The sequence below is a fragment of the Gopherus evgoodei genome, chromosome 7, assembly GCF_007399415.2.
Source record: "Gopherus evgoodei ecotype Sinaloan lineage chromosome 7, rGopEvg1_v1.p, whole genome shotgun sequence".
In the NCBI taxonomy this organism is placed as follows: domain Eukaryota; kingdom Metazoa; phylum Chordata; order Testudines; family Testudinidae; genus Gopherus; species Gopherus evgoodei.
The window spans coordinates 4,487,966-4,559,523 of record NC_044328.1 but is presented as its reverse complement, the minus strand read 5'-3'; the positions used below and the strand labels follow the sequence as shown (position 1 = coordinate 4,559,523).

The following is a 71,558-nucleotide window of genomic DNA, read 5'->3' as shown; positions in this document are numbered from 1 at the left end:
CAGCGCTGCAGAGTGGCCACACTTACAGCAACCAGCGCTGCAAGTGTGTTAGATGTGGCCACACTGCAGCGCTGTTGGGCGGCTTCAAGGGGGTTCGGGGAACGGGAGAGCAAACCGGAAAGGAGACCAGCTTCGCCGCGGTTTGCTCTCGCGTTCCCCGAACCACCCTGCAAACCGCAGGGAAGGAGACCAGCTTTGCTCGGGGTTCGGGGAACGCGAGAGCAAACCGGGAAAGGAGACCCGCTTCGCCGCGGTTTGCTCTCGCGTTCCCGAACCCCCTGCAAACCGCGGCGAAGGAGACCTGCTTGCTCGGGGAACGGGGGAGCAAACCGCGGCGAGCTGGTCTCCTTCCCGGTTTGCTCTCGCGTTCCCGGAGCCACCCAGCAAACCGCAGGGAAGGAGACCTGCTTGCTCGGGTTCCGGGAACGAGAGAGCAAACCGGGAAAGGAGACCAGCTTCGCCGCGGTTTGCTCTCGCGTTCCCGGAGCCACCCAGCAAACCGCAGGGAAGGAGACCTGCTTGCTCGGGGTTCCGTGAACGAGAGAGCAAACCGGGAAAGGAGACCAGCTTCGCCGCGGTTTGCTCTCGCGTTCCCGAACCCCCTGCAAACCGCAGGGAAGGAGACCGCTTGCTCGGGGAACGGGAGAGCAAACCGCGGCGAAGCTGGTCTCCTTTCCCGGTTTGCTCTCGCGTTCCCGGAGCCACCCAGGAAACCGCAGGGAATGAGACCTGCTTGCTCGGGGCTCCGGGAACTAGAGAGCAAACCGGGAAAGGAGACCCGCTTCGCCGCGGTTTGCTCTCATCGCGTTCCCGAACCCCCTGCAAACCGCAGGGAAGGAGACCTGCTTGCTCGGGAACGGGAGAGCAAACCGCGGCGAAGCTGATCTCCTTTCCCGGTTTGCTCTCGCGTTCCCGGAACCCCGAGCAAGCAGGTAAGGAGAACCGCTTGCTCGGCGGTTCGGGGAACGAGAGAGCAAACCGGGAAAGGAGACCAGCTTCGCCGCGGTTTGCTCTCTCGTTCCCGGAACCCCGAGCAAGCAGGTCTCCTTCCCTGCGGTTTGCAGGGTGGCTCCGGAACGCGAGAGCAAACCGCGGCAAAGCTGGTCTCCTTTCCCGGTTTGCTCTCTCGGTCCCGGAACCCCGAGCAAGCGGTTATCCTTACCTGCTTGCTCGGGGTTCCGGGAACGAGAGAGCAAACCGGGAAAGGAGATCAGCTTGATTACCAGAGGCTTCCTCCTTCCACGGAGGTCAAGAAAAGCGCTGGTAAGTGTTTACATTGGATTACCAGCGCTGGATCACCAGCGCTGGATCCTCTACAACCCGAGACAAAACGGGAGTACGGCCAGCGCTGCAAACAGGGAGTTGCAGCGCTGGTGATGCCCTGCAGATGTGTACACCTTCAAAGTTGCAGCGCTGTAACTCCCTCACCAGCGCTGCAACTTTCTGATGTAGACAAGCCCTCAGAAGCAGAGATGTGATGGGGAAGCTTGCTCGCTGCTGCATGGACCAGGCCTTCAACGAAACCCTCCAACCCTCAGAGCTGTTGGCCGGCACCTTTCACCCAAATCAGACCCAGCTGCTAGATCAGGCGGAAAAAAATCCTGAGTCCCAACTTCCTTATTCAACCCACTCCCCTGTGCTACAACAGCCTGGCCAGCTAGTAGCTGTGTCCGGCTGCACCTGGGGCCAGTGCTGGAGTACCTCCGAATGCATCAACAGGGCTGGGAAGATCGGCACCCAAAGGCCTTGCAAGGAACATGAGAGGCAGACCGCAATGAGAAGCCTAACGAGACGGGTCTGGGCACTGGGATCTACCCAGAAACCTGCTGGTATCTTCACAGAGAGGGAGAGATGGTCCCAGCAGAAGCCACATTTGCATGGCTGTATGCTAGGGGAAGGGCGTAGCTGCAAAGGCGCTTCGGACAAGGAATTGGGGCGTGTGCATCACAACTAGGCATCGGGGTCGTGACCGCCGTGTTATTAAAAGGGGAGGAAGGGTGTAGTATGGGAAAGGAGAACGGTTGTATTACAGCAAAGGGATTTCAACTCCTAGAGTAGACAGGAAAGACCAGGTCCCCTGCAGTGTACGCTGAATGCCAGATCTCTGGACCTTTAAAGGCGCTGTTGAATCAGCAGCTTGTCCATGGAACTGACACTCCTGCAGAAAGCCTTTGGGGAGAACGCAGAGCAGCTGCAGGTTTGCTTCTGTATTCAACCTGGAGCCGGCTTACACTTGATTGCAACAGCCAGGGCACCAGCACGGACCTGTCTCAGTGGCACCATCGGAGAAGCGGATCTGACAAGCGGTGGAGCCAGCAGCGCCCTCGAAGGCAAGTCCCCCTGGTTTGCAAGCAGAGAGCCTCCCATCCTGCACCAATGCTCTCTTCAGATACCCCCGCTCCACAGTGTCTTCCCCACCGCATGTACGCATAGTGGAGCCCCTCCGCGGTACCTTGGTGTACAGGTTGAGTCCCACTGCGGTCGCCAGGGCTGTGCTTGTGGCAGTGACGTAAGCCACTCCGATTTGCCTAGACAGTAATTCATGGGGGGAAAACAACACATAACTCAGCAATTCCCAGAGGCTGCCTGAACAAGTGCCCGTCCCCTGGGAGGGGCTGGGGGGCAAGAGGCGCACATCCTGAGCACTCCCCCAGATAGGTTCAGGACTGGCTCCCAGATGGAGCTCCCAAAGGGCTGCGGTTCATACCCTGGGAACGGTTCCACTTGGGGAAGAGAATGCAGGAAGCATGGCCTCATGGTTAAGGCACAGGACTGTGAGGTGCGGAAACTGGATTCTGTTCCTGTGCCTCAGTTTCCCCATCTGTGAAATGGGTTGATATTACGTCTCTCAGTGTTTGTAACATGCTTTCTGACCCTCTGTGGTAGGAGCCAGAATATTCTTCTTATAGAGCTAAAATCCTGTGGCTCATTATATGCCCTTGCTGACATCCAACTCCCAAACTCTCCTTCTTGGCACATCAGATTTAGGCAGCTCCTGCAGTTATCAACTTTTCTAACTTTCCAAAGACGTGCAGCCACCTCTGGGGTGTAGGGCAGCAGCCACCCCATACAACACTGCTCTGTGATGCAAAGAGGGGACATGTTGACCAAGGACACCAGGGCAGATCGCTGTCCACGCAGAGTGGAACGGACCCTGATGACTGCAATGCCCAGCCCACTCCAGCTCCCCTGCAACTCAGCATATTGACCTGGATGGAATGAAGGCCCCAGGGCCTAGTATTCCCCAGCAGTCAGCACCTTTGGCAATGGGATTCACCTGCAGACCCTTCCTTCCTTCCCTCCCCAGTTTTCAGTCCCTGGTGTCCAGAGCAGAGTGAGGGGCAACCAGGAGCTGGTGACAGCACAGGGCACCCAATGTGATAGTTCCCATGGCAGTGGAGGGTTAAATCAGCCTTCTGACCCCAAGGAGCAGCAGGTGCTGCAATGGTCCCTTCCATGGGTGGGTGGGAAGGGCCGGCCCCCCTTGCGGGTCACCTCTGATGAACTCCTAACACAGAGCCTGGGGAGAAGGACCTCTGGGTGCATCCAGGGGCCCACGGGAGGGACAGCTCTTCAGTGAGGTCAAAACGACTCAGGTACGGATATCTAAGCCAGGCAGCCTCCAGTCCCATGTGCTTTTAGACTCTGCCCTGGGGTTGATCCTAGGCGTGGCAAAAGCAGCGCTATGCCTAGCTACCAGCGCCACAGCCGCCACCTGTTCAGAGACAGCCTAGAGATGTCACACACCAAACAGGAGCCCATCTCACCCAGTGCCCAGGGAGGAATGGCAGGATTGCTCCTGACAGGGCATTTCCTCTCCCGGCAACAGGGACAGATACCTCATTGCAAAGCCCAGGAGGCACTGGGGCGGCGGCAGGAAACACGGGGCAGATACTCACGTGAGTGAGATGGGGCAGGCTGCGTTCCTGTTGGTGTAGTTCACCAAGGCGTTGAACGACTGGTTCACCCACTGCCAGAAGACAACTGCTGGGACTGTCCTATCGGGGGGAGACAACAGAGCTCAGCCCAGGCGTTCTGACCTCCCCCCACCCGCCAGAGCACCAAGCCGCAAGGCTGAGCTAGCTGAGTGTGAGAGTAAACATCACCCCTATTTGCTGAGAAGGAAACCGAGACACAGCTACCTGCCTGAGGAACCACAGCAGGCAGTGGCAGAGCTGGGAAAAGAACCAGGAGTCCTGGCTCCCACTCCACAGGGCCATGCTCCATGAGAGCAGCAAGGTGGCCAAGCAGCAGGCAGGAGCCTGGGCTCTCAGCTGGGCAGGAGGGTTCCTGTGGGATTGGTTCATTCCTGCCGAGCTGTGCTGAACCCAGGGATGGGGCTGTGGTGGGCTCCGCCCCCATAGCCACTCACTCCACCGGGCAGCACATCAACCTGGCAGAGTTCTGCACCACAGCCTGGCGTGTCCCTACCCCTTCGAAGGGAAGGGAGGTCTGTGGTGACGGTGTGTGGATGGGACTAAGGATCTTGGCAGAGATCCCCAGCTCCGCCAGCGACTCATGGGGACTTCTTGGGCTCCTCACTCCCTGCACCTCAATTTACTCATCTGTCAAATGGGGGCAGAGGGGATTCGTTCCTTGTCTCACTTGGGTTGCCAGTGTGACTGCACTGTCTGCAAAGCACTTGGGGATCTGTGGGCAGAGGGGGACAGAAGTGAGAGGATCTTTCACAGGCCAGTTGGGGACTGGATGCTCCGCCCTTTAAAGGCCAGGAAGGGGATAAAGATAATGGCTGAGAGTATCTTGAGCCGAACAGTTTATTGCTCAGGCAAAGGGGGACTCCACCTTCATTAATCCAGTTGGTCATTACCCGAGGACTGGCAATCCAGGTAGCCAATGGCAATACAAGTTTAGAAAAGAGGTGGAGCTAAGTGCCTTTTTCCTCCTCCCCCTCCTAGTGAGGAGGTCTTGTCAGGCTCCTCCCAGCGGCCAGCAAACCAACCCGCCAGCACCCGACTCTACACTAGAGCTGGAAAAGGTCCCAGCCTAGATCTGTTGTCTGGAGTCAGGGCAGAATCATTCCCTACAGAACATTCTCCTTGAACGGTATAGGAGGGACACAGGGGAAGGCAAACACGGGGGCACCTTTTAATTCCATTGACACACCAGAGCAGGAGAGGTTTTTCCAAGGGTGAGAAAGGAAACATTGTGCTACAGATTCGCAGCGGTCTCTCTTCAACAGTGGCACTCACTGGGAGAGGTGGGATCTGGGATTTCAGATGATACAAAGGAACCAGGAGAGGTAAGTTTAAAAAAAGAGCAGCCAGAGCCCAGGACTGGCTTTGGGTTAATAATTAAAGGGTTTTTAATCAACAGCAGAATCAGTTAATAAGATAAAGAAGAAAAACATGTGAGTGAAGCAAAGGAAAGACATGGCTTTAATTGAGCAAAGGACTCATTTTTTGCCCAAATATTTGGATGTGTTAGAGGCCGGGGCAGAGAGGAAGGATTTAAATCTAATGAAACAGAAATGTTAGTAGGCCTTTTTTAAAAAATGGTGTCTCTGTGCTCTATTTTAACATTTCCCTGTCGGGTTGCAGATCCCAACCCAGCCATGTCTTGCTGGAACCTGACAATGAAAGGGGACAGTGAAATTGACCAGTTTACCTTTCATCCCTTTTTTGAAACTAACAACCCCAACCAAACAAAAAAGATGAATTAGTAGAAATGGTGACAAGTAATTTCACTTGCTGTAACCTCAGAGCAAGGACACATTTCCTCCACGAGCTCAGGATTTCTATGGTGACCACGTTTAAGCTCCTGGGGCTCGGTGGAAGGGCCAGAATTTCAAAACACGGCAGAGGAGGAAGCTGTGGGGGTTTGGCACAAACTTGGACTGCGTAGCTACTGGTGCAGGTATTTGTAAGGTCAGGCACAGGCATAAGTTAAGGCAGTAAATAATGATCTTGCAGGCCTCAGTCCTGTAAGAAAATATCTTAGCTAAACAAGGCATACAGCCCAAAAGACTTAACTGCTTATGCTAACTAGGAGTAGGCCTAGATCATAAGATAGGACACGACAGAGGGCTGTCTGACCACAAGAATGCCATGGTAACTAATTGGCATATATGCTAATAAGCTTGAAGTAAACGAACATGTAACCAGTGGGAGAAGGAAATACAAAGAAAACCCAACTAAACAGCATTAAGCACAGCGGCGTCCACATAACACAGTATAAAAGTTGTATCCCGGCCTCTACGCCTTGGGGAGATGTAACGTGTTGCCAGGATGACCACCTCTGGTGATGCTGAGGAGGCCGATGATCACTTTCAGTCCCTCTGCAAAGGACGGTGGGAGTATACAGATGCTCAGATGCCCACTCTGTATTAGCGGCATCTACCACGCTGGCTGGAGCGTTTGCAACTTCACTAAGTGCATTAATAAAACTAGTACAAATACAGAAGGTATTTCCTAAGAGTGAGTGTTGCAACCGTGCACACAGGGCTTCCCAACTGAACGGTAATTTAATAATACTGGGCCTGATCTCAGGAGTGTTGATGGGGAATTCTTAAGTAATCAATATAATTAATACACAATCTTTAGATCAGGCAACAACCTGGAGAGGAGAGGGAGGACTGAGAGGCCAGCCCAAAGGTCGTGAGCCCCAAGGTCAAGGACAAGCACACAGTGCAAGGAATACAACCGGTAAATAACATTCTAGCAGCGTATGACGAGTGCTATGCAGGCCCATCTGTCTCCCTGCATGAAGATCACCAGTGTTTCAGGACAGGGGTCAGATCAGACATGAGACTGGACTGGAAATCCTGGGGATTTGCCCATGAGGTTTAAAGGTCCCAGCCGTGTAAATAGTTCAGGAGGATGTTGCACTGAGTGGTCAGAAAGGCTCAGAGATGAAAGATAAGGTTTCTCTTCATGTTTACCACATCATGGGTCCGGCCCTTCCAACTCCCCTCTATCTAGGTGTTTACACCGTGCCCATTACCATGCCATCCATGCTGGTGGGGTGGACATGAGAATCCATGGTGCTGCGGAGTCTGCCCCCCTGCCCTTCACCACCAGGAGGGAGCTAATCTATACAAACTGACGTGGCTTCCTGCAACTCACTGCAGGCAATTCCCTGCTCAGCCTAACAGGGACAGCTTTAAAGGGGGACTGGGAAAGGGGCTCTTGCTGCCCCCCCTGCAGCTCTTTACCTGTAAAACTGCAGCATGAAGCCAGTGATGGCCATTCCTCCGGGCACCTGAAATGACATCCTCCCAATCAGGTTCATCTTCTCGCCTGAATCTGGGTGGAATGCAGAGTCGTAGAGCTTCTTGGCGTAGAACAGCTGTTCCTGGCTGGTTCCCGGGGGTACCAGGCCAGCCCTGCAGGTAACAGAAAGAGCAACGTCCTGGGAGTTTGTCAGCTCCCCACCCCCAGATGGAATCAGACTCCTGCCAATCTCCAGCCTTCATGTACTGCCATGCCTGCAGGGTGCCTACAGAATGGGCTTAGGTGAGCATGGCTCACGTAGGGGGCAAGAATGCATTTGGTATATGCTCTGAAAGGGGAGCACCCATGTTCTCCATACCCCCCCCCAGTATCCCCGCACTATGCAAGACCCCTGCTCTCCAGCCCACCACCTCTAGGATGTCCAGATATCATCACCACCTTCCCTACCTGGAAGGGCTGCATGAGAGCTCCCTATGGCACCTGCCTGTGCAGACCTGTAAGAAGCCAAAGACTCTGCTGGGTAATGTGAGATGCCCCTCCTGATCCCAACCCCTGGGTTGAGCACATGCAATCTACTGGCTGGCATGGGGTTGCTCCCGCACATACTGTCCACTCAAGCACATGCTACTATGTCACCCCCTTGTGATGAAGAGGGTACAATACCACTGCTGAACAGAGAGGGAAGCTTTCCTCGCCCCAGAGGTTTACCTCTCACATACCTGCCTCGCAAGGGCAGGTTGCGAACAGCCTTCTACCTTCATTCAGATCCAGGGGCTGCCCGGACATTTACCTGCAGCTTTCCACCAGTGCCTTAGCCTGGTCCAGCTCATGTTCAGACACCAGCACCGTCCGCGGGTCTGTGATGTTGAAGAAATGCTTTAGGCGCCCCAGAAAAGTGTTCTGGTCCCAGCGCGGGGCATCAATGCTAAAATCGGTCAGCCTGATCATCGTTTTAGTGGGGATCTGAAGGGGAAGAGAAAGGGGAGAACTTTAAAGAGGAAACCTTCCCCTAACCCTTGCAAGGTTCCTGTACGAGAGTCCTGCCACGTGATCGGCTTTCAGTCAGAACTTCCCCATCAAATGGCCTGGTGAGCAAACACGGGAGACGATCCTTCCTCCCAGGGCCAGGAAGAAAACCCAGTGAGTGAGAGTTAGGAGCAGGCCTCAGGAGTTGCTCAATCTATTAGCCCGAACTGCCTTTTGGCCTAGCCTCCCTTTCTTGCCAGCCTGGATTTGAGCCAACAGGTAAATGAAAGGCAGGGCCCAGAGCAGGGGGAAGAGGGCATTCGCCTGACATGAGCTTGGCCCTGCAGGGAGCCAAGAAAGTAGATTTAAAAAACAAAAATACTTTAGCCGGACCCCTTCACCTGCTCCCAGAATATGATTTCTGAAAACAGTTGGGCAGCTAACCCCAGGCCAACCAGGGGAAGGACTAAAGGGAAGGTGAAGTCAAGGGAGCTCCACCTCTGATCCTATAGTAAAGGCTTCCTCCCCGGAGGCCCGGTGTCCTGGCTCCACTGGGGCACATGACCCTGTCTCCTCCCACCCCACCTTCCGTCCATGCAGCTCTCCTGGTCAGGGAGCCTGTCGACTCCCCCGCTCTGCCCAATTCATTAGCCATTTTACCCTGAATCACAGGGCGTGCTACATACTATGGTGCAGTGAGAAAGAACACATGGCTAAAAACAAGCCCTGGCTAATGTGCTCCTCTCTCCAAAGTGTGCCTGGCTTTAGCAAAGCATTTAATTAGCCGCCACAAACTTTTCTTCGCTGCAGATTATAGTGATCTCAGCCCAAGAAACCCAGGAATGTGATTCCTTCTGAGGACAAAAACAATGAGGAGTCCTTATGGCACCTTAGAGACTAACATTCATTTGGGCATAAGCTTTCGTGGGCTAAAACCCACTTCAGCAGATGCATGGAGTGGAAAATACAGTAGGCAGATATAAATACACAGCACATGAAGAGACAGGAGTTGCCTTAACAAGTGTAGGGGGGGGTGCCAGTGCTAACGAGCCAATCCAATTAAGGTGGAAGTGGGCTATTCTCAACAGTTGACAAGAAGGGGTGGAAATCACTTTTGTAGTGCTAATGAGGCCAATGTAATCAATGTGGCCCATTTCAAACAGTTGACAAGAAGGTGTGAGTATCAGCAGGAACAGGCCTAATTTGATGGTGTCCCATTTGCAACTTAATTCTAGTTCTGCAGTTTCTCATTGGAGTCTGTTTTTGAAGGTTTTTTTGTTGAAGAATTGCTACTTTTAAGTCTGTCATTGAGTGTCCAGAGAGAATGAAGTGTTCTCTCTACTGGTTTTTGAATGTTATAATTCTTGATGTCTGATTTGTGTCCATTTATTCTTTTGTGCAGAGTCTGTCCGGTTTGGCCAATGTACATGGCACAGAGGCATTGCTGGCACATGATGGCATCTATCACATGGGTAGATGTGCAGGTGAACGAGCCCCCGATGGCGTGGCTGATGTGATTAGGTCCTATGATGGTGTCCCTTGAATAGATATGTGGACAGAGTTGGCAATAGGGTTTGTTGCAAGGATAGGTTCCTGGGTTAGTGTTTTTGTTGTGTGGTGTGTAGTTGCTGGTGAGTATTTGCTTTAGATGGGGGACTGTCTGTAAGTGAGGACTGGTCTGTCTCCCAAGATTTGTGAGAGTGAGGGATTGTCCTTCAGGATAGGCTGTAGATCCTTAATGATGAGCCGGAGAGGTTTTAGTTGGGGGCTGAAGAGGATGGCTAGTGGCGTTCTGTTACTTTCTTTGTTGGGCCTGTCTTGTAGTAGGCGACTTCTGGGTACTCGTCTGGCTCTGTCAATCTGTTTCTTCACTTCAGTAGGTGGTATTGTAGTTGTAAGAACGCTTGATAGAGATCTTGCAGGTGTTTGTCTCTGTCTGAGGGATTGGAGCAAATGTGGTTGTATCTTAGAGCTTGGCTGTAGACAATGGATCGTGTGGTGTGGTCTGGATGAAAGCTGGAAGCATGTAGGTAAGTATAGCGGTCAGTAGGTTTCCAGTATAGGCTGGTGTCTGGGGACGTGCTCAGTTGAGACGTACTATTGGCCTGATATCCAACAGAATGTAGTAAGAAGAGCATGGAATCGATGTTAACAACACTATTGAGCAGCTTGTGAATGATTTTGTGACTATACTCGCCTGGGCGTGTGCGTATGTGTATATAATTCTCTGTTGAATATGCTGAACATTTTGTTTAGTAACATTTTTGACTCCTTTTGAGCACTTAAACAGCTACATGTAGCGACTTCTCAAGATTTGTCTGGTGACTTCCTGCTATGGGGAGTGGGCAACATTGCCAGGCTCTGTCTCTATGGGCTCCTCACTCCTGGCCCTCTGTTCTCTGACCTTCCAACCCTGGTGTTACAACTGACACCTGCTCCCTAGGAACTGTACTGGGATCCCATAGCTCATTGCATGGAGGCTGCCACACAGCCGTCATGGCTTCTGCCTTCCCAAATGGACTGGAACTGAACCCGCAACCTACAATGAGAACAACTCTTTGCCCATAACCGTTCCCCTGAGCCAGCCTGGCCCAATGTCAGCCAAGCTCTGATACTGCGGGACAGTGGCGGTTTCAGATGCTTTCCCCTCTGGCACTTTATTTGGGACTTTTTTAACCCCATTGATAAACTCCTTGGGAAGTTCAAAGCCTCTGGAATTCTGGACTGGATCCCTCTGGAAGTTCACCTGAAAAATACTGTCTGCCTTAAAGAGAGATTTCTATTTTGCTGCCAGGAACAGAGCCACCTAGCTAGGCAGCAGGAGAGTGAATCCATAGTGCAGCCTTTACCAACACATTATTTACTTACATCACGCCAACAAATGCACATTAAATGCACCACGCTCCCCAACCCCACTTAGCACTAATGCAATATTAAGGTTGATAACACTTAACATTCCTTAAATAGGTCTGTCTACATTCCACATGCTTCACGGACAATATCTAATTAACCAAAGACTGTCAAACTCTCAGACTTCCGGAGAAGTTAATGCTGCTCTTAGGACATTAACTTTGGCACATTGCACATCCTGCTCATTTCACTAGGGGATTTAACAAGCAAGCAATATACTAAGTTTTATAGTTAACAAAGAACACCAGAAGCTAAGACACTGAATTTCAGCAACACTGAGAAAGTAGCCTTAACTTGGCATTCCTAGCCATCTTTTTTCATAGAGTCCAAGACCAGAAGGCACCGTTGTGACCATCTAGTCTGACCCCGTCTAGCACAGGCCTTCTGAGCACTCGACCCAACACTAAACTTGCAATATCAAGATCACTTTTCTGCAATTAATTTCCCTGTGTTTTTAAAGCCAAAGGAGACAACGGAAGGTATTTTGCTTGGGCAATTTGCAGTATGTGCTAACAGAGCTCGTAAATTCTTTGATCCTGGGCCTATGCCAGAGACTTTTAGCCCAGCGGTGCACTCGGTTTATAAATACTGCAAACTTCCTCTATTCTTGACGGACTTTATAATGTCCTTGGATATGGAATTTTTTGGCCTGTAGAGTACACAAGATCCATCAGCTTGGATAATGGACTGAGTAGGTTTGTTGTTATCAAATCCCGCAAGAAGACAAGTTCTACAGAAAAATCTGCAAGATGGGCAACTTCTGAACTCGTTGGCTGATAAATGCCAAGTATTCTCATTCTTGTATTCTAGAGAGCCAGCAATCATTGCAGTACTGGCCCGGGAGCTAGGAACGCCAGAGTCCTAATCACAGGGACATAGGCCTGGAAGGGACCTCCTGGATCGGCACCTGTTCCAATTTAAATTCCTCTTTTTTGAGCATGAGTTAGCAGAACTGGATGGTTTTTCAGCTGAGGCCTGTCCAGTGCCTTGTGCAATGGAATGAATACTTTCTCATCGCTACTGGACATACCTCCTAGGATTGCATTTGCCTTTTTCACACCCACATCACAATGTTAGTTCGTAGTCATTCTGTGATCAGTTAATACACCCAGGTCTTTTTCTGTCACTTTCAACTGGGGCACCCTCAGCTTATAGCAGAAATTATTAGACCCTCAGTGCATGACCTTGCGTTTTGTACTAGAAATGGTAGAACGGTTAGGATATAGATATTTAGGCCTGTCTGCAAAGGCCTATACTTTAAGAATTTAGGTGTATTTTTATTACTTAGCTAGTTATAGAGGTATAAAAGAACAATCAAAATCACTGTCTGTGTAATGGCCTTCTCTTACTGTGACAGTCTAAGGCCTGGTTCTTAGGCTAAGGCCTTCTGCTAAGCAGCAAAGGCAGCCATAAACTGGGAAGTGTATCGTCATATCCTCATATTCTAAACTAGTCACACTGAAATAAGGTGCTATTAGGCTGTTAGGAATATAATCCTGTCCTGATATTCCTATCACCTCCAGAGAAAGGGAAGAGCCTAGAACATTTAAAAGAAACTTAGTTTGATAGCATCCTGTCTGGCAAGAACTCACATATCAAAAGCTGGGATGCGAAATCCTCATTTCTGTATTGTGCTATCCCTGTAGTCTCCACTTCCCTATTGTTTGTCTGTATAATCTCTGCCTGGTTCTGTGATTCTTTCTGTCTGCTGTATAATTAATTTTGTTGGGTGTAAACCAATTAAGGTGGTGGGACATAATTGGTTAAATAACCATGTTACAATACGTTAAGATTGGTTAGTTAAATTTCAGTAAAATGATAGGTTATGGTATAGCTAAGCTGAACTCAAGTTTTGCTATATAGTCTGCAGTCAATCAGGAAATGGGGGGGGGGGGAATGGGAACAGGGACTGGAGGTGGGGGAATTGGGATCATGTTTTGCTGGGGGGGGGAATGGGAACAGGGGATGGGAACAGGAACAGGGACACAGGCAAGGCTCTGTGGTGTCAGAGCTGGGAAGGGAGACACTAAGGAAGGAAGCTGGAATCATACTTGCTGGAAGTTCACCCCAATAAATATTGAATTGTTTGCGCCTTCGAACTTCGGGTATTGTTGCTCTCTGTTCATGCGAGAAGGACCAGGAAGTGAGAGGGTGAAGGAATAAGCCCCCTAACAATAACATTTAATATTACTCCAGTCTTCTAGATGATCCGCTCTGCCTCTCTAATATTCCAATCTTCCTACGTATTGACAGTGCCTCCCAATTTTGGGTTTCAGTAGATTTTCATGCCCAAGTCATGAATAAAAATATTAAAGATTAGACCCAAGAATGAACCTTGAGGAATTCCACTAAGAACATCCCCCCATCTGGACAGTCCTTCAATACTGCCCATTGCCATCTCCCCTTTAGTTAATTCCTTCCCCATTTACAATTCTCTACTAATCTTCACCTTGTCCACTTTAACTAATAATTTCCTGTGGCGTTGTATCAAATGTTTTATTGACGTCCAAATAGATTAGATCTACTGAATTTCTTTTCTAAAATAATCATTTACCTCATTGAAAGAAATATCAGGTTACCCGGCACTATTTTTGGCAGGGCTGCCTGCGGGGAGGTGAGGGGGGAAGAGTGAGGCAATCTGCCCCAGGCCCCCACAAGAATATAGTATTCTATAGTATTGCAACTTTTTTTTAAGTGAAAGGGGCCCCTGAAATTGCTTTGCCCAGACCCCCTCAATCCTCTGGGCGGCCCTGATTTTTGGTAAACTTGTGTTGCATTTCATTGCATTTTCCATTGACCTCCATGTTGTTAATTTTGTTCCTTCAAAATTTGTTCTAAAGTCTTGCATACTGCTGAGGCCAGACTAATGGGTCTATAGTTTCCCAGATCACTTCCCCCTCCCCCACACACTCCCTTTAGCAAATATAGTGTCTATATTTAACATTCTCCATTCATATTCTACCACACCCAAATTGATAGATGTATTCAAAATTCGTGCTACTGGACTTGCAGTTTCAAGTATCCATTCTTTCAGTGTTCTGAAATGATGATTATCTGGTTCCCCAACCAGAACACAAACTCTGAGCTTTGCTTCCTACCTCAGACGTGGTTATTTCCATTTCTAGATGCTAATTCACACTAGTCATCCTGCCTTTGCCACCCGTGTTCTCCATCCTCAGCGTTGCTAAAACAGAGGCAAAGTATTCATTTGTTTTTGGACCATACTTAGCTTACACTTAATTCTACCCCATTGTCGCTGCATGGCAACCCCAGTTCTTTTCTTGCACTTTTTATTTATATAGCCAAAGAATCTTTTGCTATGTGTTTTAATTTTGTCTGCAAGGTCTAACTACTTTGGCAAGTCTCACTTTCTCCCTATGCTTTCAACACCAACATGGAGCTTTTTTGTTTGCTGATTAATCTCTCTCTCTCATTCTCGTACGCTCTCTGTTTCCTCCTCCTATCCTTTCTGAGCTGGTTTTTCAATGCACTCCAAGCTCGTAGGTTTAAGAACTGATGGATTTTGAGCCCAGTCTGAGCTGCTAGCTCTTACCTTGAGGATGTCACCTGAGCATATACTCATTTTTTTAGAATTAATTGTTGCTTGGCTTTAAAGTAGCGAGGTAACTGACTGCAACTGGCTGTTTTATGGCATTGTAGAGCGGCGTGGCCGCGGTTTGTCCCTCAGCAGGGCTGTGGGGTATCCCACTGCCTTGCTCTAGTTCGCTGGCCGGCGGCCCTGTTGTCCTAGGAACTAATGCACACTCGGTTAAGGGGGTTCAGACCCCGGGCGGGTTGAGTCAATAGTCCACAACCGGCTCAGGCTCTTGGTCAGGGCGGAACAGCAGACACTGAGTCCGAATGCTCAGACCCTCAGGCAGGGCTGAGCAGTAATGATAGTTTTAAGCCCATCCTAGGTCAAGGCAGGGCAACAAATGCTGAGTCAGGGGTGCTCAGGCCCTCAGGCAGGGCTGAGCAGTAGTCACAGGCTTTGGCCTCCTCAGGCCAGGGGAAGGGGAGTCTGCCACCCTGGAATTGGGTGGCAGGGGGGACGCAGGCCCTCCACTCCACTGCGTCCCAGCCCGGGGCCCTAGCAGCGGCAGAGACTCGCTGCTGCCAGTGCGGATCCTGGCCGCAACACACTGACATTGGCTCTGGCAGTGTTGCAGCCAGACGGGGCTTGGCTGCCTCCGGGCTGCTTCCACACTCCCCCTGAGTCGGCTTAGCGTCACCGGCGGTCTCGAACACATCGGCTCCTCTGGGTCAGTAGCTGACGGTAGGCTCAGCGGCTCCTCGGGGCAGCTGGCGCGGGGCGGTCCTGGCCTGTCCTCCTCGGGGCAGCTGGCGCGGGGCGGTCCTGGCCTGTCCTCCTCGGGGCAGCTGGCGCGGGGCGGCCCTGGCCTGTCCTCCTCGGGGCAGCTGGCGCGGGGCGGCCCTGGCCTGTCCTCCTTGGGGCAGCTGGCGTGGGGCAGGCTCAGCTGGCCGGGTGTGAGCTCCGGCTGGCAGCGGCCACAGACATCTAGCCCCTGCGGTGGCTGGGCCTCGACTGAGCTCTGCAGGCGAGCTTTTATACTTCCGGGTCTGCGCCGTGACCTCTGAGGGGCAGGTGAAGGACTCAATGGCTCCGCTCACGGCGGTGGTAGGGGAGGTTTGTCCCTCAGCGGGGCTGTGGGGTATCCTACTGCCTTGCTACAAGCATGTTAAAAGGGATCCCTACACATTAGCACTTGAACCTTGAAATGATGGACCAGGCTCACGAAAGGAACAAGGTGGTGATCTGCTCTCAGATTTTACAAAGCAAATAGCCTGCTAAGACTTAGCACCAACACAGCCTTTCCCACCAGCAGATCTCCCTGCAGTTGCCAACGAGAAGCAAGTTTTGCTCTTCCCATTTTACAGACAAAGGTCACACAGCCAGACAGTGGCAGTTCTGGGGATCATCCATGGAGCCGTGCTATATTTTAAAGGAACATTTCTCCAAATCCATTTCCAATGCACAATATGTAGAGTCTAAGCCCTCCCTTGAGCTATGCAATGGAATGCACGCCTTTGGGCGTTTGGCATCTAATAATCTACCACTTCTTGGTAACAGATGTTCCTAACGCCGCGCCTGGGAGAGCTGACACAGCACAGGGCCTTAGGGAAATGACAGGAATGAGAGGGAGAAGAGGAACCGAGAATCCTTTTCTCTATCCCTGCTGGGGCAGTATCGGTCCCCACAGAGCACTGTGCAGTCCAGTTTCAGACATCCCAGGAAGTGTACATCCTGTGACTGACTAATTCCAAAATCCTGTGGCTTGATCCATTGTCACTGATAGGATTCCCACTCCCGCACTAACTTGCCATTTATCAGACAATTGCAAAAAACATGGCAGCCTGGCTAACTTCAGTGGTCACTGGGGGTGGGGATGCCCCATGCCAAACCCATACCCAACCAATGCACTCGATAACACTTGCTTTTCCCGCCACTGAAGTGGGTGCATTTTGAAATGGACTGGCATCTCCCACTAAATTACTCCCACAGCTGCCAAGTGCTGCTGTCCTGCCTACATTGCTGAGTGGTCTAGAGATCTCAGTGGAAGGAAGGGGTGTAGCATCAAAAGAGGAGACAACTGCCATGCTCTACTGGCTGGGGAGGATGATTAGGAGCAGGAAAAGAAAGTCCTTTTCAGCTATCAGCCACATTCTCTTCTCTTCTCTCCACTCCTGCAGTGCTTCCATTCAGCCAGCCAGCTACAGAGCATCTCACTTACAGGTTGTCTCCTACCTCTCCACAGCTCCAGTGGAGATGCAATCAAAGGAGAGGAATAAAAGGTCAGCCAGTGTGCAAATCCAGAGGCAGTGTAGTCCAGTGGCTAGAACTAGGAGGCAGGAGCTGAGCAACTGGCCCTGCCAATACTACATAGCTTCCTTGGGCGTTGTTGAAAAAAAGCCACTTGAAACACAGGTGCAGCTTCTGAGTTTGGTTCTGGTGGTGGAAACATTGGAGGGTGGGGGAGGAAGAAAAATAAAAGACTGGAAAATGAAAGACTCATCACTTTGCTTGTCAGTTTGTTCCAAGTTAAAGCCCACCAAGGATCCTAATTATTAATCAGGACTTCACACAGAGTCCAAGGACCTTGTACTGTGCATGGGAATGTGACTTGCCGTTGTACTGCTAGAAAACGGTCCACCAAGCTTACAGGTCTTGGTGCTGTGCTTGACCTCTGAATAAATATTAAACTCCTTTTATAAATGTGCATCATTCTCTCACCATACACAGGGCATTCCAGTCACCAGGGGCCAGATCCAAAGCCCACTGAACTCAGTGAGACCCAGACATTCATTTGAATGGGGTTTTATCAGGCCCATGGGGAAGAAGGTGGTGTTTGACACAGTACCACAGGACAGTCTCATAAGCAGGACAGGGAAATGTGGTCTAGATGAAATTAGTGTAAGATGAGTGCACACCTGGTTGAAAGACTGTACTCAGCGCAGTCATCAATGGTTTGCTGTTAAACGGTAGGACGTAGCTTGCAGGATCTCACAGTAGTCAGTCCTGGGTCCAATACTATTTAATATTTTCACTGATGACTTGGATAACAGAGTGGAGAGTATTCTCACAAAATGTGCAGATGAGACACTGATGGGAAGGGCTGCCAGCAGTTTGGAGGGCAGGATTCGAATTAAAAATGACCTTGACAAATTGGTGAATTAGTCTGAATTCTACAACATGAAATCCAATAAGAGACAAATACTAAGTACTTCGCGTAGGAAGGAAAAAAATCCAATACACAACTACAAATGGGAAATAATTAGCTAGGCGGTACTACTGAGAACTATCTGGGGTTATAGTGGATTACAAATTGAGTGAAGTCACCAATGTGATGCAGCTGCAAAGGCAGCTAATATTCCAAGCCGCATTAAAGTAAGTGTTGAATGTATAACATAGGAGGTAATTGTTTTGTCAGCACTGGTGAGGCCCCAGCAGAAGTACTATGTCCAGTTCTGGGTACCACACTTTAGGAAAGATGGGGACAAACTGGATAGAGTCCAGAGAAGAGCAACAAAAATAAGAGGTTTAGAAAACCTGATCTCTGAGGAAAGGTTAAAAATATTGGGAAACGAATACGAGGAAGGACCTGGTAACAGTCTTCAAATACGTTAAGGACTGTAATAAAAGAGAATGGTGATCAATTGTTCTCCAAGTCCATTAAGGCAGGGCAAGAAGTAACGGGTTTCATCTGCAGCAAGAGAGATTTAGGGTTAGAAAGCTATTCCTAAAACCTAACCATGGTAGTTAAACGCTGCAATAGGCTCCCAAGGAGGGGATTCCACAACCTATCACTGGAGGTTTTAAAGACCAGATTGGACAAAGTCATGTCTCAAGTCTAGGTTAACTTGGGCCAGCTCAGCACAAAGGCTTGACTTGATGACTTCTCAAGTTCCTTCCATCCCTACAGTTCTAGGATTCTAAAAACTCTAACGGCCATGGGGAGGGAGAAGCAGCCATGGAAAAGATACACCTCACAGTGAGGGAAGAAAGAGACAGAAAACACTGATCAGGGAGAAAAGCCAAATCAGAAAAAGACTAGAAGAAAGAAGGGACTGAGTTTTGCAGTGAACGTGGGGATAACCTACCACATGAGAGAGTCATGAGTTACAAACAGGAGTGATTTAAAGGCCTTTGAGATTCTTGGCTGGAGGGAAAAACAGCAGTCAAAGAGTTAATTTAAAGAAGAGCTTTGAAAGAGGAGTTTGAGGGGAGTAGAGCTATACAGGCTCTGAAAGAGAGAATGAAAATGTAAACCAGACAGATGGAGCTCAGGGCTGAGGGAAACTGATCTATGAACCTCAACACCTCAGCGGTGCAACGCCACTGATGCAATGGCGCTAAGGACGTACTTATAGACTCATAGACTCTAGGACTGGAAGGGACCTCGAGAGGTCATCGAGTCCAGTCCCCTGCCCTCATGGCAGGACCAAATACTGTCTAGACCATCCCTGATAGACATTTATCTAACCTGCTTTTAAATATCTCCAGAGATGGAGATTCCACAACTTCCCTAGGCAATCTATTCCAGGGTTTAACTACCCCGACAGTTAGGAACTTTTTCCTAATGTCCAACCTAAATCTCCCTTGCTGCAGTTTAAGCCCATTGCTTCTTGTTCTATCATTGGAGGCTAAGGTGAACAAGTTTTCTCCCTCCTCCTGATGACACCCTTTTAGGTACCTGAAAACTGCTATCATGTCCCCTCTCAGTCTTCTCTTTTCCAAACTAAACAAACCCAATTCCTTCAGCCTTCCTTCATAGGTCATGTTCTCAAGACCTTTAATCATTCTTGTTGCTCTTCTCTGGACCCTCTCCAATTTCTCCACATCTTTCTTGAAATGCGGTGCCCAGAACTGGACACAATACTCCAGTTGAGGCCTAACCAGCGCAGAGTAAAGCGGAAGAATGACTTCTCGTGTCTTGTTTACAACACACCTGTTAATGCATCCCAGAATCATGTTTGCTTTTTTTGCAACAGTATCACACTGTTGACTCATATTAAGCTTGTGGTCCACTATGACCCCTAGATCTCTTTCTGCCATATTCCTTCCTAGACAGTCTCTTCCCATTCTGTATGTGTGAAACTGATTGTTCCTTCCTAAGTGGAGCACTTTGCATTTATCTTTATTGAACTTCATCCTGTTTACCTCAGACCATTTCTCCAACTTGTCCAGATCATTTTGAATTTTGACCCTGTCCTCAAAAGCAGTTGCAATCCCTCCCTTAGCTCAGAACATTTCCAATTGTACAGTGTTTGCTTTGCTCAACATCGTGACTATGTTTTAATGATGCTTTGGCTGATTTTATGTCTTTTCTTCTACCTTTGGATGGGGTGGACACAGTGAACTACTCCCTCACCCCAAGAGCAGCCTCCCTCCCCGCTATGGAGGTTAGGGATTCCCCCTTATTTTCCTTTCAGTGGGCCATGGAAGACAACATAATCTAATTCAACATCTCTCTTTCTGTGTAAAGGATGCATCAGCAAGCAGGGACAGAGGAAGGGGATGTGGGTGGTTAGCCCCCAGCAAGGGATGGGGTGAGGGGGAGAGTGATGAGGTGAGGATTTCATCGCCTCTGTGGCTGTTGTCCAAAGCCTGGAAAGATGTTTCCTTTTAGTTCCACCAAAGGAGAAACTGGCTCAAACCAACATTCAGCCACTTGGAAAGGGCCAGAAGAGTTACTATGGCCACGGCAGAAACATTCCATCAAGCAACTGATGGGATCAAAATGCCTTAACCTAACAGAGCTTGAAATAGCTACTGGGGCGGGGGGAAGCAAAGGGGGCTGCATTTTTCAGAAAACTGGTTTAAATAAACACAGAACTCAGGCAGTCAGCAACAGGCTTTATGAGAGATTTCAGATGATCCAGAGCTTCCTCCATGCCCCTTCATTATGCCCAGAGTCTGTTTAGAGAGTCACCAGCTGCAAATATTCCCAGGGCTGTCAACTCTTCCCACTGGATTGGGTTTCAAAAGTATTCCATTGTCTTGCAACAGTGCGTTTGCTTGCATGGTTTCAATGAGCCACAGTTCCAAGTCTCAACCCTCCATCCCCTACCACAGTGACATGTGGCAGGTTTTCCCACTGGCTAGCCCAGGCCCACATACACTCCCTCTTCCCCCACTTCCTCGCACGAGGCTGGCAGCTGGGCACCCATGGTTAGCCTGACATGACCCAGGCTACAGCAGGTACAAGGTGTCAAAGGAAATCTCTGTTTGCTCCCTGTCAATCATGTAGGCCCCACCCATTAACTCAGGCACTCTGAAACATTGTGGAAGATGACCCTATAGGACTTGGACAAAGACCTTTGTGTGCATCCTGACAGCACAACTCTGGCCCGCCCCTGACCAGTTCCCATGGGGATTACTCTTCCCCCACAAAAAAACGGGTCCATCCAAACACAGCAACCAAAGTTACCTTTCTAGGACACAGCCTGTTTCACCCACATCACACCACTCCCCACTGGCACCCTTTCCAGGTTCTACAACTCCACTTCTCCCCACCTGTCTGAGCTAATCTCAGGCCCCTCCACTCTACCAAGGATGCACCTATGGCACTGCATTGGCTCTCTCAGCTCCCCTGGGGGTTTTCACTGTATGCCACACACCCACCCCCAATTACACTGCACTGCTCTCCCCCCTTGGATAACCTGGGCTTTGCACTGTACTCACCTTCTTGGTTCCTCTCCAATAACATCCCTGTCTCCACACACACAGCTTACACTGCACCTGCCATCTCCTCTCAGAGTCTCTGGGCTAGATACTGCACCCTCTCACCAAAACCCGAATCCACTGCACTCCTCTCTGACCACTTGGTTTGCACGCTACCCTCCCCCCAGAGCACTGACACTCCCTCCCTTCCTTCTCCCATCCACCCAACAGGTGGTACACTCTAACCCCCCACCCCACAGCACTGCACTTCCCTCTCACACCTGCTGGGGTTTACACTGCAATCCCCCCAAAACACTACACCCTCTCCCTTCCCCTCTCACACCTGCTGGGGTTTACAATGCAGCCCCCCACAGCACTGCACCCTCGCCTTTCCCTTCTCACAACTCCTGGGGTTGCCACTGCAGACCCTGCAGCACTGCACCCTCTCCCTTCCCCTCTCACACCCGCTGGGGTTTACACTGCAGCCCCCATAGCACTGCACCCTCTCCCTTCTCCTCTCACACCTGCTGGGGTTACACTGCAGCCCCCCGCAGCACTGTACCCTCTCCTTCCCCTCTCACACCCGCTGGAGTTTACACTGCAGCCTCCCACAGCACTGTACCCTCTCCCTTCCCCTCTCACACCCGCTGCAGTTTACACTGCAGCCCCCCGCAGCACTGCACCCTCTCCCTTCCCCTCTCACACAGGGTGGAGTTTACACTGGAGCAGCCCGCAGCACTGCACCCTCTCCCTTCCCCTCTCACACCCGCTGGGGTTACACTGCAGCCCCCCACAGCACTGCACCCTCTCCCTTCCCCTCTCACACAGGGTGGAGTTTACACTGGAGCAGCCCGCAGCACTGCACCCTCTCCCTTCCCTCTCAAACCCGGTGGGTTTACACTGCAGCCCCCCACAGCACTGCACCCTCTCCCTTCCCCTCTCACGCAGGTGGAGTTTACACTGGAGCAGCCCGCAGCACTGCACCCTCTCCCTCCCCTCTCACACCCGCTGGGGTTACACTGCAGCCCCCCGCAGCAACTGCACGCTCCTTGGGGCCGCGCTCCCCTCCTAGGCCTCCCGGAGTTGACACGATGCCCCCCCCATCATTGCACCCCCCGGCTCCCTACCTGCCGCTGCCCCAGGCAAGAGCCCCGCTCCCTCTGTCTAGCCCACGTGGAGTTCGCCGCCCCGTTCCCTAACGCGTGGCCCTTGTCAGCCAATCAGAGCCGGCCGGCCTCCCCCCACGTTGCCCGCATCAGCACAGAGCCTCAGACGGGAGCCAAGGGAGTTTAATACGCATGCGCCGGACAGGGACAGCCCGAGAAGGGGCAGGAAGCCGGCACAGGGCGAGGCGGGATGTGTCTGACCCCGCCCCCTCCCGCTCGTGCGTGCCGCGGAGCAGGGTGACGCTGTACGTAGGAGGCGGTGCGCATGACGCAGTTGCCCATGGTAACCCCGGAGCCGCGTAGAGGATGGTGAGTGCGCGATATGAGGGGGGACAGCCAGGGGAAGGTCCTGCTGTCTGGGGGAGGGGCAGCCTGCGGGGGAGGGGGGATTTGGAGGGGCAGCCTGGGTGGGGAGGGGTATTGGGGGTTGCTGGGTGGGCAGCCATGGCGGGGAGGGGGGATTTGGAGGGGCAGCCTGGGTGGGGGAGGGGGATTGGGGGTTGCTGGGTGGGGGCAGCCTGGCGGGGAGGGGGAGTGGGGTTGCGGGGGAGCAGCCTGGCGGGGGAGGGGGGATTGGGGTTGCGGGGGGGAAGCCTGGCGGGGGAGGGGGAATTTGGAGGGGCAGCCTGGGTGGGGAGGGGGATTGGGGGTTGCTGGGGGGGGCAGCCTAGCGGGGGAGGGGGAATTGGAGGGGCAGCCTGGGTGCGAGAGGGGATTGGAGGTTGCTGGGGGGGCAGCCTGGGTGGGGAGGGGTGATTGGGGGTTCTGGGGGAGGCAGCCTGGCGGGGGAGGGGGAATTTGGAGGGGCAGCCTGGGTGGGGAGGGGGATTGGGGGTTGCTTGGGGGGAGCAGCCTAGCGGGGAGGGGGAATTGGAGGGGCAGCCTGGGTGCGGAGAGGGGATTGGGAGGTTGCTGGGGGGGCAGCCTGGGTGGGAGGGGGGATTGGGGTTGCAGGGGGGCAGCCTGGGGGGAGGGATGCGCGGCTGGGATCTAAGCCTAGGGGGAGGGATGGGGGGCAGGGGGATGGGGGTGCAGCCTGTCTGGGGAGGGATAGATGGGGGCTAGGGTGCTGTGGAGAGGGAGGGATGGGGGTCCAGCCTGGGAGGAAGAGATGGGGGCTGGGGTGTTGGGACCAAGCTTGGGGGGGAGGGCAGGATGGGGTGGGATCTGGGGGGCCCAGCCTGGCTGGGGAATGGTGGATGGAGGAGGCTATGTGCCATGGGAGGGAGGGATGGGGTCCAACCTAGGCGAGGCAGGAGGATGGACTGGAGGGGCTAGCCTTGATGGGGAGAAGGGATGGGGGGCAGGAGTTCTGCGCGCCAAGCTGGATGGGGAGGGCTGGATGGGGTGCTGGGGTACAATGAAGAGGGAGAGATGGGGGTCCACCCTGGGGGGGTCTCATTGGAGAAGAAAAGGACAGCATGTACTCAGAAGTTTCAGGCATGCGTGCCAGGGGAGGAGGGGTTGACACAGCTGCTGCAGGGGAGCACCCCATCCCCCCCTGAGTGGCTAGCCCTAGGGCAGGAATGGTGTGCAGGGTGTGTGCAGAACTAAAGGGACGCAAGCTTATGACAGTAGGACAGACGATGGGTGAAAGAGGTGAACATCTGCCAATAGCCCCACATATAGGGCTACATTCAATCCTCAGATCCATAGAGATGGCCTGGTTTGCACACACTGGTTCAAGGCAAACTCATTTTCCCTAATTGAGGAGATACACAGACAGCATGCTAGGAGCATAGCACATGCAGCATCTTTACTGTGATGGTTCTGCAAGCTACATTCCCCACCCATCCCAACCTGCAGTGTTCAACACTGCTCCGTCACAAAAGGTGTGGAGACAAAGGCCAAGAGGCCCTGTTCCCTTTTTGTTCCCTTTTTGTTTGATGGTGGGTCATTACATACTAGGCACAGTGGTCATCACAGGAACTACATCTGCTTTAAGAATGAGGGCAGTTACATAATGCAGTGGAGCGCTCCACTAACTACACTTGGGCAGCGGCTGCTGACAGATGAAATTGCACTGTGCTTTCCGAAGGTCTCAAACTGTATAGTCTGGGATTGCTGAATGGTTTCTGAGCATTTTGTGTGTATGAGATGGGGTGGGCGGGAAGGAAGTAGGTAGTTTTCAGTGCATATTTTACTTAGTGTTAAACTGAAAGATACACAAATGTATTTCCCATATATTAAATCAGCATTTCCCAAAGTGTGCGGTGTGGCCCCTTGGGGTTCATCAGAGACTAGCTGGAGTGGGGAGAGACACGGGGAGCACCCCAGCTAAAGACCCTGACATAAATTGTTCTCCAGAATCTCAGCTTTCATTTAAAAAAAAAACAAAACAACAAACACTAAGTCTAGTTGTTATGGCTGTGAAGAAAACCTTGAAAATGTGAAGGAAGCGAAACTGCCGCAGAGATCAGAGTTTGCAGAGAGCCTAGAACAATAGCCCTCAGGTGTGAATTGCCCCATTCTTTTCAGTGGTTACTCATTCTGATGCCAATAATGAGTGAACAATGTTGATATTTAAATTATTTCAATGCACATCAAAGCATATAAGAAATGAGTGGAAGTTTAATATTATGAAGATCTATACCAGCATTTCCCCAAAGTGTGGGGAGGAGGGCAGGAAGTAGCAGCTGGAGAAAGGAAGTGAGGGCACAGCAGATGTATAAATTGAGAGATGGGTAGATTGCAATCCCACCATGTGAAGTTTAACAATGAGAGCCCAGTCAGTTTTGTTGTCCTAAAAGAGGGCTCATCTTTTGAAAGTTTGGAAAATATTTTGTTAAATGGCACCTGTAGCTTTCTTGCTACTGTAAAGAACTATATTTACATGTTTATGGCACTTTATTAACAGGCATCAGGCAAAGAGTATAATAATTTTGTCCTTGTAAGGCCTTTTATTCAAGGATATCAAAGTGCTCTATCATGATGTTCAAGTATTATCCCTTTTTGCAGATGGGGAAACTGAATTATAGAGAGGTTAGGTGACTTGCTCAAAATTATTATAGGGAGACAGGGTAGTTTCTGCATAGTTAAAAGTGCAGTCAGGCACCTTAAGGCTGATTGTGACCTATTCTTTTCAGCAAAACCACAATCCATTTATTGTCAGTAGTCTCCTTGATACGTAGAATTTTTTCCAGAAATTGAGAATGTTCTGAGATAAGATTTGGAAAGTGACTCCTTTTAGAAATGTTTGTGTACGGTCTAATAGTTTGTTGGTGCTTTATCTTCCCAATAAAATTACATTACATCACAGGGTTTTTTATTTTTAAAAGAGTACGTCTTAACATTTACTCATATACACCAGTTAGTTATCAAAGATAGGTATGCTGAAATATGTACAAACATGTTCCAAAAACTAGACATGAGTTTCAAAAACCAAAACCAACAGAAGGAAGAAGAGCATGCAGGCATTGTCATCATTAACACCCATAGATACACATTTTGTGTGTGTGTCTTTTTCCTATGAAAATCTGCATGTGACACATTGCTACAAAATTTAAAGGATGCAAAAGAGTTTGATTGCACTTATGCAAAGGCATGCACAGAAGGACCCATTCAGATATCTCCCAGTGTCCAAAATAGAAAACTTGGTATGACCTCTTTTGCTAGAAAACTATGTCAGTGGTTTGAGCAGGGAAAACTTTTTAGGTGATTTGACTCCAGCAAAAGTTAAATTTTAATGCAGGAAAAAATGTATACATTGAATGACACCATAGTCTGGAGCTTGCACAGCAAGTAAGTGATTTAGTTTTGCCTGTGTTAGAAGTACTGAATACGCTGTGCTCTATAGATTAAGGCTCTTTAGTTGTTTTGAAAAAGGCTTAGTGCTTTTATGTAACATCTGGAGTTAGGCAGGCTAAGAGAAAATTAATCAAACTTCATGCTTCAGGGCAACAGCTGCATTAAGGAAGGACTCCCCACCCTCACACACTGTGTACAGAATTGTACAATGGATCAGGAATGAAACATCAGCTACTAGCCACTGCTGGAGGCATGATATTAGACGTGATAGACCATTTGTTTGATCCCACTTTAGCAAACACTATATAAATACAGTGAAACCTTCACTAACCTTCCTCGAATAGGCATCCTCTGTCTTTCGCAATGATTTTAAAGTTGTTGTTATTACTCTTTACTGTAGAGCTTAGGAGCCCCAGTCAGGGACCAGAATGCCACTGTGCTAGGCACTGTACAAACACAGAACAAAAATGTAGTGCCTTCCCCCAAGAGCTTACAATCTAAGTATAAAACAAGAGACAGCAGGTGCATAGACAAACCAGTAGGAGAGTACAGGGGCAATATTGGTCAGTGTGATAGGCAGTTTTTTTGTAGGCATAATGGAAAAGGAAGGTTTTGAAGAAGGATAATGAGGTAGCTCTGCAGATGTTTATTGGGAACTCTTCCTAAGTCTGACAAGCAGCATGAGACAAAGCACAAAGGTGCTTGTTTCAGATTTAACAAATAGGTAATGGAGTTGTGCCATGGGCCAATCAGAGGCAGGAGTCAGCATCTTGATAGCGAATGAGAGAGGATAGGTAGGATGAGTTTAGGCCATGAAGGGCCTTAAAAGTGAAGACAAGTAGTTTCTGTTTGATGCGATAGTGAAGGGGGGAGGCAAAGCGTGGGGTGACATGGTCAAGTAGTGGGCTAGGAGAATGATCTTTACAGCAGCATTGTAGTTCAGTGGAATTTTATTTGATCTTTTGTTAAATGCCACACTGACTAAGTAAACATTTGCTGGTCACTGAAGGCAGTTTTTACTGATATTCTAAATTCATAATCTGAGCTTTGTGACTAATACAACAAAACAGAGAATATTTGCTTCTTCTCCCTAATGGGGACACAACTCCACCCATAGTGACTGATAGGCCCCACGTCGCCATATTTCAAGCCCATAGCATAACGTGGAATAGTTCTCTCCATTACATCTTATATTGGCAACTCTGATATGAAATTTACACAGATTATTCAATGCTCAGTTGCCCCCAGATCAACTTCTAATTTGGCTTATAAATGTGACTCTTCCTCTCAACAGCTTCTATGGCACAGGATGTGGTTGCATGCACCAATAAGTTCTAGAAATCCACACCGCTTGGATTCAAAGCTGAATAAACCTGCCAACCTTAGGACTGTACAGTCATTGTACTTTTATGTACATGTATTAAGAAAAGTTTAGCGCAGGTAGCTATAACAAAGAAACTTTGATAGTTCAGTAGGTGTTTTCAACCTAGAAATTATATATTTCATAAAACCACATATTTGTATCTCAGAAGGATGTTGATGAGATGATAATTTTCTTTCATATCCAATTTGCTTTTTGACTGCTATATTTCTCTGTATTTGCCACCAGCAGTGTAGAACCCAGTATTAAATATTATATAATTTCTTGGTAATTATCCAGTGGCTTTGTGTTTGCTTTTTTAGTATCTCCACCCACCTTCCAGAAAATGTAGCTATCTGAGTGGTGCTCTCAGGTGTCAGTCTCCTGTTGGAGGAGGTCCTGTGCACCTCTGTACAAAGGAAAGATATTTTGGTCTCGTGTTCAATTTAGTCAAATACTAAAACAGATTATTTGCTTAATACATGCCACCACTTCTGGAGTTGCCCAGTATGGCCACCCTCATCCAAAAGGTGTAGCCTGTTGAGAGTATACGTCCTATCATACAGCGCTTCATCATCTGAGTGGCCTCCACAGTTTCCCCCTCCATATTAAAAGTGCTGCAATCTGTTCAGTTTTATGCAAATTGCATGTAGCCTTCACACTCCTGACAAGTTGCCAGTGCACCTCTTCAGCTGGACAGTGTGCTTCAACCCCAGCTGAAGACTTGTTCTGCTACTGACCCGTGTCACCCATCTCATCCCTTAAACTGCCAATATACTGCTGCCCTGCCACCAATCCAACCAATAGATTGCTTTTGTAGTATCCTTGCCTTGCCTCCTGGCACATCCATAGCACCACTGCAATATCCATAACACTGCCCACATTTATGGTTTTCCCATTCAAAAGTTAATTCAGATATTTTGTTTGCAAGTAAAAATCTGTCCATCAGTATGTGCCTAGTAAAGGTTGCACACGCACAGACTGGAATTATGCAGCAAGTAAATTAATTGTTACTTTTTCTAGTCTGCTAAACCATCAAGGAGCACTTAACACCTTTTTAGCTCATGTATTTAGTAGGGCTGTCAAGCGATTAAAAAAATGTATTGTGAGATTAATCACACTTTTAATAATAGAATACCATTTATTTAAATATTTTGGATGTTTTCTACATTTTCAAATATATTGATTTCAGTTACAACACAGAACACAAAGTGTACAGTGCTCACTTTGTATTCATTTTTTATTAAAAGTATTTGCACTGACGAAAACAAAAGAAATAGTATTTTTCAATTCATCTAATACAAATACTATAATGCAATCTCTTTATCATGAAAGTTGAACTTACAAATGTAGAATTATGTACCAAAAAACTGCATTCAAAAATAAAAACATAAAATTTAGAGTCTGCAAGTCCACTCAGTCCTACTTCTTGTTCAGCCAGTCACTCAGACAAACAAGTTTATTTATGTTTGCAGGAGATAATGCTGCCTGCTTCTTGTTTACAAGGTCACCTGAAAGTGAGAACAGGCGTTTTCATGGCACTGTTGTAGCTGGCATTACAAGATATTTACATGCCTGATGTGCTAAAGATTCATATGTTCCTTCATGCTTCAAGCACCATTCCAGGGGACATGTGTCCATGCTGATGACAGGTTCTCCTCAATAACAATCCAGAACAGTGTGGATCAACGCATGTTCATTTTCATCATCTGAGTCAGATGTCACCAGCACAAGATTGATTTTCTTTTTTGGTGGTTTGGGTTCTGTAGTTTCCGCATCGGAGTGTTGCTCTTTTGAGACTTCTGAAAGCATGCTCCATCCCATGTGCCTCTCAGGTTCTGGAATGCACTTCAGATTCTTAAACCTTGGGTCAAGTGCTGTGGCTATCTTTAGAAATCTCACACTGGTACTTTCTTTGTGTTTTGTGAAATCTGCAGTGAAAATGTTCTTAAAATGAACAACATGTGTCGGGTCATCATCCGAGACTGCTATAACATGAAATATAAGGCAGAATGCAGGTAAAACAGAGCAGGGGACATACAATTCTCCCCTCAGGAGTTCAATCACAAATTTAATTAATGCATTATATTTTTAATGTGCGTCATCAACAGGGAAGCATGTTGAAGGGTTAAAATCCATGTGCATTTTATATAACAACCTGGCCTATGGATTGTGCCAGCTCTTTCTCAGACTCAAAGTCCAGAGTTTGGTCAAGAGACCAGAGGCCTAGCAAATAGTGATTAGTTAAGAGAAAGCTGGGGTAAACAAATAATCTTGTTTCGCTAAAATAGGCCTGGTCAGCAAATTGCCAGGTGTTGGAGCTAAGAACTAAATAATTGTGTCTTATTCAGAGTTGCAAATTGAACAAAGGATCCCTGTTCCTATTGGGTCAGTCTTTTCTGTAGGAACGTTCTTCCCACAGATCCAACCTTGAGTTTATGAAAAGTTGACACGTCAGTATAAGATATGGCATCCTTACACCTCCTTTCCCAGGGACAAATGCCTGCCTTAAGACATCCCCTAGGAATGTACCTGTTGGACAATCAAAGGAGTTGCTCCATTCCTATGAACCCAAAATCAGAATTCAACATATATATTTTATACTAACAACATTTTATCAAAGTATTAATTAAATGTTAACTTGCTAACTTGAGACCATGGGCGGAGACATTATGTAACATTTTAACCATTGGCTAATGTGCTATCTTGTCTTGCTGCAAAACCTATCCCGGGGTGTGGAACTGCCTACCCCATCACTTTCCCCCACCCGTGGAAAATCTATATATTTTATTGTAATCAATTGACTGACAGTGTCTCTTAGCCTAATAAGCCAGGTGACACTCCTGCAGCGTTGTGTGTAATAAACTCCTATGCTTGGCCTCTACACGGTGTGGATTTATGTCCTTCACATGTCTTCTGGAATGGTGGCCGAAGCATGAAGGGGCATACAAATGTTTAGCATATCTGGCACACAAATACCTTGCAGTACTGGCTACAAAAATGCCATGCAAATGCCTGTTCTCACTTTCTGGTGATATTGTAAATATGAAGAGGGCAGCATTATCTCCTGTAAATGTAAACAAACGTGTTTGTTTTAGCAATTGTCTGAACAAGAAGTAGGACTGATTGGACTTGTAGGCTCTGAAGTTTTACATTGTTTTGTTTTTGAGTGCAATTATGTAACCAAAAAAATTTACATTTGTAAGTTGCACTTTCCGGACAAAGAGATTGCACTACGGTACTTGTATGAGGTGAATTGAAAAATTCTATTTCTTTTATTTATCATTTTACAGTGCAAATATTTGTAATAAAAATAATATACTTTGATTTCAGTTACAACACAGAATACAATATATATGAAAATGTAGAAAAACATCCAAAATATTTAATAAATTTCAATTGGTATTCTATTGTTTAACTAAAAAAAAAAAAAGGTAATAGCGATTAAAAAAAATTGTGATCAATTGCAGTTTTAATCACACTGTTAATCACATGAGTTAACTGCGATTAATCGACGGACCTAGTATTTAGGTATTTATAAGGCTGAATTTTTAAAAATCCCCACAGATTTTACTGAGTGATGCTTCTCCTGGATATGAAATATCTATTTACTAGAATCAGAATACATAGATGTAACTTTAGAACAGTAACGTTTTTGAATTACTGGTAGCCCAAACTAGAGTTTGTGTCTCGATTTAAACTGGATTGCATGTTAACTGCATACACAAGCTATATAATGTATATGCAAACAGAGCTACTAAGGTAGAGTCCACATCTATATATTGGCTTGCTTTCCTTCTAGCCTTCTAAATCAGCTTACCTTATACCTTAGAGAATACTTTTATTTCTATAAATAACCCCTTCTCTATTGGCTAACCCAGATAATCCTGCGATCAACCATGCAACAAGAAGTGTCAGTTGGATAGAATATGGAACGATGCTGATCTTATTTCTTGTAGACTGTTGTGTTAGTCTGGAAGTTCATCATTCAGCAATAGTAGAGGGATTGTTAACATTTGTTTTTCATTCCTCCCCTGAGAAGTATTTAGTGGTAGATAAGTGGTGCTTTGCAGTTTATTCTTTTGCATTTGGTTTCTTGTAGTTGAATTTAAAGTTAAAAAGGTTCCTAATCTTGACCTGCTCTGGGAATGTATTGCTCTACTCTTAGTACGCAGTGCTGTGAACAGGATTAATGTTTCATCAGCACGTTTAGCTTGAACAGTAAACTACAATAATAGGGCTTGATTCGACGCCCCCTGGAATCAGTACTCCCCATTGATTTCAATGGGCTTCAGATCAAGCCCATCAAGAATAAGCAAAATGGTGGGAAATTTGGGAATGTCTCTATTTAGCAGTGTTACCCTTATAAGGAAGTAGAACTTGTGCATATTAGAGGGTTGCTATTTATTTTGGGTATGTCTACATTTATTATTTAAATTGGGGATTAACACACTGACTTTTAGAATCAGAAATGTAGAGCTGGAAGGGACCTTGAGAAGTCATCAAGTCCAGTCCCCTACTATCAGGCAGGATCAAGTAAACATAAGCCATCCCTGACAGGTGTTTGTCTAACCCAGGGGTAGGCAACCTATGGCACGTGTGCCGAAGGCGGCAGCCAGCTGATTTTCAGTGGCACTCACACTGCCCATGTCCTTGCCACTGGTCTGGGAGGCTCTGCATTTTAATTTAATTTTAAATGAAGCTTATTAAACATTTTGAAACCTTATTTACTTTACATACAACAATAGTTTAGATATATATTATAGACTTATAGAAAGAGACCTTCTAAAAATGTTAAAGTGTATGACTGGCACATGAAACCTTAGATTACAGTGAATAAATGAAGACTCGGCACACCACTTCTGAAAGGTTGCCGACTCCTGGTCTAACCTGTTCCTAGAAGCCTCCAATGATGGGGATTCCACAACGTCCCTTGGAAGCCTATTCCAAAGCTTAACTGCTTTATAGTTAGAAAGTTTTTCCTAATATCCAACGTAAGTGTCCCTTGTTGCAGATTAAACCCATAACTTCTTATCCTGCTTTCAGTGGACGGGTCAGCTAAGCGCATGTGATGCACTTGCCACTTGGCATAAGAAGATTCAATATTTCAGGATCATCATCATCGAACTGAAATGCTATCATGCAGACTGTATATCTATCACAGTCCAGAACAGCATTATAGATTGTATCGTGCAGGGACAATCTTTCAGCAGATAAGTCATCACTAATTGTTGGAAGACTTAGCTGTATTGACAATTGTTCAGCAGTCGACGGATCTTTCAGACAGGCAGCATTTGAATACTTAACTGACTAGTTTTTACACATTTTTGGCTGAATAAAAAAGGAAAACTTTGATCAATCAAGACAGTTGTCAGTCCCTCAATCTGCTCTTTGTAATACTCGGGTTATGTGCACATCTCATAGGTCCCGCTGTCAGACCAACACATAGTCAGTGACATGAGCCTACCATTTTGTATTTGTCGGTAGGCCAGTAACTCTGTCACAGAACCAAATTAGGTTGATTTGTTCTTGACAAATCCATGCTGGCTGTGCCTTATAACCCTATTATCCTCTAGATGCTTTCAAATTAATTGTTTAATAATTTGTTCCAGTATCTTTCCAGGTATCAAAGTTAGGCTGATTGATCTATAATTTGAAGGTTAATGTTTGTAAAGCTCTAAACAGGAAAACCTTAACTAAATGCTTAATTATAATGTAGGGCCTTTACAGTTACAGGAGGGGACACATTTCATCCTAGAGCACTGTACAGAATATATACAAAATGCTGCCACTTCTGAGGGCAGAGTGGCAGCTAGCTGGCACACACAACCCTGCACAGCGGGGGAAGAGGAGGAATATTGGCAAATCCCCCACTCTTATCAAAAGTTCTACAGATTCTGTAGTGTCTGTACAGATCAGCAAGGGCCTTTGATCTTGAGGTAGCATCTGACAGACACTGTTCCCCGATAAAAGATGCACCACCACCCACAGTGCTGCCTAGTGGTCAGGTGGGGTAGACATGTCTTCTGCAAGGCTAACCCTTGCTCTCCAGTGTAGGGTTTGTAAACCCCTTCACCTGCCGTTTTTAAAGAGAAGTCCTATGTTTGCCCCTCTTCAGTCCTTTGGGATCTCACCTGTCCTGTGTGAGTTCTTGAAGATCATTTCTAACAGTTCCAAGATTGCTTTCAGCTAATTCCTTAAGTGTCTTAGGTTGAATTTCATCAGGCCCTGCCAACTTGAATACATCTAACTTATCTAAATATTCTTTCCTGGTCTTTCCCTATTTTGGCCTCCATTCCCTCCCCTTGTTCTTAATATTAATTGTGCTTAGTATCTGGTCACCACTAACCTTTTTAGTGAAGACTGAAGCAAAATAGGTATTAAACACCACAGCCTTCTTGATGTCATCAGTTATTAGCTCTCTCTCCCTGCTAAGTAGAGGGCTTACGCTTTCCTTCATCATTATTTTGCTCCTTACGTATTTAAAGAATATATTCTTATTGCCTTTTATATCCCTTGCTAAGTGTAGCTCATTTTGTGCCATAGCCTTTGTTACATTATTGTAAATTCTAGTGTGCACAAACACATTTGTTACTAGTTGTGTGGTTAAACTTGTATTTTTTAAGTTGTCAGCCTGTTGATGAATAAGTCTGAAAGTCTATGTACTTCATTGTCCTCCGACCCCACCCTTTGCCATTAGTCATCTTAGATTGTAAATTCTTTGGGGTTAGAATGTGTCTACCTTTATGTTTGTGCAGCACCTAATACAAAGCAGTCCTATCCAGATCTGGGTGATACCATCACATATATATTTAACAACATACAGTACTTTGGATAGTATACATTTCCAGTTTTATTAACTGACAATTTATGATAGACACAGACAGTATTAAGGCACAGGCACAAAAAGGTAGCATTAAGGTTGAGATTTCAATCTTACCATTGCATTTCCAGGCTTGAAAGCTTAGTGTTAGCATTATGCTATCACTTCTTAAAAGCTTAGAATTGGGATTGACATTTGTTAACTTTCTACTTGCATCCTACAAAAACTTTTTTTTTAAATAACTCCTCCTCAAAAACTCCCCCTGTACAAGGGATGGTGTATGTTCATTTATTAGTTGTGTCAGATAGTTTAGTTGATTGATATTCAATTAATGCCCATGTTACAGGTGGTCAGAGGTGGTGTCATATATAACTTTGGTTTTCCAGTGTTATCAGAAGCTTAGCTGGGATGGTCTGTGTAGTGAGATCTTCCTTTGGAGCTTATTAATACCACCTGCACTGGAATAGGACTGCTACATTAAAAGGCTGCTTTCTAAAGAAAAGTGCTGATAGTTAATTTCACTGGATCCTGAAGTTTTGTATCCACAGAATAGGACGGTAGTGCAGAGACAGTAGCAGGATAGGTTTCCCATTTCCCTTGCCAATGTGTCTCAACCCTGATCTAGAGGGAGCCAACTTCAGGAGCAGTCTCCATGGCCCATTGTGTCCTTGGCCTCCAACAAAAATTTGTAGAACTCGGAACTCTTCCCATCCACAGAGCACTTTACAACCTATAACTAATTCATCCTCATACCACCATCAGGAGATTGGCAAGTATCATTATCCCCATTTCCAAAACTAAAGTTCAGTGACATGCCTGGAGGGCCTCTGGGTCTGAGCTAGGATTTGAACTGTGAGTTCCTGGCTCCAGGTCCTTCTGGTCTGAGCAGAGAGCACACATGGCTGCCAATCAGTGCCTCTTATGGTAGTTTTTTTTTATGGGAACATCTGACCAGTAGAAACTGGACTGAAAACCAGATGACCCAAAAGGGATGAAGAGGCTTTTCCTCCACAGACACATCCCAGAGAGGGAGGATGATTATAATTCAGTGTGATAGCAAGATTTCCATTGAGGCTCCATTGTGGTAGGTGCCATACAAACACATGATAAGAGCTAGTCCCTGCCCGGAAGAGCTTGTGTTCTAAACAGGCAAGATGAAGAATGGGTGTGAGAGGGGACAGAGAGGCACCGAGTGATTAAGTGACTTGTCTGAGGGCACCTAGCAAATCACTGGCAGAGCTCTTGACTCTTGCCGCACTGCCTCTCTGTTGTGTGGCTGTGCTTGTCAGAAGGGTTCTGAATCAAAGTAGAGTAACCAGTGTTACTCAGTTATATGCCAGCACCCAGAATGCTCTTCCGCTGACCGTTATTTCATAGTAGTGCAGCTGTCTGAGCACTGACACCAGCACAGGTTTATGTTGTGTTCACGTGCACAGTTATTTTCTAGTGGTTTGCATTGTAAATAAACCGACGTGCCGATTCTGTTTCCTAATCCTGAGGCTGAGCCTGGCTGATGTTTGAAGTTTTCTTAACCATGAGGTACAGTTATCTGAGCTACTTTTGTGAGCGGGAGATTTGGATTAATGGGGTTTTGTTGGTGGTAAAGATAATCCAGATCACCTGGTGGCTTGACTGCTGCTTATTAATGTACCTCATCCTTGGGAGATGCTCCCTGGCGCAGTGAATACTGAATAGGCTACAGGAGTTGAGCTGGGCACCTCAGTCCTTTAAATAGCCCCCATCAGCTGGCATGCTGAGTGATATTAGTGGCAGTTGTGTGCTCCTAGACCCAAGGTGATGCTGCATGTGGGAGTGGGGCACTGGGAGAACCGAAGTGGAGAAATGAAAGAATGAAAGGATGGGGAAAGTCCTCAGATTCTGTCTGCACTGGTGGTGGGATCTGCTGCCATGTTCCGTGAAGCGGAGGGAGGAGGGCAAGGCTGTGGAGAGGGGAAAAAGTTTCAGCATGGGAAATAACATCTCGGATTTCCTGGCTGCCGCAGGGTTTACTGTCAATTCTGCGCAAACTGAAGAGTGCACCAGACCAGGAGGTGAGAATCCTCCTCCTGGGACTAGATAATGCAGGCAAGACCACACTCCTGAAACAGCTGGCATCTGAAGACATCAGCCACATCACACCGACACAGGTAAGGAAGGTTCTTCCTGTGCCCACAGGCTGCTGTGTGTTCTGTTTCCATTCCACACGCCATGTTAACCATATTTCAGATACAAGCTATGCCTGTGAAATGTTAAAAGGCTGCATGCCGAACTAAATTAGAAGGGATATCATCATTATATTGGTGTGTTTTCAACTGCAGAAAGGGAGCCAGTCCAAAATCAGTGTATAGCTGGCGAATGTAAATTTTTCACTCTTTGAGCCAGATTCTGACCTCAGGTATGTTGGTATGTATCTGGACTAACTCCATGGAGTTCAGTGGAATTACTTGGGATTTACCCAGGTGTAACAGAAATCAGATTTTGATCCCATTTGTTTTAAAACAAAGAGCATCTATTTGAAGATAGTGCAGCACTTGTACATTTCTGTCTGTGCTCCCTGCTTCTTTCCCCCTGGGCATTCCTAGAATCCCACAGATCTTGAATCCCACAATTCATGTCATCCCGAGTTGTTGCCTTTTACTCCCCCGCTTCAGCGCTCCCCACTGGGGCAATTGTGTCCCTCCAGTCCAAAATGCCATCAGCACCACTCCTGACTTGACCAGAGGAGGCTGCTAGAGAGCTATACAAGGTGCTCATCTCTCCCCCTCCCCTAGAAGCGGAGTGCACTGCCTCACAGCATTCCCATCCCCCGGCACCCCAGCGCAAAAGCCCACGCTCAGATTCCAAGCTCTGATCCCCTGGGTCATGTGGCAGCATGTTGCCAGGCCACACCACATCCTGTTTTTCCAGTTGAACACCCTTTCAGTTGGAGCTTTAGTTGATGAAATGGACCCTTCCGATATGCAGCTGTTCTTTTGAGTTGAGCACTAGTGTTGTGTCAAATGAAGCTTAGTCCTCTGGCTTTGGGTTAGACTGTACTGTGTGCTCAGTTTTCACAGGCTCAAGCCTGCTTCTCACAGTGCCCTCTGTTTTTTTCCTTATCAGCATCTCTCTCTCACCTCTTGCTGTATCCACCCTTCTGAGCACTCCAAAGACATTAACAGCAACATATGTCTCTGTAGCCATGACAATGTCAGCCCTTGATCCAGGAACATATGCAAGCTGACGTGCGTGAGGCTGCTGTTCTCTTTCCTCTTCACCTCTCCCACAGCTGATCCATCTGAACAGCAACGCGCCTGTATCTTGCCATGCTTTTCAGTAATGTGATATATACGCTGCTAATGGTGCGCTCTGATGAATATGATCCTGAGTTTCAGCTTAACACAGTGTGTGGTTTTACTTATGCTCATTACAGGGCTTTAACATTAAAAGTGTACAGTCTCAAGGTTTTAAGCTGAACGTGTGGGACATTGGTGGACAGAGGAAGATCAGGCCGTACTGGAGGAACTATTTTGAAAACACTGATGTTCTTGTAAGTATTGGCCACAGCTGAGTGCTTGTTAATGCAATGGCTTTCCAAGGTCTCAGGCAGAAAGACAGGCAGTGCTAAACGCCCTAATTCTGAGTAACACCATTGTTGGCATAATATTAATCATTCCAAACCCATTGGCAAGACTGGATACATGGGGGGAAATGGTGGAATCAGCAGAAACGTTTCAAATTTATTTTTGACTTTTCCAGCGCATTGTGCTTATCACTCCTATACATGCTCAATTACAAGTCCCTCAAGTATTAATGGCATGTTAACATATACTTTGCACATCTGTAGCAGTGTCCATTGGAGAATCTTAAGGCTTTTTACAGGTACTAATGAATTAAGCCACAAATAGTGAGGTAGGTTCAGTTATTTATCCTCCTTTTACAGATGGGGAAACAGGCACAGAACAGTTAAATGACTTGCCCAAGGTCAGCCAGAGCAGTCTGTGGAAGAGAGGCAGGAAGAGAACCCTATCTTTCATTACAAGATTATCCTTCCATACCTATTTCAAGGTTAATGTTTGTAAAGCTCTAAACATGAAAACCTTAACTAAATGCTTAATTATAATGTAGGGCCTTTATAGTTACAGGAGGGGACACATTTCATCCTAGAGCACTGTACAGAATATACACAAAATGCAGCCACTTCTGAGGGCAGGGTGGCAGCTAGCTGGCACACACAACCCTGCACAGCGGGGGAAGAGGAGGAATATTGGCAAATCCCCCACTCTTATCAAAAGTTCTACTGATTCTGTAGCGTCTGTACAGATCAGCAAGGGCCTTTGATCTTCAGGTAGCATCTGACAGACACTGCCTAGCTGTATGGCACTCAAGTTAACCCCTATAAAAGGTTTAAAAGCTGATGACTCGGCCAATAACAGCACCTGTGGTGCCAGTAAGTTTAGGAAATCCAAACCCAGTGCTTAGATCACTGAGGCTATGTCTACACTGCACAGTTGTCCAGGTGATTGGCACCCAGGTGTGAGCACCTGGGTTAGCCTTGCCTGGGTGTGAGCATCCCCACTGCAGAGCTCGAACCGCATTACTGTGTCCTCATTGTTTCTGCATTCATCTGTGTATGCCTGGGAGTATGTCCCATGATTTTGTGTTGAGACGCCTTAGGATTCTTTCCCAATTGGTTCTGTCAATCGCGAGAGAACTTGTCTGTCCTCTGGGCTGGGGATTTGTGGAAAGGCATTGGAGAGCTGTCAGCACTTGAGTGACTTAGCCTGCACCCTCACTTGCAAAGTGGGTGAGTTCCAGGCTGTTAAAGCAGAGCCTAAGCTCTAACCCACACCCCCAACCAGCTAAGCTCACCTGAACAGTAAGTCGTTGCTATCACATCGTTTTACAGATCGGAGAAACTGAGGCATAGATGGAATGTGACTTGCCTGTGAACACATAGAAAGTCTTACATTACTTAGATTATAAGCTCTTTGGGACTTGCTTCTTATATGTTTACACAGCAGCTAGCACAGTGAGGTCTTGGTCAATGACTGCAGCTCCTAGGAGTGGGGCTACCACAATACAAAATAATAATTAAAAGTCAATATCAGAGCCAGGAATAGGCTCCTAATCTCCTGTAGCGTGCCATGCTCTAATCACTAAACATGCTGCCTTTCACCAAGGCGCTGCACAATAAAATACACAACAGATACTAAATAGCTAGGCTACTCAGCATCATTATAGCAGGGGTAGAGGATGGGCCTACAGAGAGGTGGCCAAGGTTAACATAAAAAGACCTCTCGGAGTAGAGTGACTTTAATTGCTGAATGCAGGGAGGGATGGGCTGAGGAGCTGTACTGGGAGGAAGAGTACCACGTTTTAGGAGCCAGCCATTACAACAAAGCCTGCGTCACTTGCCTTCCCAAAGCAGAAGGGTGAGACCTTACAAGGAGGGAGCTGTGAGAGAGAGACTGGCCAGTGCAAGGCTGAAGAGGGGGAGGTCTCTTCTCCATTACAGGCTTTCAAAAACAGCAGAGCCAACTTAGTCAGTGAGCTCCTGTATAGGCAATCAAGGCACAAAACATAGGGTGGGTATAAAATGATCACGACTGCTCTGTCAGGGATTATCTATGGTGCTGTGTATGGCGGGCAAGCACTATGCAAGCAGGCAAAAGTCAGCACTGCAAAGCAGCAGCCCAGGAGCCTTTGACTGCTACAGCAGACACTTCAAGTCTGCGCATTGTGAAGATAGCTACTGAGTCTCCACGGGTATATTGCAGGCCGTGTGATTCCCAGTTCTCCCTTGCCAAGCTTGTAGCAGCAATTAAACCACCACGTTCCCACTGCATTTACTGTAAGGGAGGAGAGATGGGAAAATAAAGGATCATTCTAAGCCTGGAAGAGCAGAAAGAACCCCGCATCTCTCCCCCAGCCTACTCAAAACAACTGGAAAACCCTGTTTTGTAGGAGTAAGAAAATGGGCAGTGAGGAAAAGGACCAGTTGTGGCACTAGTGGATGGGAAGGTGGGAGTTGTACAGCAGCTGGTAGCAGTCGCTTCCTGACCCATTTCCACCACCACTTGCATGGAAATTACAACCCATTTACACCAGACTTGACATTAGCCCATTTTTTTTTAGAAAGCACCTGAAATGCAGGTGAGTATTTCTCACGCTGTGTCCACTCTGGCACAGCATTTACAAAGATAATTTAAACTGGAGTTGTGCCACAGAGCCAATGCTAGTCCTCCAATAACCAGTTTAGATGGGCTTTGCAGTGCAGGGACTCTGGGGCCAAGAAAAGGTACTGTCCCAAGACTCCTGCTTCGGCTCCATTCAGAACTGCATTGCACAAAGAGAGAGAACCCTCAAAAAATGTTTGAAAACCATGAAGTGATTGCACATTCAAATCAGTGCAGATGTGTTTGAATGGGAGATACTCCAGCTCTACACACCTGTGATATTTGGAAGCTTAACTCTGTCTAATAAGGTGCGTCTGTTTGGATGATTGCATATTCAGACACACACCTGCAGTGATTTCGCATGTGGCTTTCTGCTTTGGAAGTAGGCACTCTACATGTGCTGAGCTGGTTGGCGTTGTGCTGTGCACTGGGGGATTGCCTGCAGCCCTGTCACTTCAAACTGTAATATAGTCAGATCTCGCAAGTTAAGTGCCAATAGGAGACCCCCAGAGAAAACCCAGTGGCTGCTGGAGAAAGGATCAGTGAGTGTTAGGGGCACTTCTTGTGAGTGCTGAACTAATGCCCCAGCAGCGTGAGATGGGGACTCTGGTGCTGGAGAGTTCATCTTTCAGGTGAGATGTGAGGGTCAGTACCTGACCAGTCATCGTCACCACACATCTCATGACAAGAGCAGAGGTGTCTGCCTCAGTGCCCTGATCAAATTTCAGTTTGGAGAATTATGTTCTGTCCCATAACTACCTCACTTTTGGCAGGAGATGGTGTCCTCACTTCCTGTCCTAAACAATTACATAGTGTTCCTGTGTGTGGTAGCTAAACAGCTAGCGTTTCAGGGTGGCAGCCATTGATGCTCCGTGTTGTATAATTAAACAAATTTGCCAACAGTAGATAAGATATGGCATCCTCATTGGCATCCACTTAATGACATTTTAAATAGCTATTTATTATAGTTAGTTTTTTTTAAACTATTTATTTGTAGCTATTTATTATATCGTTTAGTGCTTAGGAAAGATGTCGAAATGACACTAGATCCCTCAGGTTACCCACTGAGCATGGACCAGTATAGTATGGGCAGTGGCACTGCAAGCTTTCTCTGTATATGCTGTCCTCCACCAATGTGCATCAGCTCTGACTTGTAAGAATCATGAAACCAGAGCAAGTAGAGAAAAAATGCATGAGGTCACCAGTTACCTCTTCCCTTGGCAAGCATACCAGTTTTCCTCACAATATATTAAGTCCATACTAACTCCAGCCTTTCCCAGTCAAAAAAGCAAACAGAATGTTGGGAATCATTAAGAAAGGGATAGATAATAAGACAGAAAATCTCATATTGCCTCTATATAAATCCCTGGTATGCCCACATCTTGAATACCTCATGCAGATGTGGTCGCCCCATCTCAAAAAAGATATATTAGAATTGGAAAAGGTACAGAAAAGGGAAACAAAAATGTTTAGGGGTATGGATCAGCTTTCATATGAGGAGAGATTAATAAGATTGGGATTGTTCATCTTGGAAAAGAGATGATTTGGGGGATATGATAGAGGTCTATACAATCATGACTGATGTGGAGAAAGTGAATAAGGAAGTGTTATTTACTCCTCCTCATAACACAAGAACTAGGGGTCACCAAATGAAATTAATAGGCAGCATGTTTAAAACAAACAAAAGGAAGTATTTCTTCACACAACACACAGTCAACCTGTGGAACTCCTTGCCAGAGGATGTTGGGAAGGCCAAGACTGTAACAGGTAAGGTTGATTTTGGTCAGTGTAATCCTTCCTGTGTTACATTATATGCAAACAGTAAGACATCACACTTATTTAGGCCTGTCTATTGTTTTAAACAACTGAACTGTTTCAGCCACATTAGCGATGAACCAGGGGCATAGTTCAGAGGGATGAGAGTAGCTGGCTTTACTAAATGCATATCTGGCAAGAACTTCCAGGAGCCTGAAAGACTGTGTAGAGCTAAAACCTCTTCCTCAGGTTATGCTAGTTTGCATTTACCCCCAAAGGGTTCAAAACCAAGTTCTTAGGCTACCAAGAAAGGAAACTAACTAATTCAGTGCTGGTGAAAGATGCCGAACTGACAGACCTCTCCATAAAACAAACAGGGAGAGCATAAGCAGTAGAAGTGCAAGCTCCCCTCACGCTGCTCCCTTTCCAATGGCCTTAGCCCTGCCCTGGAAGGCAATTCAATCTCCATGACCAATTCAGTCCATTTCTTCTATGTCAAACCACTACTAACTGTGTTATCTGGACACACTCCTACTGGGAGGCAGCCTGATTTACTGTACTGAGCATCTGATCCCAGGCCTGCCAGCAACCCCCTCTCTGACCTTGACCAGTCACAACCCCTTTCTCCCCTATTTGTAAAATAGGGATAGTTGCCTACCTTTTGGGGTGTGGGGAGGGGTAGTTAACGTTTGCACAGCACTTTACATAAATGTTTGTACTTGTGTAAATTATAAGGATTGCTGTTGGGAACTGGATTCAATTCAGTTTTACACAGGCTACTACATCCTTCAGTGTCTTCCTTCGCCTGTTTCCCTTGTAGATCTACGTCATTGACAGCGCTGATAGAAAAAGGTTTGAAGAAACAGGTCAGGTAAGTAACTTATGTTCAATTCTCTCTGAAGTAAGGTTCCTTAACGCCCTTTGCATATAGAAGTTAGGAATATATTTGTTATTGTTTGTGTGTGGAAAGTTGCATTTCAAGTGGGACTTTCCTTTCAGCATCAGCACAAATTATTAATTGTCTATTAATTTGATGAAGGGCTACCCTTCGTTCACCTCTACCAGAAAAAATGGAACCAAATGTTTTAAAGCCTAAACCTTTTCAGGTCCTTCTGAATCTTGCCAAAACAGACCACAAGGAATCATGTTCTTATGATTTCCAGCTTAATTTGTAAATACTGACTTGACCCTCTCTCTAGGTCTAATCAGAAACCTTTGAAAAGTTTTGTAACTCAATTCTGTTTTATCCTGGTTTTCAAAATGTAAGCAGATTGCTTGTTGGCCTAGAATCTGATCTGTGATGCAACTCATTCTTGCACAGCAGTGCAAGATCTTTTTCCCCCCACCTCCCAAAACTCAAGACAATCTCTAGCAGTTCAGACTTGCTAAATTCCATACCCTTTCAGTTCTTGGCTTCTCTACAAGACTGCCCATATGGGGTGCCAGTTAGTACCAGCTGTGTTGGGCTTGTCACATGGACAGTTGTTAGTTAAGAAGTGACACGAAGCTGCCCTCTCATTTCATACTAGGCCATTGCACAATCATCAGACGTTAAGGTCTTTTGATCACTGTGGAGCTACAGTGGATTGGGCCGGGACACATAGGTAAAAGGCCTTAGTTCCACCCTTCCTGAGCCATCTACTCCCCAACTAGCACATTTGGCAAAATACCCTGCAACCTGTCGTGCAGTGAAACTAAAGTCTGGCCAATAAAACCTATTGTCCAGCCTGGCTTTCAGCATTCCTTCAGTAGGTAACACAGCTTCCTTGTGGGAGGGAGGTTTTTGTTTCAGAAACAAGATTCTCTTTTATGAGTTACAGTTCATAAAACTTAGAACAAAAATCCAAGCTTGTTACTAGTATCATCACAGAGGTTCAAATATATTAGAGCTAGAACCACCTGATTTCAAGGATGAGTCAGGCAATAACTCCATTGACAAGGTTTTGGCTGTATTTTGTGTTGGTTTCCAGAGAGCAGGGATTGACAAAATGCAGAGTTGTAGCCTTTAAGACAACATGTTAATTTCAAAACTAAGCTAAAGACTCATGTAACCTGTAATTGAAAGAACTTGCTTCTGAACCTTGAGCACAGATGATTGTATACGCTCTTGCTTTTTTGTAATGGGATCTAGGTTTCACTGGAACATTCACTTCCAACATTTGCTCTAAATATAATTCTAATTAGAGACACATCAACCTCTGGTGGTTAAAGGTTCTTCTCACTCCCCCCACAACCCCCTTTTTAAAATGATATAGGAGCTGGCCGAGCTCTTGGATGAAGAAAAGCTCAGTGGAGTCACTGTACTTATATTGCTAACAAGCAAGAATTTGCTTACGCTGCCCCTGCTTCGGAGATTGCTGAGGGGACTGAATCTACACACCATCCGTGACAGAATCTGGCAGATCCAGTCTTGTTCAGCCCTCACAGGAGAAGGCGTGCAGGTGAGGTGGTAGCGAGGGCTTGTTGTGCCAACATACCTTACTAACTGAGGAGAGGCTGTGTGGTCTTTTGAAGGAGGCTAGTGATCACAAGAACTCGTCAGAAGACAGAATATCTTAATCAAGTTATAGGAAGGCATTTATTTATTTTAAGAGATGCTGTCAGGTTATCATTTCATGAAAGCAAGTTGTCTTATCTGTGCTGTTAACCCCTTGATTACCTGACTGCGCAAAACTTTCAAATCGAATTTACTTCCACTGATGCTGGGTTTTTGCTTCAGCTCAGACAGTGGAGAGCGGTTGGTCAGTTTCACTTTGGTCCAGCCTACAGCACAAAAGAACTACCAATGGTGGGAGCTGCTTATGATGGTAGCACCTGACGTGGCTAAAACTGTGTAGGCTGAGCCACGTTCCTGAATCAAGACTGAAATGTGTTTTTAACTTTGTCAGGTGCTACCACATAGTAACCAGATCCTACAACATGGTAATTTTTGTAATGTAGATGGGACTTAAGTTTAGTCAGTTTCACGCTTCTTGCATTAGGATAATATTGAAGTATTTGGGTTGCAACCACCGCAGGAGAATGTTTACATTCCAACCCAACTCTTTTCCTTCGAATTAAAAAAAAAAATCTGTCTTTACAGACCCCAAAGTGTAGGCCTAAATATACTGGACAGTGGCCTTGTAAGAGCTTTTGTTTATTTAGCCGAGACATAAACTTGGCTGCATTTGCAGCCAAGCTAGTGAAATATTTCAGCCTTGCAATCTTTATTTTGAAGTGGTGCTGTTACAGGGTATGATAACGTTATACTAGCTCAGTAGGTGACTGGGACTTGCTGTCTCCTAATTAATTTTTGCCCCACAATGGCTATTATTGAACCATGAAATACTCTTGAAGAAATAAAGCAAAAAGGAACACAAGTTTATATTTCAAATGTTTACATGCATCCCCTGTCACCTCTTCCCTCTGCCTACCTGCCCACCCCAGGCTCTCACCCACTTTGTTGCTCCTACTCATTTCTCCAGGAGGGAGCTGTGTTGGCCCAACAACTGTAAACACAATTGGGTGTGGAAGAATTAAATGCTGAAAAATGAGATTATCAGCTTCACCTCTATTAGCTGAAAAATATTTTTCTCCCCAGCTGATCCAAGTCTTTCTAGACCTGCCTGGCTGCTTTCCTATTGTCTGCTGCTTCTTATTGTGCCTTCAGATGTGTGCAGTGCACCTGTGTGTATCTAGTAAAGTCTAAAACAACCTAATATGTGGAAGTAAAATCCTCTCCTGTGCTTATGTCCAGATAGCAGAGGGCAGGGGCCAAGTCATTAAGTATCTGCAGACTTAAATGTTTTGTTCATCACCCTAAACTAAGTGCAATGCATTTAGATGTGTGCCAGATAATGTCTCACTTTGTCACCCCCATCTTCTGGTACTGTCAAAGATGGCAGCTTATTACAGCCGTGATCATCCAGTGGAAGGGTGGGCAAGTCATAACCTGCCCTAGAGCTTGTAGAGGGAATAGCCATCCCCATTCCCAATGAGCTCCGAGAGGACGGATGGTCTTACGTTTAAGGCACTTGCCTAGAGCTTGGGAGACCTAGGTTCAAGTTCCTGCTTCACTCCAAACTTTCTGTGTGACGTTGGCAAATCCCTTAGTCTCTCTATGCCTCAGTTTCCCCTCTGTACGATGGGAATAACAGCCCTGCCCTGCCTCAGAGGGGTGTTGTGAGGAGAAATCCATTAAAGAACATGAGGTGCTCAGATGCTGCAATGATGGAGGCCACATAAGTACCTCAGACAGATATCTAGATAGGCAGACAGCACTTCAAACATCATCAAACCAGACAGCAAGAGGCTCTCACTTTGGCCTTTTGAACAAGACAACCTTTCTGGAAATACAACTAGAGCAAAGATTTTATATCTCAGTTGGCTCAACTTAAGGAGTAGTATTTATCCTGCCTTAGCCTCGTGTCCTTTGGGGTTTGTCCCATGAAACCACAGAGGCGGGCCACCCCTCAAAATATGGGGAGGGGGAAAGAACAACACATTTAAGGAGCCTGGGATTAAGACAAAACGCATGAGGTTCATGCTACAACATCTCTGCACAACGCCGTCATACAGGGAGCTATGGTTCAGATCCCTGTGCACTACTCTGAGAACTTCTCAGAGAATGTTGAGTTTAGTGACAGAAAAATAAATGAAGATGCTGGAAGCCAAGAAGCATGAGGTATTTAGAATGAAACCAAGAGAACAAGCCTGCTGCCATTGCTGTCAATGGAGCATAGCACCCAGTTAGACCTGAGAGACGATACCAATGGATTTTGATAAGAGGGGTTTCTCGGGAATGAGTATGTGCAGGAACTGAGTTCATAGGGAAGGTTTGGTGACGGCCCCAAGGAAGAACAGTGAGCAAGGATAAATAATGACAATAACCGAAGGGGAACCAGTTTGAAGGTCATTTAATTAGTTTAGTTGATAGCACCACGGTGTATCGGATTGGGTAGTTAAGACTGGGGATTTCAAGGTTAATGAGATTAGATTATTGTTAATAGAATGATATAAATTTAGAGAATTTAACTATTCTTTGAAATAGGTTCGTTAATAAAATGTTAATTAAGAAGGGAATCTGCGTTGTCATCTTGTCCTTTAACATTAACCTTTTGGGACTTGAGAAAGGTCACAGCAGCTTCCTTGGAAAGCTGTGAATAAAGGTGACTGGGTTAGAGGGAACCCCCGCAGGTTAGCCCCCTGCACTTTTAAATTGCATTAAAATCCCATTCGGATAACAGTAGCTCTACCAGGGTGGAGAAAGACAGGGATTGCAGGAACAGTGGAGCTAGGAGCAGAGAGCCTTGTGATGTTTAATGAGGGAGCAGGGAGAGAATTGTCAGGAATACAAGATTACAGGTGTCTAAAAAGAAATGTACATCTAGGCAAAAAATGTGTAGCCACTTATAGCATGATGATAGAAGCAGCAGCCTGGAATCTTAGGTACTGGGGCAGGATCTTAGCAGCGTGGACAGAGAAGAAAGTAACATTTGAACTAAGGAATATGCTGAAAACATCCAAGGTGGCGAATTTTGAACTCCCCTGACCCAACTGATTATGGCAGACCCAGGTTTACCTGACGGGATTAAGCCTCACTGCCCTCAAGGTCATGATTAGGGGTCAGAAGTTTGTGGCTGTGCCTGATCTCTGGTTTATCACATCGGAGCAGACATCAGGAGGTTCCTAGGGGGCGGAAGGGACTTGTTCACTTGTATTTGAAGTCTTATTACTTTACTCTTGTAGCTAAGGAGCTGCTGGCATGGGGTTTAAAACAAGTCGAGTGCAGTCAGCCAATCCCAGCCTGCAGCAAACCTCTCCAAATCTGCCAACACAGCTCACCTTTGGCCTGCTACTATTCCAATGTCCGGTCCGTCCTGAGTAGAGACACTGCCAGTCATGCCACATTGCGTGGTGCTTTAGTGTATGTCTGCACTGCAGTCAGAGGGGTGTCTGCAGCATCTGCAGTATGGCCAAGCTAGTTTTGATCTCGCTAGCTCCAGTAATAGCCGTGAAGGCATGGCAGCACAGGCCCTACCAGTGCACCCAGAACCTCTGTGCTCAAGTGACTAACCCATGCAGCTGCCCACTGCTGTTATCGGAGATAGCTAGTTCAAGCTATGGCTGCCGTCACATCTCTGTATTAGAACTGGAAAAGATTCAGAGAAGGACAACAAAAATGAATAGGGGGATGGAACAGCTTCCAGAGGAGGAGAGATTAGCAGGACTGGGACTGTTCAGCTTGGAAAAGAGATGACTGGGGGGGATACGACAGTCATAGAGGTCTAATAATTCATGAATGGTGTGGAGACAATGAATAAGGAAGTGTTATTTACTCGTTCATGTAACACAAGGACCGGGGTCACCCAATGAAATGAATAGGTTTAAAACAAACACAAGGAAGTACTTCCTCACACAACGCACAGTCAACCTGTGGAACTCATTGCCAGGCGATGTTTTGAGGCCAAAACTATAGCAGGGTTCAAAAGAGCACTAGATAAGTTCCTGGAGGATAGGTCCATCAATGGCTATTAGCCAAGATGGGGAAGAGATGCAACCCCATGCTCTGGGTATCCGTAGTCTGAGTGCCAGAAGCTGGGAGTGGATGACAGGATCACTCGATGATTGCCTGTTCTGTTCATTCCCTCTGAAGCACCTGGGATTGGCCAGGATATTGGGCTAGATGGACCATTGGTCTGACCCAGAATGGCTGTTCTTATGTTCTCTGATTGCAGTGTAGACATACTCTGTGTGCGTGGCCATGTCTCATTCATTCTTGTGACCAAAATTCAGGATTTGAATCCAGCTTTTCAGAAAAGAAAAGCTAGGGGCATCTACTGGCAATAACCCTGTAGTACCCTCAATTGCCCTGTCAGGAATCCTCCTCATTGACTGCCATGCACAAGAGACATTGCCCGTATGTGGAAAGTAGCCTCGTCACTATTGTTCCATGAGATGCTTTGCAGTGTTGTTTCTCCAGGGTTTTAGCCGACATGAATTTGTAGCCAGGGCTCTGTGGGTCGAGGGGATTTATTCGATAAGGTGCATGGACTTTTTCCCTCAGTTCATTGTTTAGCATCTTTTTTATTGATGTTTACTAGCTGTAAAATCCAAAGAATTCTAACTCTCTCTCCCTTTATGGCGTTAGATTTAATACCTGCTTGGGAAGGGAATATTACTACTGTATTCATGTTCATCCTTAGAATAACTGCTAATGCCAAAGCACACTGCTTCAGAAGAGTGCAAAGTTAGTTATTGTGGCTGAAATACATAAAGCACAAACAAGGGTTAATTGTTATTGTAGGAATAAGGTACTTTTCATAAAGAGTCAATTTCAAATACGTACAGGCAAGAAAATATAGGACGAGGGAGAGAAGAAAAATTGCTCTTCTTGTTTTTAAATACTCTATGAACTTGGTTCTGTCTTTCATACCTACCATTTTTCTTCCCCCACTCTACTTCCTCCATACTTTGTGCAAGAGCCTTCTCCAGCGCACGGCCTCCCATCTGAAACAGCCTCCCTGGGTTTCTCCACCATAGCAACTCTTCTTCCCATTTCAAACCTTTGCTGACAATGTGTTTTCCATATCTATATTTTTCTCTTCCCTTCCATTGTATTACCTCTCTGCAAAGCATGCTGGGATACCCTGTGTAGGAAGGATGCCAGGCACAATAAAGTTGCATTAGAAACATTTGAGGTATCTTTAGTGCTTGCAGATAAGAGTATGTTATTCATGCCTCTGATATAGCAATCATCTTCTCCTACTGGGTCATGTTAATCTCCACCACACCCCACGTGAACTAATTAGATATTAAAATTAACTCGTTCCATAAATCCTGCTGTAAAAGTTAGGTGAGCCAGGTTTGGATTTCAAACCCCTCGGAGTTCACCCTTCATCTCAGAGTGCTTTGTCATTCTTCTGCCCTCATTACATGGTTATTGCAGCTTAGGCTCCCAGCCATGGTAAATCCCATCATAAACTCGCTTTATGACCCTCGCCTTTCTGGTGCTCCAGTGGGCTGGTTTCCCCTCCCTGAGCTCCCTAATGGCACCAGGCTGAGTTTTAATCACTGTAAATTCAGGTTCTGGTCAGATTAGCTGGGAGATAGGATGCGCGGTTGTTGTTTTGTAGTGATGTATTGTTTATGGGATTACTGTGCTGAATAGCAAAGGGTGTCAGCTGATATTTATTACTTTAAGCTGTCTCAGCTGTTCTGGTTCAGCAAGTAAACCTACATTCAAAATGAATGAGGGGCTCTGCTTGCCTTGTATGCCATGATGTGTGCAAATGTGATTATTGCTTAAGACACTGCGGAAACTGAAATCATTCTGGGAGCATTTTTTACCCTTTGCAAGCAATCATGCAGATTTCTAAAGAACGCAACCAAGCTGAGGGCTTCAACATATCTCCTTCTAGCTCCATTGTAAACCTATGGCCTCATGTACCTCGAGAATCTCTCTCTCTAAAGTGATGAGCTTTAACCCACTCTATTGATTGCTTAAAGCATTACATGTTTTACACATAGGTTGTACATTGTTACTGAAGGGAAAACACAAAGCTGCTGGGCCTTTAAATGAATCTACTCTTGACTTTTCCTATTTGGTCAGAGGATTTCTGACAATTTGTTGCACACACTGATCTCTGCTGCAATACTAAATAAAAATAAAGAAAGTGACCCTCCCTGAGGTTAGACCCATATTAGAATTAGGCCTTTGTCTGTGTATGTCCCATTTAAATTGATACACCACTGGGTTGGTTTTATCATTTAAAACTGCAACAAGGGTCAGTTTAGAAAACCACTGGATCTCTTCTGATAAGAAGTACCCAAGGGGACAGCTACCAGGGTAAATTTCTGTTTTCAAACTGAGATCCTCTGTGCTTCTGATTACGCCCTGAGGATTCAGTGTCCTCTTTAACACCTTCTGCGTGGCCACCATCCTTCCGGCTAAGAGCTAGACAGGACTCTGTTCAGAACCAATGTATGCATTTCTTTTCTTCACCAAAAGGGATTGCTGTGGTGTGCCAACAACACTCTTCCACTGTAGTATGCAGCATAGTTGTCGCCGTGTCAGTCCTAGGCTATTGGAGAGACAAGGTGGTGACGTATCTTTTACTGGACCAACTTCTGTTGGTGAGAGAGACAAGCTTCTGAAGCTTACACAGCCCTGAAGAAGAACTCTGTGTATCCTCAAAAGCTTCTGTCTGTTACCAACAGAAGTTGGTCCAGTAAATTTAAAAGCTATTCTCTCTCCCATCTCATCTGTCTTAACAACACTCTTGGGAAGATCGAGCTCTTAACCTATTACTCCCACTCTGTGCTGGCCTGAGAAATAAGAGAGCAGGAAACGACATGCAATCCTGCCACTGTACAGAGCAGAAAGCTACTAGCAGGCTGCTCAAATATTGTTAAGGTCTAACGACTTTAAAGGTGTAGTAATAGTCAGCCAAGTGATTCTGCGAATGACCCACTGGGGCTCCCTGTCCTCTCTCTGCTGCTCCCAATCCTATCTGCCCACTTTACAAGTCCAAAGGTGGATTTTCAAACCTCAGACTTGAAAATCCAGCTAGCTTCCTCCTGCTTTGAACATCATCTTTCATACTAACTAAAGACTCTGCCTTGGACTCTAGGGGGCAGTTTAGAGGGTGCACATGGCTGATGAGAATCCAGCTCACGTTCTCCTTATTGGGTCAGCTCGGCAGGGCTTTTAGGGCAGCCGCACGAGCAGGTAAAATGATGCTCTCTTTGCTGGAACATTCTCTTCACAAATCCCAACTTGTTTTATGGGCAATTAGGACGCCCAACTGCCCTGTGTGGTAGAGGAATGTTATCATCATAGATGGGGAAGTCTGTCTATTTAAGGTACTTATATGGCCCCCATCACAGGTGCATCTGAATGCCTTACAGTCCTTACTGTATTTCTCCTCCCAACACCCCTGTGAGGCAGAGCAGAGTTGTTATACCATTGTACAGATGGAATTTGAGGCACAACGAGACAGGAAGTCTGTGGCTTAGCAGGTTATTGACCCCGAATCCCAAGTTAGCATCCTAACTTTAGGGCCAGCATCCTCTAAAATTGACATACAGGAAGACTGAGTGACTTGCCCAGGGCTTCAGTAGTCCATAGCAGAACCTGGAATTGAGCCTCGATCTTTTTAACGACAAGTCAGTCCTACTGCCGAGGACGCGGACACAGCGGTGGAATGAGAAGACAACCCTTGTTTTCTGACCATAACCGCTCTGCGACAGGAGCCACTGAACAAAGGGGCATTTGCAATTTACATGTTGCATTGTGGGGAAGTAGGGGAGAGAGGGATACAAATATGTTTTCCGAATGACAGCTTGAGGAGTCCATATCCCCTTCCTTGACTAACGTGCCTTTCTCTGTGTCCACCTTTTGTCCAAAGGACGGCATGAACTGGGTCTGCAAAAATGTCAATGCAAAGAAGAAATAACCCTCCCCCAAGCTGCATGGAAATGGAGGAGCTGTGGAAGCTGAATTCTATCCTGGAAGCGCTAATTTGCTGCTTTCTGACCAAATGTTTTTTCCATCTGTGCACAGCTACAGCTGTTAAAAAAAGGGAACAACAACAGTTAAACCCGCTGCTGGGATTGGATCTTTACCTGCTCCTTAGTACAGTTATTTTTCCCAATAAAGGAATTGTACTTGCCCCCCCTCTGTATAAATAGTATTAACTGTCTCCACACTCAGCTGATTAGAAATGTGATTTTAAACAACAGGAAGCTTGTGATTCAGGTTAGAGAATTCCAGTGGGCCGGAAGCTTGTGCTTTGTAGTCACCAAGACATTCACAGCATGCCCTGCCCCCACTGGTTCCACAGTCATCCTGGCCATTCTCAGATGGCAGTCAAAGCTTTTCCCCAGTGACAAATCAGGTGTTGTTTCGGTAGCTAGTGTGGCTCGTTATGTCATTTCGTGGAAAGTGGGTAGAATTCTCATGTCATTCCCTGCGCCTGGTAGCCCTAAAAAGGACCTTCATCTTAACCAGACACAGCAGTGACGCCGCACCCCTCCCTAGAAGCGGGAGAGGAGCATGTATGTATAACCCAAGCTCTTGACAGTTTGAAGGCAAGGAGTGAGGGTAGCTTTTCCTCCAGCTAAAGTAAAACGCAGGCCACCTCACCCTGGCATATATGCGGTTACCCATGTTGAGTGCAAGGACGGGTGGTTATATTTTTGAGAGTAAGCTTAGTATTCCACAAATCCTGGCCATCGAGGTAACTGTGCAGCAAAGCTCAGATAATTCCATGTTTCAGTTCCTAGAACAAGGTAAAATTGCTCCCACTTTTTTCTTTTTTGAACACACAGTGTATTTTCTGCCTTCTCTAAAATCGTTCAGTTCAAGAGGTGCACTGGGGCTTGTGGGATGAAAATCTACAATGGCTTTGTGGTGGGGATAGCTTTCTGATCCTAGGCATCATGAAGCTGGAGCCATGAAACGGCCACGGTTGGAAAGAATCTCCCAGTTTAGAATTACTCCCATGTATGTTTAGGTATTGGAATAATGGCAGATAGGGCAAGATTTTCCTTCCTGCTTCCCAAGATGATGATTCGTTTTCCCTTGGCTGACAAATCCTACAACTTCAATCCAAATGGATGTGTCGGGGAGGGGGGCGGTGCTTGTCATTTCTAGGTCCCCAGTTCAAATCCAGCCCAAGTTGACAGGGACTAAGAGTCACTGGCATCTGAAAGCAGTTGTGTCCAATGCAAAAAGCATCTGCTGGCTCTCTGTCCAGCTAGTTTCTAGCATGCAGATTTACAGATTGTTGTTTTTTAAAAATCCACTATCCTGATTGGCAGCATTGCTTGCTGAGCATGAAGGCCAAAGAATGACCACAGCCATGCCCTGCCCTCTCATCGCTAGGAGACGGCTTGGCGGGCAGTGTGGGAAAAGGTTGCCCTGCCTGTACCCTGGTGATCCTGCTTTCTGGAGAGCCAGAGTACATCTGTCTCCAAACCCAGAAGGAGAATGGTGTGACGATTGAAGTGATCTAGCCCCAGTTTAAAAACCAAAAGACGGGGGAATAAAACAGGCTCAAGTGAATTCCTAAGCGATAGCTAAATACGCAAGGGGACATGGTTACAGCTTCGTGCAGAATGAGCAAGACAGCAGCATAAGACACGCAGGCAGATCTGTTTAAAATCAGCTTGCTCAGTAACTCTCACCTCCAGCTGCAGTACCTTATCCGGAACCCCAGGAATCTTTGCAGCACATGTTTGGAGTAACGCCTCGCAGCATGTGTCTGAAAGGTCACCTTTGCTTTGTTGTTAATGCATCCGCCCCCTGTAAACAATCGCAGCTCTCTTCCAAAGAGCGAGGTTGTGCTGTTTAAGAGGCTAAATGCAAAGCTTCAGAATATGGGCTCCCAGGCTTGAAACACGTCACCTTTGCTGCATTGAAAGTGCAGTGTTTCTGAAATGCTTCCGGACCCCTAAACATCAACAGTTTTAAAAGAAACCCATGCTCCTGTGACCTTAGCTCCCGGCCACTTTAAAAGAGCCTTGAGTTAGGCTCTTCCCTTCTCTTTGATCACGTCTTTAACAAGCAGGCAAACTATATTGACGTGTTTCTTTGCAGCTAAGAAGCAGTTGATAATGTGCGTCGCAATGAACTGTTTGCATTTGAAAAGATTTTCTGTTTTTTCCATAGTCAGACATATATGCACTTGGAAATTGTATTTTTTTTTTAATTTTTCTTGTTGTCCCAACATTGAAGGGGAAATTGACTTTATTGGTCACTGAGTCCAGAAATGGCTTGCTGGATCAATAGCTATATGCCTGCACGTAGAGAGACTTGTTTGCATCTTTGGTGTGGGCATCTATTCACACAATGCTCCCTGCTAAAATCCAGGAGACACAAGTAATCAGTCCGTTCAGACAATAATGGAGACAATGTGATAGTGTGAGGTGCTACCAGAGTTTTATTTCCATGTGTGTATGGGAACTTAAGTAGAGCATCCCATACTGATGACCATAAACTTTCCCTTTGTGGTAAACAAGCCTCCATGCATCCCCCGGATGGGAATTAAAAAGTACTTGAGACACAATTCACCTGCCATCTCTTATTTTAATATATTTACAGTCCATTCAACCCTGATCAGCTAAGCAAAGCTTCTCTCCTCTCTCAACACCACCTGTCTAAACACAAAGTATCAGACTGGTTACAACCATCTGGAACACCTGCCATCGTTGAAAAAAAAATCTCCATTGCACCCGCCAGGGTCACATTCAATTTATGCCAATTATGGTGTTTAGGTTTTGTCCTTCTGATTGTGTCTGCTTTTTCCCCTTTTAAGGAAGTTTCTATGGAAACAAACTATCTCATTGACATGGGTGGAGCTTATTCATAGATTTCATAGCTTCATAGATTTCAAGGCTAGAAGGGCCCATTATGATCATCTAGTCTGACCTCCTGTATAACAGAGATCATTAAATCCCACCAGTAATTTCTACATCAAGCTCAATGACTTGTGATTGAAGTAGAATCTCTCTTTTACAAAGATATCAAACCTTGATTTAAGGACTCCAGGTGACAAAGAATCTACCACATACCTTAGAAGGCTGTTCCAATGGTTAATTACCCTCACTTCTAAAAACATGCATCTTATTTCCTGTTTGAATTTGTCCAGCTTCAACTTCCAGCTGTTGACTCCTGCTAATGCCTTTGTCTGATAGATTAGAGAGCCTTCTGCTAGCTCTGTCTGGGTTCTTAGAAGGGGAAAGAGGGTGTAATGGTTAAAGCTCTGGGTGGAACATCAATAATTCTGGGATAACACTGGCTCGAGACATACTAAGTTCTCCTTTTTACCCATTTTCCAACTATGTTCTGTGCACATTTGAGATTTTTGTATTCTTTCTTATTGCACAGGATCACTGTGCTTTCGTTATTAAATATATTTGTATGATAATAGCACCCACTAGCCTCATTCAGGATCACACCTCACTGGGCTAGGGCGCCTACAAACCATATTCGAAGATGCATTTTCTTCCCCCGGAAAGCACACAGACTAGGCTGTCCAATTCTGTCTTATTTCAGCATATAATCTGGCCCATCCACGCTCTATAGTTTGTTCCATTTTTTGAATTTGCTCAAAAGGGGTATTTGCAATATTTGGTCATGTTGTAAAATTCAGTGTATAATTTAGATGTCTTTGTCGATAAATAAAAATTTAGTAGAAGCAAGAAGTCAGTGTTTTGACGTTATATTTTGTTTTCAGCCAAAGGTTTTGGGGTTGTGTTGTGTCTTTATTTTTCAGACCATCCAAAAGGAAGACTTTTAAAGGATCCTATTATCTGCAGAATACCTTCAGCATTTCAACTCTGCCTCTTCTCATCAAAGAATTAGACATTAGGTATTAGTAAAATGCCTCACAGTTTTTTGAAACAAGGCGTCTTTTCCCCTGGAAAAATGGCGCTTTATCCAACACCAACATATTTCGCAAAAAAAAACCCTGGCATTGGACTTCACTGGGTTGCTGTTTGGAGGAGGGGGGCTTGTGTGCCAAAGATGCACTTTAAAAAAAAAATGCTTGATGTTTTTATTGAAAATATCAAAAAGATTAACACTTTCACCAACAGTTTGGATAACGTTTGATCAAAATGATTAAAAAGCAAAGTTTTGTGTGTGTGTAAAACCAGAAAACGGTTGGGTTTCGAACACTTTGAAATGAAACCAAGTTTGACATTTTTGGCAAAACTGCTGGATTTTACCTCTTCCTACAACGCTACCCCAGACAAACAAGACAGATCAGCAGTCGGAGATTTCTAAAACACTGAGAGTAGGTTCCCGCTATGCTCAGGATAGCTAACAGATGAGCTAGCCCTTGGAAAAAAAAGTGATAGTCAGTCATACCGGGTTTTTTAATTTTTTTGTTTTTTTACACTGATCCTTGATATTTTTAAAGCAAACTAGGAAATACTTTCACATCTCATTTGCCTAATGGATTGGATGTGAAAAATATTTCTGTGGCAAGTGAACACCCCAGGAGTTGTCTGAACTGTCACAATGTTATATATTGTCCCCTGCCCATCCCCAATTCTCTGCATTTCCCCTCTCCTGTTTCTATTTACAGTTGGCCTTGATGTAATTTACGACAGGTCTGCGTGCGACCTTGCATGTGTCTGGTATAGCGAACCACAGTTACCCTACATGCAGAAGCCTTGCTGTGACAGCTACATGATGAATGTAGTGCTCTAAAAGGACTTGAATGTATTGGAGGGGAAAAATAAAAATCAACCCAACAACCCATCGGCTGAAGGAGAAATAATAGCACGTTTTCCATTGCTGTTTAGCCAACACGTGTCTCTTGTTTACACCAGGCCTCTATCCTTGACTAAAACCTTGAGCAGAATGTGGGAGTCTTTTGGGACTGGCGTGCTAGAGATCTCACTCTCCCGGCTACATCCCCAACGCCGCTAAGCAGACACCCTGCTAGCGCAGCTCATCTACGGCTTGCAGCTACCCAGACAGAATGTTTGTCTGTAACAAGCGTCCAGGCTGCTTTCAAATAGGTCCCAGCAGCTTTGCCCACTGAGCTGCTGCGCTGCTACGCCAACCAAGTAATTGCAATTAAGGTTTTAGGGTTTTTTTGGTATGTGGAATTGGGCTCATGTTGGAGGCTTTTGATTGGCTCCCAGCTAAATCGCAGTTTAGGGCTCAGTTGGCTGCACTTAAGGTTGTTATGGTTTTTTTTTTTAATTGCAATCTGTTTGCTTATTTCCCTTTCCAGTGCTGGTAGGAAACTCAACTCTGGTAAAATCTGCAGTCAGTGTGCACTATGGTGACCAGACAGCAAGTGTGAAAAATCAGGACAGGGGGTAGGGGGGTAATAGGAACCTAAATAAGAAAAAGACCCAAAAATCGGGACTGTCCCTATAAAATCAGGACATCTGGTCACCCTAGTGTGTACTGAAGCTGGAGTGTGGCTTTAAAGGGTGTCTGTGCTCAGAACGTGTGTTTGTGTGCGTGCACGCGCTCAGAACAGTGTAAGTGTGTGTGTGTGTGTGTGTGCGCGCTCAGAACAGTGTGTGTGGGTGTGCGCGCGCTCAGAACAATGTAAGAGTGTGTGTGTGTGCTCAGAACTGTGTGTGCGCATACTCAGAACAGTGTACGTGTGTGTGTGTGCGCGCGTGCTCAGAACAGTGAAAGTGTGTGTGTGTGCGTGCGCTCAGAACAGTACGTGTGTGGGTGTGCGCACGCTCAGAACAGTGTAAGAGTGTGTGTGTGCTCAGAACTGTGTGCGCGCATACTCAAAACAGTGTAAGTGTGTGTGTGCATGCTCAGAACAGTGTAAGTGTTAAGTGTGTGTGTGCGTGTGCTCAGAACAGTGTAAATGTGTGTGTGCTCAGAACACTGTGTGTGTGCGTGCACTGAGAACAGTGTGTGTGTGTGTGCACGCTCAGAACTCTGTGTGTGTGTGTGTGTGTGCGCACATACTCACACATGCATATTTCACATTTAGCGTGGTGGTAAAGATGTCTGTCCCTGATCACCATAATGAAAGGAAATCTGAACTGACAGAGGACGCGCCGGTACTAGATTTTCTCTTCGTAAAGCACCATGACAGTCAGACACTACAGCCATGCACAGAGTATAAAAGGATAGCAAGATATGGCTCTGTATAAATACTCCGAAAAGAAAGGAAAACTGTCAAGTAACTTAGGGTCAAAATCTGATGTATATTAGAAGCTGTCAGGGAACAAACTACAACTAACTCATCCAGGGGAGAGATTTTTAAAGAGATGTTACCCTATGGGCTGACCTTACCATATTTTTTGCTGTGCTACTGCCAGCCAGCAGAGAGAGCACAACCTGAGCCCTCCTACAACTGAATGGAAATTGACGGCCTTCAATGGTGCTCTTGTCGACAGAGAAAAGCCGTTTTGGATGTGCTCCAGAGGAGCATTCTTAACCAGAGGGCGGAAGAATGGTGCTTTCAGAGTCCAGCCGCTGGCCTGCTCACTAACACAGCTCACAAAGAATATGGCACCCCAATTTGTCTCTCCCTGTGCTGGCTCCCCAGTGAACAGAGGCCTGCCCAAGATGGCAGTCCTTTGGTTTTGGCCCCAACTATCTGAGAAATCACCTCCGCGGCGAAGAGATCACATGATAGCTTCGCTCTGCTGGAGCAATCAAGCCGTTGGTAAATATGGAAGGACTTATGTTGGCAAATACGGGCCGACCGTCCGTCTTGTGTTCACAACTATGTGCAAACCCATTTCTTAGACTCATCTATCTTCAGGTTTTCTACCACTGTGCATCACCACAGCAACTGGGTGCCTTCCATGTAAAATTAAAAGCAAAGTCCCGAGTGGATTTTCATGGGATCTCTGGTACATCTCCCTTTTGGGGGGTCAAAACTCTGCTTGGGGTACAGGTTTTTGGAGGGAGAAGGGTGATAGAGGCTGGGAATAGAAGGGGGCACAAGAGCTTTCCTGCAAGAACCGCAATGCATCAGCATTCTCATACCTTAATAACTTTAAGCTTATTCTAGGCTGACCAGACAGCAAGTGTGAAAAATCAGGACAGGGGTTGGGGGGTAAGAGGACCCTATATAAGAAAAAGCCCCAAATATTGGGACTGTCCCTATAAAATCAGGACATCTTGTCACCCTAGCTTATTCCTTCCAACAGGACTGGAAGGCAGAGATTTGTACGTTTCCTTCAGTACCATGGTGATGAGCCACCTTATGAAAACCTAGACAGATTTCAGGCTTCTGACAGTCTCCCAAACAAGAGCGTTATACAAACAATCCTGGAACACATGAATGCTCCTTTAACGGTAGCTATTTGTAGCCCCAGGCTCTGCCCCATTGGCCCTCGTTTACAAATGCTTGGGGATCCTTTCACGCTTAAGTCGCGAAACATTATTGGGGAATATATTTGGGAAGAACAGGCTACACAGGTGTCAAAAGTTCTACTTCTTGTTCCCTGGCAAAGCCTTGTGCGCATGCCAACATTTCAGGAGAAAAACCACGTATGCCTTTGTCTGCTCCACTGAAATCCTCTGGGCTGCAGGAACAGAGGCTTTAGAAGGAGAGAGATTTTGCTGTAAGATCAGGCGCGTGATGGTTGAGTGAGCATAGCCATGTCCCCCTCTCGTGGCCAGCTAAGGGCCTGCTACTTCATTGACGAGTTACTTGTTTAGCTCGAATGGCTGGACCAGCTCCCATTGTGGGAAAACTCCTGCTGGCTTTAATGAGAGTTGGCTCACATGGTCAGCCCTGAAGGCCCAGGTCTCTGCTGACGAGCCATTGTGAGCCATCCCGGAGACAAGCAATGAGAGGAGAAGCAACGCCCCCCCCACCCCCCATCACCACCCAGAGGCAGCAGCTCTCCTCTCCTCCCGTGACTGCCCCATACATCATGTATTTAGGCTACAAAGACGACACAAGTGGGGGAGATGGCAGCTAAGTAACAGTGCTGCCGTGAAAACCTGTCCCTCCCTTCAACAGGTGCTGCCCCAAGAGCGTTTCAGCTCTGTCTCTACAATGGGGCTGTACAAAGCAGGGCTTCTCCTGGCTAATGCGCTAGTCCAAGGCAGCTGTCTCCCTCCCAGCTCCCTCCTAACCCCCCAGATTTTATGTTATATTCTCAAGCACCTCCCCCCAGCACCTGTGAGGCCAGAGACAGCTCAGTGATATCCTAGGGCTCGAAGACTGAGGGGATTAGGCCGATCTGAGGGTGGGGAGTGGGGCAGGAGGATGAGGACTAGAGGGCCCCACAGGGCTTCTGCTGTTCATTTCATTCACTTTAAAGTAAATTTACTGCTGACAGGCGAGTGCCTGGCTTGCAGCCCCGAACCCACAGTCCGCACCTGGGAGCACTGGGCCAAAGGCCCCGAGCCCGCAGCCCAGGGCCAGCATGAAGACAGCCCCTCCTCATGGCAGACACATTGGGTTCAGTCCCTAGTGTCTGCCAAGGTAGCAGCTATTGCACCTACAGAAGGAGAGACGCTGGCCCCGCTTGGCTGAGTCTCTTCCTCCAGCACCTTCCCCAGCGGCTGGAGCAGGGAGCTCCAGAAAGGCTGTTTCTTCAGGCTGAGAACTGCAAGCTGAACACTGCTGCTGGCATCTGCTTTGCCCTCCCCGTCCCTGACCACTGCCCATGCCCACCCCTCTGTGTGCTCTCCCTGCTGCTGCCCTGCCCTGGCCCGGCCACCCATTCGTCTGCTTGTAAGACGGCCAGTCCTGGTGCTCAGGGTTTGTCCCCTGACCGGTCCAGATATAAAACTGGTTGTGGGTTCGTACCGAGCATGGGACGGAAGCCGCGGCTATTCCAAAGAGGATGCCGCTCCATGCGTGCTGGCACACCCTTGCGCCGTGTGGGTGGGGTCACACCAGCAGAGGGGCGGGGTCACACCATTCTCGGCAGTAGCGGAACGTCCAGTGTTCTGGGGATGCGTCTGTCGCCACCCTTCTGATCACAGCGCTGGGCCCCACCTCATGCCCCCTGGCATCTCATCATGCCCCGCCCAATAATCTAGTCCACCCACCTGTATATCGCAGGCCACCAGCACCGCCCAGCCCCTGCACACTAGACCCAGCAACCAAAAGCAGACTAAGTACTGCAGCCCTAAGCTATGACGTGCCACAGGCAGAGAATAGGAGGGCCTGAGGGGCACCAGAGTCTGAGATCCCCACAATGGCAGGGAAACAATTATGTGAGATACACCTAGATAATCCTGCAAGTGATCTGCACCCACACGCTGCAGAGGAAGGCAACCCCTGTCCCCCTTCCCCCAGCCCTGTGATCCCCGCAAGTCTGACCCAGGGGGAAACTCACACATGGAGTTGTGTTCGACCCTGAGCATGTGAGCAAGAACCAGCCAGCTCTAAGCACCTGAAAGAGGGAATGCTCATGCCACCTCAGGTCCCTGGCCCCCCACCTGGTTCCATCTCCAGCCACAGCCATCCCTGATGCTTCAGAGGAATGAGACCAAAAACCAACCCAGAATACATTAGAGGAGATTTCTTCCTGACCCCTGCAGCCATTGGCTGAAACCCTGAAGCATGAGTGTTAGGAATAGAAGACGTACACCAAAGGTGAGTCCCAGGACTGCTGAGCCATGCCCCCCAATTCCCCTGCACAAGCAACCCTGTCATACAATCACACTCATGGATTTGTCCTGCTCTCAACACTAAATACGTTGTTTGCCCCCACGACTGCTGTTGGGATGCTGTGCAAGAACCTCTGATTCCCCATGTGAATTTGCTCCCGGACCAGCGTTGTCCTTCAACAGCTCTCCCGATCTCAGGGCAACCACCTGAAAATTGATGACCCAGTGACCTGGTCTCTTGTTCCACGTGGAATTTCCACTTGCTCACTCCCTCCCTTGCTGGCTTGTGAGCTTCCATGAATGATGCGGGCGCCTTCCTATGGGGAGCGAAGCCAGCGTTGCTAGAGGAAGCAAAGTAGAGCAGATTCTTAGCTCTGAAACAAGGACCCCCTACCCCCAGGCAGGTGCCCAGGGATCACTTTGGATCCTCCGGGAGGGGGCTGCAGGGAATCTGATTTTGCTTGTTGGTTAAACACCATCTCTGCCAGGCACCTGATTTATTGCTCAGCCCTGGGTGCTTGGTGCACTGTCCATCACTCTTTCACTCTGTACACCTTCAGCACCCCTGTGAGGCAAGTCTTGGACCCAATCCCGGCCACGTGTGTCACTGCTGCCTGCCACAGGCACCCAGACCCTCCCACTCCAGAATGCTCTTGAGCTAAGGGGGAGTCTCCACTAGCTGTTAGCAGTAGAGGGGCTAGGACACACAGCCAAACAGCTCCAACTACGCCTAGGAGAGGGCCAAGTCATTCAAGGTCCAGGTCCTGCCTCTCTTCGCTCATCTCAAGCAGCACTGCGCTTGGCGAGGAACCCCACCAATAGCGGCACCTTACTGCGTGCGCTATTTTCCATAGAGGTAAAGCTGCTCAGCAGCAGGCAGGACCAGAACCCATGTCTCCCGCAGCCCAGCTTGGTGCTTTAACCCCTAGGCCACACCCTCTTTCCCACACACCAGTCCCCTTCCGCGCTGGCTTTTCAGGATGAGCTTAGTCTTTGTCTACGGTGCCAGAAGAGACCCACCCCGGCCGGAGCAGCCACCTGCTGGTTCCTAAGTTGCGCCAGCTAACGGACTCTCAGCAGGGGCAGGGCCAGGGTCGATCTTCAGCTTCGGAGCCAGCACCGGGCTGAAGCAGCCTCGGAGCCCAGTGAAAGCTGCTGACTCAGGAGCAATCAGCGACGCACAGCTGTCCACGGGGCGGCTGCTCTCCATACTTCTGCCTATGAACGTCAGGATAAACTCCCTTTCCCCAGCAGGCCCCCTCCCGCTCACTCCTAAACAGTTGGCCCTAATGAACATACGGCCCAACAGCTGTACGCGGCTATGCATATGCATGGTGCTCTCTCTATTTATACCCTTCTCCATCCATACTGGAGATCACAGCTGTCGCTTTTCTTCCTGCCGACGCTCACGCTCTGTGGAGTCTGACTTGACCTATTTTGCAGGCAGAAGTTTTTGTGTGATGATGATTTACCCAGTTGGGGCTTTTGATTCCGGCTGAAACATCTTGATTGAAGGCAAACAATGGCAGCTTCTCCAGCGAGCGGCGCCGTGCTCTGCTGGCACCGCACGCCTGGGCCCCCGGGCTCTGCCGCTGGAGCAAATGAGGGCGGGCAGTGCCCTGGGGAGATGCACCTTACCACCAGCTGCTGAGGGGGTTGCAATCCACTGAGAAATGCAGGCAGCCTGGCACCTGCCTGCTTGTTGCAAGGAGCTAGACTCTGTGCAAAGAACACGCTAGAGGCTTTGCAATTATCATGGTCTGTAGCCTCACCCGTCCTAACCAGTGTCTTTCATTTTCCCCTTCCAGATATGGCCCAAGCTCTGTATATCGTTAGTCTGTTATTGAAGGGCGGCCCCGGCTAAGGCCCAGGCTGGGCACAGTGCTGGCCTGTTATTGGAGGGCGGCCCCGGGTTAGACCCATTTTACAGCCTGGGACGGTGAGACACAACTTCCCAAGGTCAGACACGGAACCCAGGTCACCTGACGCCAGTCTGGACATTAACCGCACACCCTGCCTTTCTCTCCTTGGGAGAAGGGCTTTGGGGCCTCATCCAAATCCCAATGGATCAGCCCCCTGGAGTGCTGGCTTTGAATGTGTAACACAAAGGTCTACAGGCATCCAGAGCCCCTTGCTGGTCCCTGGGACACCCATGAGAAAGGCCCGGCTGGCGTCTGTCAGAGGCCTAAGGTGCAGGGCTGGGTGGAACAGTTTCCCACTGCAGAGGTCAGTTGTGAGCACAGAAGCAGCAAATCGGGGAGGCCCCGATGCTCAGAGCTACCTGGGAAGGGACCCCTCCAATGGCTGTCGTCTCCCAAGCAGCCACCGTGACAGTCCCGGCTCGAGGGGCTGTCCCTTGCTGGCTTCTCCTCCAGCAAACCCCCTTTAAATCTAGTCACAGCAAAACGGCTCTAATATTGCCACAGCGTCAGTATCTGCCGAACGCGTCGTGCCATAGCCTCAGGAGCCATGGAATGAGTCCCCTCCGCATGGCCCGGGCTCAGCGAGACGGTCTGCCAGGCTCCCCGCCCTGCCCCCACTACTTCCAAAGCGAAAGGGAGTGTAAATCTCCTAGTCCCCACTGGGTGATTGCACTAACTGTCGCAGAGCTGGCTGAGTTGCTGCTCAGCTGAGACCCAAGACTCCCCAAGTACACAAGAGGGGGTGTGTACATGGACACTGTGCGGGTGTGTGCAGACACTGTGCGGGGGAGGCTGAGATGGCAGGCAGGATCGGAAGGCATTGGCAGAGGGCATTGGCAGCACATGGCATTTAGCAGTGGAGGAATGGGGGGGCCCTGAGGAACCCCCCCCCACCATGCTGCAAAGGAGCGAGACAGAGGCCTCTCTGTGCTGGGTTTCTCCATCTCTCTGGGGGACTCCCCTGGTGTGTCTGTCCTCACCCCCCACACGCCGGGTGCAGCAGGTCCCAGTGTTACTTGGCCCAGGTGGGCTTGGACAGCCAGGAGAACATAAAAATGGGCCAGACCGGGCCAGACCAAAGGTCCATAGCCCAGTATCCTGTCTTCCAACAGTGCCCAGTGCCAGGTGCCCCAGAGGGAATGAACAGAACAGGGAATCATCAAGTGATCCATCCCCTGTCACCCATTCCCAGCTTCTGGCAAACAGAGGCTAGGGACACCATCCCTGCCCAGCCTGGCTAACAGCCATTGATGGGCCTGTCCTCCACGAACTTATCTAGTTCTTTTTTGAACCCTGTTGTGGTCTTGGCCTTCACAACATCCTCTGGCAAGGAGTTCCACAGGTTGACTGTGCGTTGTGTGAAGAAATACTGCCTTTGGTTTATTTCAGACCTGTTGCCTATTCATTTCAGCTCCCCCTCACCCCTAGCAATGCTCCACCTTATGAAAGGGGCCAGGCTGGGCGCCACACAAAGGGGGAATTAAACCCATTGGCGCCTTCATTCCTCTCCTCTAGCTCTGCAGCAAGGCACTGGCAGCATCCGGAACTGAGCCCAGGTCGAATGGCCCAGGAGCCCCCTTTGCTCTGACCACTAGACCACACTGCCTGCCCAAGGGAGCGAGGGGGAGGGGACCCCATGCCTTAGGCTCCACTCAAAGTACCCCAGCCTCTAAGTCTCCTCGCTGGAGGGGCAGGTCACCATGGGCTGTATAGGGCTGAGGCAGGCAGTGCGAGGACCTGGGATTTGTTGTTTTGTCCTGCCTTTCCTTGACTGGTGTTTTTAGCCCCACCGAGTCCCTGGAGCAGCGGTAAAAGCACCTAATGCCCCATGGCAGCACACAGCCACTGGACAGCTGCTTAGGTGGCAGGGAGCAAACCCCTACATCCTTGGACAGAAAGCCTCAGGCCAGCCTCAGACAAAACCAATCGCTGTTGGTTTTGTTTGAAGTGTGTCCTTCATCTCTGTTTCTAAGGCAACCAGGCCAATTCACCTCCTGGCCCAGATGGAGCAAAGGAAGCAGCCCCGGGGAGGAGCGATGCAAAAAAAGGGAATGAAAAAGAAAAAGAAAGAGGATGGAGATGAGAGTGGGGGAATCAGCATCTGGATTCTCTGTGCACCTTCCTTGTTCTGGAGCCACCGGCTCGGGGGCCCGCTGGAGAGGATGGTCTCTCGTTGGGGGACCTGTCTCCCAGCAGCTCCAGTGCTAAAGGATTCCATTGAGTTTGTGCCTCGAGATTTATTTTTTAAATTGCATTCATGCTTCAAAATCTTGGTGTGCTCGCACCTTGGCCCCCCCCAGCTTTCCCTGGGCTCAGATCTTCTTAGGGAGTTGACTGGCCTCCTCTCCCACTCCCTAAAATATCCCTCTGCATCATGTTCTACATCAAACAAAGGAAGCTTTTGTTCGACTGAGCTCCATTTGTTAGGGGGGTTGCTCTAAAGAAAGGAGGTGCTGGCCCTTTAAATGAGTGTCTTTCACCAGAGCCTTGACAGTCAAGTCCTCCACCACTTGTCCGTGTGGATAATCTGGAAACTGAGGCTGGAATGTGCTGAGCGAGATCCGATCGGACAGAGGGAACTGGATCAAAGGCAGGGGCACGGCAGAAGGGCTCTGGCAAGGGAACAATGGCACAGTGAGCAGCACTTTCTGGCGTGAGCCACCACAGCAGCAGAGCCTTTGAACGTGAGCTCAGAGCTCAAACGTAAATCGCCCTGACCCAACAGAGTTCAGCCTCTGGAAAATGGCACTTCCAAGTGCTGCAACCCAGGGACAAGGGAGCCCGGGGATTGGGTGTGATTGTGCTCCCGGACCATCCCGAATGTGTGCCAAACCCAACATCCACAAAGCCAAGGAGCGGAGCTAGGCATACAAATTCTTCAATCCCACTTTCCCCACCAAGAGTTTCAATGACTCCACATAATGTTCCCCTCTGCACCTGACCTTCCGCAATTTCAGTATTTCAATCAATTTGCAAACATATAGACGATAATAAGGTGATAAGTAACAGTCAGCATGGATCTGTCAAAAACAAATCGGGTCAAACCAACCTGATCACTTTCTGTGACAGAGTAACAAGTCTTGAGGATAGGAGGGAAGTGCTAGACATGGTATATCTTGACTTTAGTAAACCTTCTAATACTGTCTCCCATGACCGTCTCATAAACAAACTAGGGAAATACAACCTAGATGGAGCTACTATAAGGTGGGTGCAAAACTGGTTCCCAGGGAGTATTTATCAGTGCTGGAAGAGCATAATGAGTGGCATCCTGCAGGGATCAGTTCTGGGTCTGGTTCTGTTCAATATCTTTATCAATGATTTAGATAATGGCATGCAGAGTACATTTAAAGTTTGCGGACGATACCAAGCTGGGAGGGGTTGCAAGTGCTTCGGAGGATAGGATTAAAATTCAAAATGATCTGGACAAACTGTAGAAATGGTCTAAAGTAAATAGGATGAAATTCAATCAGGACAAATGCAAAGTACCCCACTTAGGAAGGAACAATCCTTGCACACATACAGAATGGGAAACGATGGCCTAGGAAGCAGTACTGCGGAAAGGGATCTGGGGGTCATAGTGGATCACAAGCTAAATATGAGTCAACAGTGTAACACTGTTGCAAAAAAAAAGTGAACAGCGCTCTGGGATGTATTAGCAGGAGTGTTGTTAAGCAAGATGCGAGAAGTAGTTGTTCCGCTCTACTCCACACTGATTAGGCCTCAACTGGAGTGTTGTGTCCAGTTCTGGGCGCCACATGTCAGGAAGGATGTGGACAAATTGGAGAGAGTCCTGAGAAGAGCAACAAAGATGATGAAAGGTCTAGAAAACATGAGCTCTGAGGGAAGATGAAAGAATTGGGTTTGTTTAGTCTGGAGAAAAGAAGACCGAGATGGGACACAATAACAGTTTTCAAGTATGTAAAAGGTTGTTACAAGGAGGAGGAAGAAAAATTGTTCTTCTTAACCTCTGAGGATGGGACAAGAAGCAATGGGCTTAAATTCCAGCAAGAGAGATTTAGGGTGGACATTAGGAAACACCTACTAACTGTCAGGATGGTTAAGTACTGGAATAAATTGCCTAGAGAGGTTGTGGAATCTCCATCATTGGAAATTTTTAAGAGCAGGTTGGACAAACACCTGCCAGGGATGGTCTAGATAATACTTAGACCTGCCAAGAGTGCAGGGGACTGGACTAGATGACCTCACGAGGTCCCTTCCAGTCCTATGATTTTATGATTCTATGTATCAGAGGGGTAGCCATGTTAGTCTGGATCTGTAAAAGCAGCAAAGAATCCTGTGGCACCTTATAGACTAACAGACGTTTTGGAGCATGAGCTTTCGTAGGTGAATACCCACTTCGTCAGATGCATGTAGTGGGAATTTCCAGGGGCAGGTATATATATGCAGGAAAGCTAGAGATAATGAGGTTAGTTCAATCAGGGAGGATGAGGCCCAGTTCTAGCAGTTGAGGTGTGAAAACCAAGGGAGGAGAAACTGGTTCTGTAATTGGCAAGCCATTCACAGTCTTTGTTTAATCCTGAGCTGATGGTGTCAAATTTGCAGATGAACTGAAGCTCAGCAGTTTCTCTTTGAAGTCTGGTCCTGAAGTTTTTTTGCTGCAGGATGGCCATCTTAAGGTCTGCTATAGTGTGGCCAGGGAGGTTGAAGTGTTCTCCTACACGTTTTTGTATATTGTATATTGTATATTCAGTTCCTAATATCTGATTTGTATCCATCTATCCTTTTCCGTAGAGACTGTCCAGTTTGGCCGATGTACATAGCAGAGGGGCATTGCTGGCATATGATGGCGTATATTACATTGGTGGACGTGCAGGTGAATGAACCTGTGATGGTGTGGCTAATCTGGTTAGATCCTGTGATGGTGTCACTGGTGTAGATATGTGGGCAGAGTTGGCATCAAGGTTTGTTGCGTGTGTTCTGCACGACTTAGGTTATGAGGCAAGCGATGTTGTTTTTCCACAATTTCTGCCTCTGCATGTTGGCGAAAGCATTCAATGTATAGGTCCAGACTGTCATTTCGACCCTCAGGAGGAGTCCATGTGGAGTTCTTCTTCTTGTGCTGTTGGTGGGAGGGTACCTGTGTATCAGTGCGCTGTTCAGTGTTGTCCTGAAAGTATTCTTTGAGTCGGAGACAGCGAAAGTAGGCTTCCAGATCGCCGCAGAACTGTATCATGTTGGTGGGCGTGGCAGGGCTGCTGAGCTCTATGCCTTTATCCTCACACACAACTATTTCAAATTTGATGACAATATATATCTCCAGATCAGTGGCACCGCTATGGGCACCCGCATGGCCCCACAATATGCCAATATTTTTATGGCCGACCTGGAACAACACTTCCTCAGCTCTCGTCCACTCACGCCCCTTCTCTACCTACGCTACATTGATGACATCATCTTCTGGACCCATGGGAAGGAGACTCTGGAAAAATTTCACCACGATTTCAACAGCTTCCACCCCACCATCAACCTCAGCCTGGACCAATCTACACGGGAGGTCCACTTCCTAGACACCATGTATCATAAACAGATAGCTAAGGGTTAATGTTCTTACACCTGGAAAGAAGTTCTGAAACACCTGACCAGAGGACCAGTCAGGAAACCAGACTTTTTTCAGATCTGGGTGGAGGGAAGTTTTGGGTGTGAGTCCTTTGTCTTGAATCTCTCTCTCTCGGCTATGGGAGGATTTCTGTTTCCTGCTTTCTAATCTTCTCTTTCCAAGTTGTGAGTACAAATATAGTAAGACAGTAAGGTTTCTATTGTTTTCTTTGTATTTACATGGATATAGTTGCTGGAGTGCTTTGAATTGTATTCTTTTTGAATAAGGCTGTTTATTCATATTTCTTTTAAGCAATTTACCCTGTATTTGTCACCTTAATACAGAGAGACCATTTGTATGTATTTTTCTTTCTTTTTTATATAAAGCTTTCTTTTAAGACCTGTTGGAGTTTTTTTTTAGTGAGGAACTCCAGGGAATTGAGTCTGCAGCTCACCAGGGAATTGGTGGGAGGAAGAAGTCAGGGGGAAAATCTGTGTGTGTTAGATTTACTAGCCTGCCTTTGCATTCCCTCTGGGTGAAGAGGGAAGTACTTCTGTTTTCCAGGACTGGAAATAGAGAGGGTGGACTCCCTCTGTTTAGATTCACAGAGTTTGCTTCTGTGTATCTCTCCAGGAACACTTGGAGGGGGGAAGGGAAAAGGTTTATTTCCCTTTGTTGTGAGACTCAAGGGATTTGGGTCTTGGGGTCCCCAGGGAAGGTTTTTGTGGGGACCAGAGTGCCCCAAAACACTCTAATTTTTTGGGTGGTGGCAGCAGTACCAGGGCCAAGCTGGTAACTAAGCTTGGAGGTTTTCATGCTAACCCCCATATTTTGGACTGGTGCAAATAAGTGGTGGTCACATTACCACCACCCTATACCGAAAACCTACCGACCGCTATGCCTACCTTCATGCCTCCAGCTTTCATCCTGGGCACATCACACGATCCATTGTCTACAGCCAAGCTCTGAGGTACAACCGCATCTGCTCTAACCCCTCAGACAGAGACCAACACCTACAAAATCTCCACCAAGCATTCTCAAAACTACAATACCCGCACGAGGAAATAAGGAAACAGATCAACAGAGCCAGACATGTACCCAGAAGCCTCCTACTGGAAGACAAACCCAAGAAAGAAACCAACAGGACTCCACTGGCCATCACATACAATCCCTAGCTAAAACCCCTCCAACGCATCATCAGGAATCTACAACCCATCCTGGACAACAATCCCACACTTTCACAGGCCTTGGGTGGCAGGCCAGTCCTCGCCCACAGACAACCTGAAACATATTCTCACCAGTAACTGCACACTGCACCATAGTAACTCTAGCTCAGGAACCAATCCATGCAACAAACCTCGATGCCAACTCTGCCCATATCTACACCAGCGACACCATCACAGGGCCTAACCAGATCAGCCACACCATCACATCAGCCAAACTGGACAGTCTCTACGGAAACGGACAAATGGACACAAATCAGATATTAGGAATGGCAATATACAAAAACCTGTAGGAGAACACTTAATAGCAGACCTTAATGTGGCCATCCTGCAGCAAAAAAACATCAGGACCAGATTTCAAAGAGAAACTGCTGAGCTTCAGTTCATCTGCAAATTTGACACCATCAGCTCAGGATTAAACAAAGACTGTGAATGGCTTGCCAACTACAGAACCAGTTTCTCCTCCCTTGGTTTTCATACCTCAACTGTTAGAACAGGGCCTCATCCTCCCTGATTGAACTAACCTCATTATCTCTAGC

At 47.2% G+C, this 71,558-nt stretch overlaps 2 protein-coding genes and 1 long non-coding RNA gene across 5 annotated transcripts in view; 2 read left to right on the top strand and 1 right to left on the bottom strand.

Moving 5' to 3' along the window:
* Nucleotides 1-22,429, bottom strand: part of SFXN2 (sideroflexin 2) — a 32,003-nt gene extending 9,574 nt beyond the window's left edge. For all 3 annotated transcript variants that reach the window (XR_004001339.1, XR_004001338.1, XM_030570331.1), the window contains exons 1-5: nucleotides 22,377-22,429; nucleotides 7,981-8,153; nucleotides 7,172-7,342; nucleotides 3,900-3,998; nucleotides 2,453-2,528 (exon numbers count right to left, since the gene is read on the bottom strand). Coding sequence is in view for 1 of the 3 variants with exons in the window: in XM_030570331.1 (XP_030426191.1) it covers nucleotides 2,453-2,528; nucleotides 3,900-3,998; nucleotides 7,172-7,342; nucleotides 7,981-8,138 (504 nt within the window). In the remaining 2 variants the exon portion in view is untranslated. The remainder of the gene's footprint in view (nucleotides 1-2,452; nucleotides 2,529-3,899; nucleotides 3,999-7,171; nucleotides 7,343-7,980; nucleotides 8,154-22,376) is intronic.
* Nucleotides 22,430-36,296: 13,867 nt separating this feature from the next.
* On the top strand, nucleotides 36,297-56,438 carry ARL3 (ADP ribosylation factor like GTPase 3). Its single transcript, XM_030569897.1, is given in 6 exon segments — nucleotides 36,297-36,335; nucleotides 36,337-36,492; nucleotides 37,758-37,874; nucleotides 43,079-43,129; nucleotides 44,514-44,699; nucleotides 52,647-56,438. Coding segments are annotated over 6 exon segments (582 nt in total). The 5' UTR covers nucleotides 36,297-36,311; the 3' UTR covers nucleotides 52,695-56,438.
* A 12,411-nt stretch (nucleotides 56,439-68,849) lies between these two features.
* LOC115654969 lies at nucleotides 68,850-70,522 on the top strand. The gene is made up of 3 exons (XR_004001310.1): nucleotides 68,850-68,940; nucleotides 69,980-69,981; nucleotides 70,510-70,522. It is a non-coding gene; the product is annotated as an uncharacterized LOC115654969 (long non-coding RNA).
* Nucleotides 70,523-71,558: the final 1,036 nt, after the last annotated feature.